At 37.3% G+C, this 72089-nt stretch overlaps 2 long non-coding RNA genes and 1 pseudogene across 3 annotated transcripts; 2 read left to right on the forward strand and 1 right to left on the reverse strand.

Moving 5' to 3' along the window:
- The first annotated feature begins 395 nt into the window (after positions 1–395).
- Positions 396–7304, forward strand: LOC135211071 (uncharacterized). Its single transcript, XR_010313615.1, has 4 exons — positions 396–475; positions 4527–4722; positions 5794–5831; positions 6831–7304. It is a non-coding gene; the product is annotated as an uncharacterized LOC135211071 (long non-coding RNA).
- A 138-nt stretch (positions 7305–7442) lies between these two features.
- On the reverse strand, positions 7443–20296 carry LOC135211072 (uncharacterized). 2 transcript variants are annotated; one of them, XR_010313617.1, is made up of 4 exons: positions 20187–20296; positions 10160–10354; positions 8923–9051; positions 7443–7920 (listed from the first exon to the last, which is right to left on the reverse strand). It is a non-coding gene; the product is annotated as an uncharacterized LOC135211072 (long non-coding RNA). The 2 variants fall into 2 exon arrangements; XR_010313616.1 differs by lacking the exon at positions 20187–20296 and adding an exon at positions 19442–19650.
- A 255-nt stretch (positions 20297–20551) lies between these two features.
- On the forward strand, positions 20552–21548 carry LOC135211707 (uncharacterized; annotated as a pseudogene).
- Positions 21549–72089: the final 50541 nt, after the last annotated feature.

The raw sequence follows: 72089 nt of genomic DNA on the forward strand, positions 1-72089 counted from the left end.
TACTGATTTCCTTTTTGTATATATTTTCAGACAAAAAATCAAGGAGATAATCTGGTTGCATATATATATATATATATATATATATATATATATATATATATATATATATATATATATATATATATATATATATATATATATATATATATATATAATATATATATATATATATATATATATATATATATATATATATATATATTATAGCGATAGAAAAAATGACCTTTAATATACAATCACACTTACATTGCATATAAATATATAAATAAAAAGAAACAAGATACGTAGTCATGAAAACTAAATGTAGATGGCACTACTTGTCTGGTAAGGACAGTAGAAGACGTGAATCTTGTTTCCTTGATTTTCAAAGTTCTGCCCAAAGTGGTAAATCAATTCTTAAAGGTTAATATGCCCACACCCACAGTCCCTGTCCCCCCACTTCCCTCACATCTTGAAGGTGCTTCGAAATTTTCTGGTATGCATATTTTTACAAACCATATATATAGTGGTAAGTGATTATTTCAAAATGTATGCAATTAGGACGTGTTCATTGAATTTTTGGTGTTTTACAGTGTTGAAACTTTTAATTCCGAATCTTGTCAAAAGCTCGTTTAATTTACAAGAAATTTTTCATGGTATTTCGTTTTAAAAGTCCATTTTATTCTCCAAGACTAGTATAGTAATTAAAGTAATGATTTCAGCACATGTATTAAACCTTAGGACTAATATTAAGTTAGAATCTCGTGCATTTTATTAAGACATTTATAGTTATACTAGGAATGATTTTGGCATATGTATTAGACAATAGGACTAATAAGTTAAAATCACGAGCATTTAAGATTGGTATAGTGATTCTAAATTATTCTAGCACATGTATTAGACCGTAGGACTAACATTTAAGTTATAATCTCATTGGGTTCAGACATGAATTATTGATATAAGATTTTGGAATCTCATTTAAGACTTTTGTAGTTGATACATGAGCGGTAAATGTATAGGAGACTGCCGTATGCAAGTAATTTGTTAATATATATTTTTTTTTTATTAAGGAAATTAAAAAAGTATGTTTAAGCAGTAATAAAGTGCAGGTGGGGTAATTTGAGAAACCCAGCGAAACTAGAAATTTACTGTCTTTTGTTTGCTTTTACCAGTCCCCAAAGGATTGGTACTAAACACGGCGCTATGTTTTGTAGTACCAGCCACTCGAAAGTGCAAAACAAAACGGATGACTATAAATTTTTCATTTAGTTAAATTACTAATATCTCCCCATATTACATTATATACATCCCTACTTATGATTATCTAAAATATGTAGTACCTAGTATCGATTTGAGCATATGAATTAAGATTTGAGGACCACAGAACATTTGAGGCCTGTATAGTTATTAGTTATGATTTTAACACAAGAAATAGACTTGATTATTAAAGTTAAAATCTTGTATATTTAAGATTGGTGTAGTAGTTAGAATCTTATGCTTTTAAGAGTGGTGTAGTCAGTATTAGGAATGATGTTAGCGCACGAGTCAAGTTCTCTTGCCTCATGACTGGTGTAGTCGATACTTGGTGATTGTAGCACATGAACTACACTGTTTTTTTCCATCTGTCCATCCGCCTGTGGTGTTTGCGCATGGTAACACTGCGTCCCGGGCTTTTAATAATATCCTGTTTCGAATATTAACGGTGTAATTCGCATACAGTAAATTATTAAAACTTTTCAGTTGTAAATGTACACCCAGATATCCTTTTATTTACCTAAAACTTACACATAGCGTAACTATTTAAAGCCCGGATCGCAGTGTTACCATGCGAAAACACCACAGGTGGATGAACAGATTAAAAAAAAAACAAGAGTATAGATATAACTTAGTCAGAATCTCGTGCAAGACTATTGCAGTTGATAACGGGAATTATCTTAGCGCATGAATTACTGTTAGAATTGTTTGTATCAAGACTGCTGCAGTCGACACCAAATGATTTCAACACAAATAACTAGGTGGTTAAAATTTTTAGAATCGTGAATTAAAGACTGATGTAGAGATATTAGGAATGATTTTTGTACATGAATTAGACTTGAGGATTAGTGTTAGAATCTCTTATTTAAGACTGGTATGGTGATATTAGGAATTTTTTTATACCTATTCTACATGATTAAAATTAGACTATTATATTTACGTATTAGGAAAAAAATGTAGCTCATGCATTAGATTACAGGATTTTAGTTTGAATTTCGTGCGTTCAAGACTTTATACTAGAAATGATTTTAGCATGTGAATTAGCCTTGAGGATGAAAGTTAGAATCGCGTGCATGCAAGAATCTGGTAGACCAAACTAATTATGATTTTAATTGATTGTGTATTATATCTGGCGTCAAACATCTGGGTAAATGACACAAATAAATTAAATAGAAAAAATTAAATTTGATAAATTTCATTTAAAAATATCTATATATATTAAAAATTGTTCATATATATAAGTTCTTACATAGACAATCTATGTATAATTTAAATTTGGTTAAGGAGGCCCGCCTCCCTCATAAAAATATATAACTGCTCTATATTACAATCCTTTCCAAGAATTGTAGCTAGGATAAAATTACCTACTGTCTCAAATTCCCAAGTCTGTGACATTCAACCAGCAAATGTCTCTGTCAAGGGCACAGTACAGTTCTCGCAAAACGGAGGATTTTCACGAGACATCAAGAACCCATGGGTGAGTCTTGTATGTCCAATCCTCAATCTGCACAACATCGTTTCTTGTCTCCTTGGCATATACAGATATGACCACGGAGACACTGATGACGTGATACTACGCATTTTTTGGTTATTTAATGTTAACACATGAATTAGACTTAAGAACTGGAATTAGAATCTCGTGCATTTAAGCTTAACCAGTGTTGTGACACTTAGGAGTGAGTCCAGTGTATAAATTAACTTGATTATTAGAATCTCTGCATCTAAGATTTTTTATACCAGAAATAATTTTAGATCATTAATTAGGCTTGAAGATTAAAAGTTCGAATCTAGTGCATTTAAAATTTAAAACTCGCCCTGATATTGAGGATGATTTGGCACATGATTTATACTTGACTGAAGTTAGGCTTCGTGCATCCAAGGCTGGTGCAGTCAATCATACTATCACCGATATATATCTGTGCATACTATACTGTTTTTTTTTCCATCTGTCTGTGGTGTTTTCGCATGGTAACACTGCATCCCAGGTTTTAAATAGATACGCTATGTCTAAGTTTTAGGTAAATAAAAGGATATCTGGGTATACATATGCAACTGAAAAGTGTTTTAATAATTTACTGTATGCGAATTACACCGTTAATATTCGAAATAGGAAATTATTTAAAGCACGGGACGCAGTGTTACCATGCGCAAACACCACAGGCGGATGGACAGATGGAAAAAAAAAGTGTAGTTATGGTTTTATCACAAGAATTAACCTGAGTTAAAATTACTCAAATGCAGTTCAGACTAGTGTAGAGAGACTAGGAATGATTTGAGCGCATGAATGAGATTTGAGGACTCAAGTTAGAATTTCGTGCATTTAAGACTGGCTTCGTTGGTACTAGGAGTGATTTAAGCAAATGAATAGAACAAAAGTAAGAATCTCGTTCATTTAAGACTGGTGTAGTCGAAACTAGGAATGATTTTGGCACATGAATTAGAACCCAGGATTAAAGTTAAATTTGTTTTTTAGACTTGTCGATACCCGGAATGGTTTGAGCACATGAATTAGAATTCAGGATAAAAGTTAAGATCTCGTGTATTTGAGAGACTGATAGTCGAAACTAAGAATGATTTTAGCACGTGAATTAGACTCGAGGATTAAAGTTAGGACCTCGTACATTTAAGACTTGTCGGTACTAGGAATGATTTTAGTGTGCATTACGACTGGTGTCGTTGGTACTAGGAGTGACTTTAGCACATGAATAAAACTTGAGGATTTAAGTTAGAATCTGCATTTACGACTGGTGTCGTTTTCAGGAATGGTTAAAATGACGACCACGTGCACTAACAAGTAGGCATACTTGTAATAATTTAAAGGGTCTGGTTTTGAAGTATAGTTGGGTACCCATTGCCACGCTTTGTTCCTCCATTTGGTGGACTTGCGTTGTAATTTTTCGTCCTTTGATTTTGACATCATTGTATATTCTACTCGAGAGCCCTAGCTTAACGTTTTCTGCTACGGAATGTGTTCTCGGGTTAAAGACTGGCTCAAGGAAAAAATCAGGATAGGCCAGACCCCGAAAAATTCTTTGATGCAGTTTAATTGTTGCATAAGGTTACTTACAATTAGATATTGCATCATATATTCAACTGCAGTGCATCTTAATATTTAAGGAAGGAGCTTTAGGTAGCGAAGTGTAATCTTACCGTACAGTAGCATTTAGAATAATTATGCCCATGAAATTTTTTGGAATACTGGTAAAATAGGTTTGGGAATTTTTCAACATTAGATCTGATTAGTTTGAATAACTTTCTAGTGCACGGTTACTACTATATTTAGTTCTTTTCAGGTGTGCGCTTCATGGCCAGTGCCTAATTGGGAATGTCGCAGTACAGGAACCTTGATGTATAAATTATTCGAAATGTTTTTCGAACAATGAAGAAGTTTGGCAGAGAAGACTGTTTGGCAACCAAGGAGTTTGGAGCATGACATCCAGAGGACAAGAGGAAATGTAATACGAAATGGAAGGATTTGCATTACAAAAGGCTGCATGTTGAAAGATAATTTGCATTGTATACTTTAATGAAGCTGGGTTAATGGTGACTGTAGGATTATCGCCTTTATCTTGATTACTATATATATTTCTATTAGTTAGTTTTCATTACTAGTCCCTTAAAGGCCTGTCCACACGAGTGGGCCTGATTGGCGTGCTCCAGGGTTGACAGGCAAATTCTGGCGGGCTTACCTGTGAATGTTGTCCACACGGGTGAGGCGATGGAGAGAGGGGCGTGCCCGACGATGCCAGTAGTGTGTTCAGTGCGGTACGATAAACATGGTGCATACCGCAAAGAAGAAGATATTGTGTAGCATGATAAGTGCTGTGTGTGATGAAAAAGAAGAAAAAGAAAATATGGTGCAAAGAATGGCTCAGTAAAAGAAATGTATATATGTTTAATGTACGTCAGCCAGGGTCGAAGCTCAAGCCATCGGGCACCACCATGGTGATTTTCCTGAAAGACCCATCGGGCAATTTGACGGTTTGCCCGTCAAGTGTGCCCGTTAGGCCCCGTCCACACGGTCGAGCTTTGTCCGATGTGAAGTCAGAAGCGGATAAACAGCGAGAAAAGTCAGATCTTAGCCATGGTTTCTCCACTTCTGACGTCACATTGCACAAAGTTCGTCGAGCAATGCTCGGCCGTGTGAATGGGGCCTTAGAGGGGAGGTCCGCCGATCAGGCCCGGTCGTTTGGACAGGCCTTGAGATTAGAATGTTCATATTCTCGAGAGTACTTATTGTAGAAATTACGAGCTGACGAAAGGATTTATTCTTGGATTGGTTTTCCTTGGCTAGTCATTTAGTTAACATTAAGTTTACTGTGTTCACTGGTCAAGAGGTTAAGAGCCCCACTTTATGGAGATTTAAGCTTTTAATTGAAACTAACTTTAATGTAACTTAAACATATTGGCTAGTAATTACTCTAGGTGACGTTTCAGCTATCTTGATTAATAAAGTAATAATTGAATTTTGATATTAGTATTACACTAGATATTTTCCAGATTAAATAAATTAATTTAGCAGTAAAATTCAGTTTTATTATAACCCGATTTCTCTTCCAGGTCTTGCTTGGATTAAGTAGAAGGAATTTTCAGTCTAGGTTAGTATCTAAATTTCCCCTATACATTTTATTCAAGTAGAATTTAAATATTTAAAGTTAGAACTAGGATGCTCTCTAATAGAAATTTTGAACATTATAGTTTTCAGGGTTACCTGGTTCTAAAGGATACATTTTACTTGAGGTCAAGACTAAGAATGATTAATGACTTCAGAATTTAAACGAACCAAATTTAGCTTGGTTATTGAAATGTATAATGCAGGAATTGCCCAAAGAATTTAAACGAACCATATTTTAGCTTGTTATTGAAAGGTATAATGCAGGATATTGATATTACTTTCACATTGTTTAAATTTAAATTAATGCGCATCGTTAAAATACACAGTTTTAATCTCTAGTGAAATCAAAATGTGTTAGAGATGTGTATTTCTGGTGATAGAAGTTCTCTCTCTCGACGTGGTTCGGAAGTCGCGTAAAGCCGTTGTTCCCGTTGCTGAATAATCACTGGTTCTATGCAACGCAAAAACACCATACAATCAAGAAATCAGTATGGGTCAAATCAGGTGTTTGTATTGCGCACCTGGTACTTATCTAAAATAGTTAGATAGGGTCATATCAGGGGTTTGTAAAATGAAATTGAATTGGTCAGCGACGAGCGAGTTAGCATGATGTGCGTCCATTGATATTACATAGTTTTCAGAAGATTTTAGAGCATAGCATTGGAATTATGTACTAAAAAAATTTGTTACATTGTGATTTTTGAAAATTACTTTGAACTGGTGTTTTGATAATTAGTCATGGTAACTATTTATTGATCTGAAACTAATTACCTTGTACCTAGTATATTCATTTCCTGAACTAAAAATGTCCTGCCTTAGTATATACGAAGGAATTAATTTGCGCTCAGGAAAAGTCACGAGTAAATTCTGATATTTGGTGATTATGATGTTTGTTAGGAGGGAATTTTCTCAAATTTTAGAAACTGACAATTTATTATGGCAGATATTGGGAGGTACTAAAATATTAAATATATATTTCCAGGTATGATGCGGGTTTGTGGCAGTTGTCCGTGGAATCTACGGCGAAAAATAGAACAGTGGGGCACTGAAGAACTGTGAATGGAGTGTCACAAAGAAGTGTGAAATATGTTCAGCTTTAAAATGGCGCTTAGGATAAGAAAACTCGTTAATTCACTGCTGGTTTTGTAGTTGAAAATCTTGTCGAAGCCACTATAGATAACGTGGAATCTAGTCTAGTTAAGCGAAAATATTAGGTCAACAGAAAATAGACGTAGTGGAAACAGCAGAAGACTACGAGAATGGAAGCATGGAGTCCAGCTGTAATAACAGTTGAAAGTGTAAGCAGCAGGTTGAAGTTTATTGGAAACTTGGTTGACTACGAGAATGGAAGCATTAACTAAATATAGCTGAAGTCAGTTCAGTTGAAATAAAATTAGACTCGGAAACTTTAGTAGAGACAGAACCAGAGGATATATAAGTAAAGTTCAGTTATAAAGCTTGTGTTTTATAAACTACATCTGTAATGGGAAAATGTAACATCTGATTGTATAAGTAACTGAATTCTTATATCAGAGGTATGGAGATATTTTTTGTTCACACTATTACAACCTCTCCCCTCCCAGAAAATGATTGCAGGCAGTAAAGCAATATCTCAAACCTTACACCCAAGGAAAGGTGCCAAGAAATGCCAGCAGCAGCATAGTTGTCTTCTCCCTTCTCCGCCAGGAAGGCGCTGTTGGTAGTCTCTTATCTCCTCTCCCCCCTCCGCCAGGGAGGCTATGCTGGTAGTCTATTCTCATTCTCTCCCTTTGTCAGGGTGGGTAGCTGGTAGTGTTCTCTCCCTTCCGCCAGTAGTTTGTAATCTCATCTCTTTTAGCAGTTGGTATTCTTTTCTCTCTCGTCCAACATGGAGGAGGCCAACAGTTCGTAATTTCTCAAAGAGGAGGCGAGCAGTTTATTATAGTCTTCTCTCCCGGCCACAAGGCCTTCGAAATCTCCTTAACTTCCAACACTACCAAGGAGATTGGCCTTTCACAGATCAAACACACCCCTCTGCAGTCCTTTCTTGCAGAAAAAAATGCCTTTTAATCCTGTTGCATCTGCTACACCACCTGGAAAACGAGGTTTTAGTAAAAATGGTTAAAACTAACTTGGAGGTACTAATTAAGTCTTGTTTCTATCTTCCTCCTCCTAGTTTACATACGTCTAACGTTATACGATCAAGAAGAACCGATAAAGTATCTTATTCCACAGCATTATAACGTACAGAGAAAATTTGTAAAATAAAATAATTAAAAAAATCTCAAGTTTAAATATGAATTTTTGGCTTTGATCTGATCATTCTACAGCTTTTAGAACCAAGAACTAAAAATCTAGAGTTGCTCCTAAGAATCTTCACAACATTATAAAGACTATCTCCTTCATGGAATCCTAACTATCCATACTACACTAGGCAGTGTTGCCTGGTTGCTAAAACACAACTAATATTTTGACAATAGATTAACTGATTAATGAATTTGGCATTACGCCTAAAATAAGCCCGTAAATTCAAAGTAAAATTAAAATGCTAGTAACCTTACATTTCTGCCGTTCATTACCTGACAAGATTAAAACATGCAAGGCTTCCATTAATCTGCATAAATTTTAACAAATTAGCGTGTTAAATACGAACAAAATACTACCCGCTAATTCTTAATCGGCAAAATTATTTGAGAAAAATGCAAATAACAGTTTCACATTTAATCTCTAAAACAATTCATTAATCTACAAATTTTAACAAACTAGCGGGTTAAATAAGATCAAAATACTACCCGCTCATAATATTCTTAAAGTATTTATGCATTGCAAGAGTCCAATAAATTTCACACTTATAAATCAGCAAAATTATTTGAGAAGAATACAAATAACTGCGTCTTTCAGATTTAGTCTCAGATTTAAACAATTTAACGGCATGCTCGTGAACTTCTCTTCAAAAAGAATATGTATTAAGATGCTTAAACAATTATATGCCTTTTCTATTCTTGAAATATGTACTTCTAACCGTAATTCATGCTAGAGACCTATAATAAAACACTGCAACCAGAATAAACTTAGTAGCAAAACTTGAAACCTACATTTTCTTCCACGGGATTTTTTTTTCTCAAACATTTTAGTAGATTTCTTCTGTGAATTTCCGATTCTACCGAAGTAACTGTGCAGTCCTGAAGATTCTCCCAGTAGAAGAGTACCATTTAAAATTAATCCTGCAATAAAAAAAGGCAATTCAAAATTTGCTTAATTTATTTTTCGAAAAGCAAGTTTAATTTCAAAGGTTGAAAATCTCTCTAAACCAGAATTTAAGGGACAAATAAAAATAAAACTTTGCAAATTATTCAAAACCTCAGTGAATGCAAAATAGTGTTCTGCAAACCCCCCAAAAATTTTACATTGCAATTTTAATAAACTTAATCCAATCAATCTAGTTAACCCCTCCACTAATAACCTTGAAAAACTAAATTCCTCACCAGCCCTTCATTACTTTTGTAAATGACCAGAGTTTCTCTAATTCTGCTAAATTTGCTCCCAAAAAAAACTCCAAATTTATTAGTTTCAAGCAAATACAAAATCGTTACACAGTTTTAAATCCACCCATTCACTTGGCTGTAGCCAAATGGCCGGACGATAAAGTTAAGTGTTAGGATAAGCCACCATTTGCCTAATCCCACAGGGTAATCGATCAGCTATGCCCAGCATGTAATTATGGGACAAAAACTAGAAACCAGCGAACTCTCTACCTAGATATTTTTTACACTAGGACTAGACAATCACTTTTTGCAAATTGGTGTGATGAAATGTAGCATATAAATTTTAAAATTTGTACATTTTTGAACTTAATTCTTAAATTCTTTTCTGCTAAATGCTCAATTAAAAAGGTTTAATTAACACAACTGGAAATATCTGGAGTAACATGAATAAATTTAGTTTCATTAAAACTATCCATCTTTTGACAATTCACTGTATGATGTTACCATTTTTATCTTGACTTATAGAATTCTGCATAATCTACTCGAGTGAACAATTAAGCTGCTATTGCAATAATGTGCTGACCTAAATTACAATTCAAAGAATGGGAGAGAGTTACTAATAATCTCAGTAGTAGTAACATATCTAAGCCCACACAGTTGAGGGCTTAAAAAGAAAAAAAAAAATTTCATCTTCATATCCAAATGAATTTACCCAGTTGCTAAAATAAGTAACTTCAGACGGTATCGTAGTCTTGGGCAAGAATAAGTAAGTAATTCCAAGTGATTTTCTAACGAAAAGCGGCATTTAGGACTAAAGACTAATTCAATCTTGAACTTTACCTCTTACCTCAAATTCTAGTAATTTCATATTTCCTCCAAGAGATCTTGTTACCAGTAGACAAATTTTCAACACAATACGTTCCTTTTGGTAACAATAGTCTCTTGGCCGTGGAGGATGCAAGATTACCATAGTTAAACGCTGTGACAATATCTTGTAAGCTGTTCTAGTCCCATTTGAGATTGCTGTGGTGCATGCATTTTCCTGCAAGAATATAATATTTACCGAAATTTCACCGATACTATGACAACTTCCACAATCACCTAGTCTACCCCCAACGTTGTGCTAAAATTTTAACCTTGGGTTACTATCAATTATGCTTCCTCTGGTGGAATTTCAGAATACCAAGCTTCCAAAGGCCTTACAACTGAAGATTTAACAAAACTAAGACCATGGCAGCAGTCAAAAGTTCTTTGGATTACACAACCCCACATCTTGAATTTACTTAATTTCTTTTAAGACAGTGCTAACCTAACTTCTAATGTTAGCTGCTAACTTCACACCTAAAGTTTATTAGTAGCCACCCAAGCTACCTCATATACTAGAATAACATCTGTACTAGTTTAAAACAAAACTCAAGTCACCAGTTACGTAGCTCCAACCATAAAAAGTCAGGCTTTGAAAAGTCCCAAACATGTATTAATTGAAGTCCATAACTCAAAACTTTTCACCAAAACTTGCATAATATATCTATAGCTACTACGCTAAATACTTCAGTAACAAGTAAGAATTAGGAAATACTGGAATTAGGGCATAAACACTAAATAAATGAGCGAGCTTTCCGTCAGCCATATGTCCTTACACAATGAGGGGATAAATTACTGTTAACTTCGAGAAGGCGTATTAGGTAATCTAAGTTCGTAAATTACTCTTTCATTTCAGTAACTTGCTGTACTAATCTTTCTATGGTTAATTTAAAAGACATTTTCCAGCATTCAGCCTTTTTGGAAAACCTATAATTTTATTCAAGATCACTCCTCAGAGAAGATTAGCGAACCCACTATTTTTCATACGTACATACATACATATACATACATATACATACTATATATATATATATATATACATACTATATATATATATATATATAAATATATAATATATAGTACTTAAATTAGAGATAATATATATTATATATATAGATATATATATCTATATATATATATACTATATATATATATATATATATATTAACTATATATATATATATATATATATTATATATATTATTGTTATATATACATACGTACATATACAGATACATACATATATATATATACATATATATAAATCACACAAATCAAAGTGGGATAATATTGTCTTGCAAAATAGTGGGTTCGCTAACCTTGACCTGATCAGTCTTTCTATTCTTTATGGCAAAAGCTGGACAATGCACAGATATTCCACTATAGTATTTAAAAACTTCCAGATATACTTCAGCCCAGCAGCAGGTCTTGTTGAGAGTTCCAAATTAATTATCATAAAATCTTCAATACCAGCTCTTGATATTGTTGGAGATTTTGCTCTACTTTAAAGTCTCCTTGATAAGCTTCATGAGGAAAGAAAGCAAAACCCTATTTGCCGTCTATCATGCGAGCGTTGCTGGTATTAAAAAGTGAAAATTGACCTAAAAATCATTGAGTTTAAATGAGTTGTACTTAAAACATTCAAGTAAAGTCGTGAAATCGGGATTTTTTTTATTTATTTTTCATTTTTTGATGCGCCACAAAGTACGAATTGATCATAAACTATAGTTGCAGTTACCAGTTAAGTATCATTCCTTTCCAAAAAATAAAAACTATCTGCAGTTTCCTTCCAAAAATTAAACTCGCCTAAGAATACTTAATATGGCAATCTCATTAGATTTTACCTTATCTAGGTTCCTATGGGTAACAAGTTTTCTTCTCAATAGCAAGATTTTGGACGATCGCTCGGCAGAGGGCCAGGTCGTGTTGTGGTTTCTGTCAAGGAAACAGGAGTTTTATACGACTTCTAAGGCACTGAAGGCGTTTTAAATGTACTCGCAGGTGTGTGAACATGCAGTGACTATTTTGCCCCTCCTTTAAGTAAAGTAGGAATGTGAACTTAGCATTTATTTAGGTGCAAAACAGCAGGACTCATTGCCCCGGTTTCCTGGCCGGGAAAACCATATGCCTCGGGCTATGCTCGAGGCGTCTCTATAGCCAACTTTAAGCGAGTAGTAAAGTTGGCGACGACGCACAGTCTTTTGTGCCCAGCGAAACCAGACGCAGTGACTTCCGTTTTCTGTGTCTCCAGAATGAATGCGCCAAGGTTGAAAAGAATTAATACCATAGGTATTAGATACTTAATGGGTGCAATTTATGAAGACGACATTCCCTTAATTCTTGATGATACTTTACGTATACAGGACGATGAAATTGAGGGCATTGCAGATTTGGGGAAAACTAGATTAATTGTTAAATTAAGCTCAAGAGAGAAATATGAAAACATTTGTGAAGATTTCGGTGGCAAAGAAATCAGTGTAAGAGACGACCTAAAAATCCGAGTTGAGGATTTGTCAACTTACAGGTCGTATGTAACAGTGCGAAATGTGCCTTTTGAAATGACTGACTTTATGCTGAATGACATTCTTTCCAGATACGGAACAGTGAGTTATGTGAAGAAGAACACTCGAAGTCTGGGAAGATACAAAGGTATTGATAATGGTGTCAGAACAGTTTCTATGGATATTAATCGACAGATTCCTTCCTTCTTATATGTTGAATGTGCCAAGGTTTTATATCTATATATACTATAAAGGGCAGACTAAAACTTGTAGACTTTGTGGGCAAACCAGCCATTTTGCTAATGAATGTGAAGTTGGAATTACACAAAGACTAAATATCATTAGTGAAGTAGACTTCCCTCATTTATCTGGCAATCAAGAAAATAAAGGAAATGAAATGCCAGTAAGCCGCCAGGACCCAGTAGACGTTCGAACTTGTGAAGGGATGCCCCAAACACTTCTATAATTGACCGTCCTGTCGAAGTCGGAAGTAACCCAGCATCCAACGGCCAACCAGACTTGCAAACGGAATCCGAAAACGCTGATGGAGACTTGCCATTTGATTGACCTGCGAGATGACATTGACATTCCTCCAACTGTATCTGAAGAAAACAGTTTGGCCCCTATAAATGGGACCTTAGAGCTTAATGGTGGGACAGACGTATTGAATGCAAGTTGCTTCATCGTACAACGAACTACTGAGACTGATGCAGTACCTCTTGTTGCAACCTACGGAACAATATCCGAGGAGGCGAACGTTTGTTCGCCCGACAGTAATCCTGTCGAAGCTTCACCTAGTGAGAATGATATGAGATCTTGTGACGTCATGGAAGAATCAAGACATTTTGAAGGCAACGTTGACGAAGACAGAAGTAACACCGACACAGTGATCCTATGAGTCAAGATTTATTTAGCTCAATCATCCCCTCCAGAAGTCAAGATGATATACAAAATCCAACAGGCGATTTAATGTTACCACCCTTTAATAGTTCCAATTATTATAAAGGTGCTAATGACACGATGTCAGAACAAGAAAGTTGTTGCTCAATAGAAAATGAAATACCAGCAGGTCAAAAATGTAATAATGGTAATGAAACCACAGTGACCGATGAGTCTGACTGTAATTCAAGCATTGTAGAAAACATGAAAGTAAACAAAAAGCGAAAGCAACGTAAAAATGCAGCAAAAAAGAGTAAAAGAAAATCTCATAATAACTAACATTCATTAGGATAGCCACCCTTAATATTAACGGTATTAATGATAGAATGAAACAAGAGATGCTACACTCATTTAACACCTTTAACAAAATAGACATTCTTTTAGTCCAAGAACACAATGTTAAGGATATTAAAGATATAGAGTTTTTGTCATACAGGTATAATGTAATTTTCAATCCAGCCATTTGTCGTAAAGGTGGAACCTGTATTCTCATCAAGAAGACTTTAGATTTTGTAATTAAGCATGTTGAAAGAAGTGGAGATTCTAGAATATGTTCTGTACATGGTGAGGTGAATGGTAGTAAGATTCGTATTGTTAACATTTATGCTCCTTCAGGTCATAATCATACAAGGGAACGGGAAGAGCTTTTTGACAAGGAATTGCCCTACTACTTACGGTATGATAATAGCCATACTATTATGGGAGGTGACTGGAACTGTGTTTTGAGTCCTAGAGACAATTCTAATAATAGTGAATCAAACGTGTCGAAATCACTGCTCAGATTAATTAGGACCCTTAGGTTTAATGATGTATGGTTTTTGCATAACAGGGAACCCCAGTATACTTATGTACGCACAAACTACGGTTCGCGCATTGATAGATTGTACTGCCAAACGCTCAAAGACAATGTAATTTCAAGCGAAATGCTACCTGTGTCATTTTCTGATCATTCCGCTGTCATTTGCAAATTAAGATTAATCCAAACATTAGTATTGGAAACTCATTTTGGAAACTTAATACTAGTTTACTAAAAGACGAGGAAATTAAAGAAAAGTTTAGGAGGTTGTGGACATTCTTGAAAACACGTAAAAGCAATTTCTATTTTATCAGTAATTGGTGGAATGATTTGGTGAAACCAGAAATAAAACAATTTTTCGTCAGAGAAGGTAAAAGGATTAGCAGGCAGAAGTTTGGGGTCATCAATTATTTTGAAGCAAAACTAAGGAAACAATACATGAAACTTAATGTGTCAGGAAACTCAGATTATGCAGATATTACTATTCTCAAAGACAGAATAAACAATCTAAAATCTCAGATTTTAGAAGGGGTTAAAGTACGATCGAGAATTCAAGACAGGATTGAAGGGGAAAAAGCCTCCTCTTACCTTCTTGGACAGCAAAGAGCAATAAATAGTAAAAAGGTCGTGACAGAAATAGTCGCAGAACGAAACATAATTCCGAATCTTGATGAAGGTACTGTTCTCACAAATAGCCAGGCCATTGAAACACTGTGTGTTCAGGTATTACCAAAAACTTTACCGGAAAAAAAATTGTGATGTACCTATGCAAAACTTCTTTATGCAGTTTGTAGAGAAAAAATTGACTGATTCTGATAATGATATATTTCATAAGAATATATCTTTCAGAGAGATACGTGATGTTATTCGTTCCATTGCTAACAATAAATGTCCTGGTATAGATGGCATCCCAATAGAATTTTATAAGGTATTTTGGGAAGATATTAAGGATGAACTAAAGCTATTGCTTGAAAATATTATAGAAATGAAAACTCTCTCCAAGAGTCAGAGTATTGCATTGGTCACTCTCATATCGAAAGGCACCGATGAGAGTGCTTTGACTAATTGGAGACCAATTTCATTGTTGTGCTGTGACTATAAGATACTTGCTAAGATAATGGCGAAAAGAATGCAAACAGTTATCTTTAACCTTATCAGTCCGAACAATTTTGTGTGCCTGGAAGATCCATAAATACATGTAATACTTTAATTAGAGATATTGTGTATTATTGTAGTAAGAAAAGAGTTCAAGGTGCTATTTTAAATCTTGATTGGTCGAAAGCAATTGACGTGTTGATATTAATTTTGTACTTCGGATTCTTGAAAGACTAGGTTTTTGTGATGAACTGATTTCCTGCATTAAGATATTGTACACGAATATTGGAAGTTGTTGCATTGTTAATGGTAACATTGGTAAATACTTTAGTGTGGAGAGGGGAGTCCGACAAGGCTGCCCTCTTTCTATGCTCCTTTATGCTGTTTTCCAGGAACCTCTGTATCTTGCTATAAAAAGAAATAGTTGTATTGAACACTTGCCCTTACCAAATGATAACCACCTTAAAATTCTTGGGTTTGCCGATGATACAAATATTTTCGTTGCCAGTGACAAGGGAATTTTGGAGATTAGCACATTAGTGTCTAAATTTGAAGCAGCCACGGGTTGCATGCTAAATAAAAATAAGACGAAAATATTTGGATTAGGCCCATGGGGTGATAGGTCTGTTTGGCCTTTATCATGGCTTCAAGGATATACAGGTTCTTTTACAACTTTGGGAATTCTATTTTCTGATAATTACGAAATGGCTGTTAATTCTTCGTGGACAAATATATTATGTAAAATTAAGAATACTTTGGCGAGCTTTCACAACAGAAGACTTACATTTCATCAAAAAGCTGTTATTGTCAATACCTTGATTTTTTCAAAGACATGGTATGTTTCCCATATTTACCCTTTGCCTGTCAAATATGCAAAACTAATAAGTAAAGAAATTTTCTTTTACATTTGGGGGAAAAAATGTGAATTCATTAAAAGAGACACTTTAACAAAGTCAAAGATTGAAGGAGGGATAGGAATGTTAAGTCTTTTATGGAAGACACAAAGTATTCTAGCTGCCTCTTTCTTAAAGTTACACTGTGAGGAGAAATACAATTTTATGTCAAATTATTATAACAATTCACATATGAAGGGCTTGTTTACCGGAAATTCAACACAAAGAGACAATTCATGTGTAATGGCACCTATGTATTCTGAGGTCTTAGTAACAGTTAGGAAATGTAAAACATTTCAGAATTTTCCTTTTCTTAAATCGAGAACTATATATGTGAACTTATTGCCAAAGGTACAGCCAACTGTTGAGAGTAGATACCCCCTTTATAATTGGCCTCTGATTTGGGAAAACATCAACATGAAATTTCTTTCTGCTGCTGATAGGGAAATAATATATAAATATATTCACGAAATATTACCCAATAAAAAAAGGTTAAAAGAAATGAAAATAATTCAAGATTCTCATTGCCAGTTTTTGTGATGCTGAGGAATCAAATATTCATATGGTATATTTCTGCAAGAGAATTGCAAATGTAATAATATGGTTAAAAGGAGTTTTGAAGCTATTTTGTAATTTTATTCACTGCAATTTCATTAGAATTATGTATTTTGATTTCCCAGAGTCATCGAGGAAACAAAGGAACACTGCAACTTTAATTTTGTCAAGTTATATTGTAAATATATGGTTGTTCAAAGACAAGAATGTGCCTGAACGTTTGATTATAAATAGAATAAAAGCTTCGATTATAAAAAACCAGAGAGATATCAAGGCCATTTTGAAAGAGAAATTGTTAAAATATTTCACAAAGAATTTTTGTAACATTAAATGCAATGTATTTTAGATGGAAATATATGTAGTTCTGGATTTATTGTAATGTTTTGTAAATAATTTATTGAATAAAAACTTATAGAAAAAAAAAATAGCACTTTCGATAGTTAATTGTACTCAATAAAAAAACTAGTTTCTGAGATCAACAAATATAAACTGATATTAGGGAAACAAATTCCATCTAAAATTTCTATACGGTCTACCTACAATTTCAAATCTAGGTAAGACTGCTAGGTGTATTCCTAAAATCTTGTGGCTTGAAAAAATGTCCAGCTATTAGTTACGAGAAACCATCCACAAACCCAAAACCTTATCTATAACTTATGAGACAATTTCACTAGGGTTTTTTTTTTGCGCTTAGGAAAAAATTAAATCCCATTACTTTTTAATTAACTCCCCATACCTCCCCTATCCCTAACCTACCAAGGCTAAGTCTAACCAGGTATTCCATACAACTGGAGGGTTAGTATTGGGCGTGAACCTTTGGTCACTTTTCTATGCTAGTTACGAAACTGGGTTGCAAGCTTTTACTTCACCTTCTTGATTTCTCACAAATTTAACTGTCAAACTTGTATTTTCATAAAAACATACCGATTATTATATGGGTTGATGCAGAGCCTTGAATGTCAGAATTAGAACTAATATAAATTTACACACACACATTATATATATATATATATATATATATATATATATATATATATATATATATATATATATATTATCCTATAACTTCATATATTGTTTGTTTGTATGGTGTTTTTACGTTGCATGAAACCAGCAGTTATTCAGCTACGGGACCAACGGCTTTACGTGACTTCCGAACCACGTCGAGAGTGAACTTCTATCACCAGAAATACACATCTCTCACTCCTCAATGGAATTGCCGAGAATCGAACCCGCGACCACCGAGGTGGGACGCAAACACCATACCAACCACGCCACGGAGGCGCTTATATAAGTTCATAAGGCGAGGAAGTTATGTAATTCTGTTCAAACTAAACTACGCGGGTGCTGAGCGAAGTTGGTCTCTGCCACATTCAGCGTTTGCTAGTTGCTAGAGCGAAGTTACTTTTCCAGATCATTCTTTGGGAACTAAACTATTTCCTGCTTAACTTTTCAAAAAGATCTGTTTTCGCAACTTATATCCTTAACTTACATGGGCAACACTGAATAGATTTATTGAGCATACTCTGCCTATCAGATAAAAAAAAAAAAAAAAAAAAAAAAAAAAAAACTTCAGTAAGGCAGAACCACTTAGCACTAAATGACACTATGAATGCATTAAACTACTTAAACCACAAGTATTCTGGCTATTTAAGAAAAGTTTAAAGTAGCCCAACTCACACACTTAAAATTTCATGATGGCTGTTGCTTTTAATAACAGATTCTGTTGTAAATTAACCCATCTTCCTAAAAGCTAAATTTAACCAAAATTCTTGAAGCTACAAGGAAAATCCTGCTTCATGGTGTTACTGTTAAAGGAGGAATGGGACCTTTGTCAGTTCATAATTATATGGCCGTGCTTTTCCAAGTCTGGCAAGATCTACGAAACTCATCGTAAAATTTTCCAGTTTTCAGTTTTGTTTATTATTAAGTGATAAGAGACGCGGCCTTGCAGATTATTAATTTCAAATATTCCATAGATTCTACAGATAAATTGAAAGTATGTGATGCCGAAAATATTCACCATGCCCACGGTATTCTACGCAATTTTTGAATTGCTTACGATCTCAAAATCAGACAATTTAAAATGCGCTAGAGTATTGAAATTCTAGTGAACCCCAAAATACTCTAAAACTCTAGGCCCCTGACACCAATCATCCTTATCTAACTTTTAGCCTCGCAGCAACTATTTCCAAGTTTTAATCTACACTTTTAATGAAACTTTATCGGAACCCCTAGATTTTTTATTTTTTCCTCTAGGCAATCCATGATTAATATCTCTAAAAAAAACTTTTATAAAAGCTCTAATCTAAACAGGTAATAAAATTCTACAAAAAGCACTTGAAAGTCTAACCTTCCCACAGGCCTCTAGCGTTGGAGACCGAGTAAGTCTTCACCAAAATCACCTATTTTCGAGGCCATCGTCTTAACACTTTAACACACACACACACACAAAAAGGGTGGGGGGGGGGGGGGAGGGCATTTACCTTATACGCTCAGATGTCTTCACTTCCTAAGATCACAGATACTGCACACACCAGGGAAAGCAAGCAAATGACCTCTCTGCCTAAAATTGGGTCTCGCTTTCTCTTCGGACAACCGGCTTTTACAGATTTGTAGCCAATCACAAGCGTCCGTTCCATTCCTCTCGTCCTGACTGGTTAGAAGTCAAGCAAGAACTTTTCAGTAGGGCAGCACAACTTATGTCGCCAATGGTGACATCTGCCGGTAAGGAGACAAGTCATAAAGTGATGAAAGACTATACACTGACATAATAAAATCATATCGTATCGATAAGGAAACGTTGCGCTATATTCATGGATATTTTGATATGCAAAAGACTAGAAATTTTTAGGAAAATTGGTCGTTCATTAATCACTGACTATAACTATAATAAAAGTTAATTTTTATCTAGGAAAGTATCATTCGTCCAGATAGTTGTAACAGGTGCACAAGAAACTTGAGCGTAGTACATGCGGTAAAAGGACGCAAAATCACGAACAGATTTTGGTAGAAGTGCCGTAAACTCATCTCACGACAAATGGAAAGCAACAGGGATTATGATGACGACAAAATACACCGCCTCTACACAGGCATATGGAGTGGCATATTTTGACATATCACTGACATATCCACTCACTGATATACTCAGGACGTGTCCCCGCTACATCCTCACTGGATGCATCCACAAAATGTATTTGGTACTTTAAAAATTGAGCTTGATATACTCACAACGGGAATATATACTACACGTATGACCTCTGCTTTGGCTGGTTATCTACATGTCACGAATCTACTTTGGTATATCTACACAGGTATGCGATCTACAATTTCCCAGAAAGGCATGTTGTGTCGTTTGTTATAACAATTTAACTACCTAATTTCCTAGGTAACAAGCTAGATTGCTACTTAATGTCCAAAGTAATGCAAGTTGTGTCGTTTGTAACAATCTAGCATGCTACCTAATTACCTAATTAGTTAACTAGATAGATTGCTGTATAGTTTGTTAAAAAATAAACCAGTCCTTTACCATTTTTATATTTAGTAGGCTTCTATATTTCAGTTTAAATATTTCAGTCAGTAGCAAAGCCCTGAAGATGCTCGCAAAGGAATTCTACAATGAAATCAGTGACGAATCCAAGACTCTGGCAATTTTAAGAAGACATGGTCTTTTAGATGAAGAACAATGTTTTTCGCCATGTCATCGATGTAGTGGAGAGATGAAGGACACTCGGAAAAGACAGCGAAATGGCGAATTTATGCCCTTTCTTCGTTGCAGAAACCGTGGATGTCAAACTTTTCGTTCCGTTCGCAAAGGCAATGCATTTTTTCACTTCACAGATTTAAATAACAAAGTAAATTGCAAGCTTTCTCTTTGCCAAATTTTAGAACTTATGTTTTATTTTATAGAACACCTCTCTTACCATCAGGTTCAAGGCTTAACTGGTATAGGTACTGAAGCAATATGTGATTGGTTTAACATGTTTAACATGTGCCGCGAAGTGTGTACAGTGATTGTTTCAGTCCAGAATCGCGGTCAAATGATAGGTACTGAAGAAGAACCCGTACAAATCGATGAAGCACGCTTTGCAGAAAGGCGAAAATACAATAGAGGTCGAATGTTGGAAGGTGACTAAGCTCCCAATTCAACTGAACAATAACCGCAGCCATGGAAGACGTATAGACGGTCCGTGGGTGTTTGGTTTGAAGAAAGGTTCGGACTGCCGATATTTTTACGTTCAAAGAAGAGACCGTGATCAGACACTTCAACCAATCATTCAGAGAGGTCGCTGAAGATTCAATAATTCATTCTGACGAATGGCCGGCGTACACTAATTTAAACAACTCAATTTCCATCATCTTACCGTAAACCATCGGCAGAATTACGTCGACCCTAACACTGGAGCACATACGTATACAAGCCATTGAAAGATCTTGGCTTGATGCAAAGGTTCGTATACTGAAAAAAATGTGAGGCTGCTATCAAAGAACTTTTCAATCTCACCTCGACTTCTGGTGTTTCGGATGTTGAGAAAAGAAGCTCCTGACCTCTTTTTAGCATTTCTAGCCGATGTGCGTTCTGTGTATCGCTAGAAATTTCTTTTTATATATATTACTATTTTTATATAATGTAGATTTTAGCCTAAAATGGAATAAAAACCAAATTTTTAGTTTAAATTCTTCGTTTTGATTTTATTTTTCTTTCTATGTGATATATATAAGCTATAATTAAAAAATTTTTAAAAAATCTGTTTTATTCAGACAAAACTGAAGGTGAATTATTGATTTTGTATGTTGTAGATATTTTGACCGTAGATAAGCCAAAATTAAAATTGTACCGCCTTGTAGCCATATTTAAATTTTCCTGTACGCTGTAGATATTTTAACCGGTTAAAAGATTAAACCCCAAAAAAAAAAAAAAAAAAAACCCAAAAAAAAAAAAAAAAAAAATTGATGTACGCTGTAGATATTTTGACGGTGTTAGATAACCAAGCCAAAAATGGTTTTGTAGCTGTAGAATATTTTTGAACTTGTGTTGTTTAGATAACAATCAAAATTGATTTTGTAACGCGAGAAAATATTTTGACGGTGTAGATCCAGCCAAAATTGATTTTGTACGTAGATATTTTGACGGGGTGTTAGATAACAAAAGCCAAAAAATTGATTTTGTACGCTGTAGATTTTGACGGTTGTAGATAACAAGCCAAAATTGATTTGTACGCTGTAGATATTTTGACGGTGTAGATAAACAAGCCAAATTGATTTTGTACGCTGTAGAATGACGGGTAGATAACAAGCCAAAAATGATTTTGTACGCTGTAGATATTTTTGAAAACGGTTGTTAGATTTTAACAAGCCAAAATTGATTTTTTGTACGCTGTAGATATTTTGACGTGTAGATACAAAGCAAATTGATTTTGTAGCTGCTAGATAATTTTTGACGGTAGATAACCAAGCCAAATTGATTTTTGTTACGTGTAGATATTTTGGGACGGTGTAAAGAAAATTAACAAAAGCCAAAATGACTTTTGTAGCTGTAGATATTTTACGGTGTAGATAACAAGCCAAAATTGATTTTGTACGCGTAGATACTGTTTGTTTAGATAACAAGCCAAAATTTTGATTTTGTACGCGTAGATATTTTTGACGGTGTTAGATAAACAAGCCAAAAATTGATTTTGTACGCTGAGCTATTTTGAAAACGGGTGTAGATAGCCAAAAATTTTGATTTTGTACGGCTGTAGATATTTGTGACGGGTAAGATAAACAAGCCAAAAAATTGATTTTGTACGCGAGAATGACGGTAGAAACAAGCCAAAATGGATTTTGTACGTTGTGTATTTTGACGGTGTTTAGATAACAAGCCAAAATTGATTTGTACGTGTAGATATTTTTGACGGTAGATAACAAGCCAAAATTGATTTTTACGCTGTAGATATTTTAGGCGGCTTAAGATTTTAAACACCAAAATTAGATTTTTATTTGTACCGCTGTAGATATTTTGACGGTGTAGATAACAAGCCAAAAATTGATTTTGTACGCTGTAGATATTTTGACGGTGTAGATAACAAAGCCAAAATTGATTTTGTACGCTGTAGATATTTTGACGGTAGATAACAAGCCAAAATTGATTTTGTACGCTGTAGATATTTGACGGTTGTAGATAACAAGCCAAAATTGTTTTGTACCTGTAGTATTTTGTGTAGGAAAAAAAGCAAAAAGATTTTGTACGTGTAGATATTTTGACGGTGTAACCAAGACCAAATTGATTTTGTACGCTGTAGAACAAAATGACGGTTTTGGAGAAACAAGCCAAAAATTCATATTGTACGCTGTAGATATTTGACGGTGTAGATAAAAACAAGCCAAAATTGATTTTGTACGCTGTAGATATTTTGACGGTGTAGATAACAAGCCAAAATTGATTTTGTACGCTGTTAGATATTTTGACGGTGTAGATAAAAACAAGCCAAAATTGATTTTGTACGCTGTAGATATTTTGACGGTGTAGATAACAAGCCAAAATTGATTTTTGCGCTTTATTTTGACGGTGTTTAGTTAAAACAAGCCAAAATTGATTTTGTACGCTGTAGATATTTTGACGGTAGATAACAAACCAAAATTGATTTATTTGTACGCTGTAGATATTTTGACGGTGTAGATAAACAAGCCAAAATTGATTTTGTACGCTGTAGATATTTTGACGGTGTAGATAACAAGCCAAAATTGATTTTGTACGCGTAGATATTTTGACGGTGTAGGTAACAAGCAAAATTGATTTTGTACGCTGTAGATATTTTGACGGTGTAGCCTAACAAGCCAAAATTGATATTGTACGCTGTAGATATTTGACGGTGTAGATAACAAGCCAAAATTGAATTTGTACGCTGTAGATATTTTGACGGTGTAGATAACAAGCCAAAATTGATTTTGTACCTGTAGATATTTTGACGGTGTAGATAACAAGCCAAAATGATTTTTGTACGCTGTAGATATTTTGACGGTGTAGATAACAAGCCAAAATTGATTTGTACGCTGAGATATTTGACGGTGTAGATAACAAGCCAAAATTGATATTGTACGCTGTAGATATTTTGACGGTGTAGATAACAAGCCAAATTGTTTGTACGTTGTAGATATTTTGACCGTAGATAACAAGCCAAAAGCAGGACTCCTAAACGAGGCTTTCAGTCGCAGTTATGACCAAATCCACAGTGACACCGACACAATCCAGTTGCTTGCTTGTAATATAATTTGGCTTTATTTTTTAGTACGGCTGGTGACTGATGCATACACCAAGAACACCATATTCTTTGGAAGCCTGAATTTCAAGTTAGTGGCCGCAGTGGGCTTGTTGCACATGAATAGGATTCACCTCCTGAACAACAACAACAACGATAATAATAATAATAATAATAATAATAATAATAATAATAATAATAATAATAATAATAATAATAATAATAATAATAATAATAATAATATGGGCACTTCTCAAATCACATGCAGATTCCATTGTGAGCCTTTCGAGCACCTGTATAATTTGGACTAACGCAAGCTAGAATTAGCAAAATCCGGAAAAAATGAACAGTTTGGGTTGACTATTCACGCCTAGAAGCGTAACACCATATGCAGACAAATTCCTAAATGACCCGTCAAAATTCTGCTGAAAGTGACCCTACAATTTGCAGAGCAATAGAGAGAAAATTTCAGTGCTCAGCTGAAATCTAACAACGTGAAACAATCCATTTCCATATCTGGTAGTTATAAGTGAGCTATTTCTCGAGGCTGTGATGGTATTAAACTGGACGACCTTCCGCCTATCACATACAACTTACAGCGTAATAAAAGATAAAGTAAAAAATATACAACACTTTTCTCTCACCCACCATTATAGCAATCGTGCTTTCGCACATTACAATGCCAGTGAGGATAGTATGGATGAGTATGCAAGTCTTTTATGTTAAAATGATCTTAAAACCATTGATTTCACAAATCAAGACCTGCATCTATGAATAATTATATATGGCTATAACCAGCCCTAGGAGAGCTGTTAATCAGCTCAGTAGTCCGGTAAAACTCAGATATACCTAATTTAAACCCAGCTCCGTCCACATATCCTTTAATAGACACCAGTACCTATGCTCTGCGTCCAACCGTCTCCAGAAGCTTTAAAACTAAAGACCTGAATCAGCTGAACTTACATTAACGCCCGAAATCCTCCACCATGAACCTAAGATATAAACCACCTGGTGAAAGTGAGTCAGCCTTAATTTCATAATAAATGCCCTCTCATTAATGAGTATAAACTGTCAATTATATACTTCTTTTCTATCTGATCCCAGTCCATAACTGGCGAAGAAAAACGCATTAACCAATAATAAAAACCGATAGGAAGCAGAAGAGCAATAAGAAATACGATCAATATGAAAGAGCAATCACAGATATACAAGACGCTTTGCAATTTTTGGATAGTTTTAACTATCTCTCAAAAGCCAATTTTGATCTCGCCTGTTTTCACACGCTTTGTTCTGTCAGCTTCTCAAAAGGCGCGCAATAACCAATTTCAAGCCTGGCGCCACTTCACGAATGCAAAAATATAAATAAAACAAGTAGGATGCCTTATTACAATTAAGCAAATTCTCTGGATTTGTCGGAAATTGAGTTTGAATTCTCTTCTCAATTATAGATAAGTTTAGGGTAAAAAAACAAAAAGGGCGTTACCCATAGAAAAAACCGACGTTATTTGAAATTTAGGGTAGCATGATAACTAGCTTTGATAGACTCATTTATATCACCATGCTAAATCACTTTTACCCTTGAGTCCTACTTTTTCAATAACACTGGACACGCTACAATATTATGAAGAAAATTCCAATTCAATCACATTATCAATTGCAATCCCTTCCTTTTAAGCATATACTAGACCAGTGGTTCTCAACCTTGGGTCGGGTCCGCAGAGGTAATCCTGGGGGAACACGAGCCTGAAGTCAAAATTATATTATATATGTGAAATTTTGACTTCAGGCTCGTGGTCCCCCTGCGCCTACAGCTAGCTGTCATAAACCTGAAATCTAAGATTTGGCATTAGCCAAGCAGCATTAGCCATCTCAATAAAGCAGTCAATCAGAACAAAAATTTTTCCTGCTCTGTATGTCTTCTCTTATTCCATTTATTGGTTTTCTTATTTTTAAAAATTATTCAATCACACACATCTTTCTTTCGACAGATATAATAGTACGATTTCGTTTTCAGCTTAAAAAAGTCATCATGATAAGATGACAGACCTCTCATTCCCCTGGGGTGGGGGAAAACTCAATTTAGACAAAAGGGGTAGTGAAAAGGCCGAGACCCACTGGACTAGACTAACATATGGCGCTGTCGAATCATTATATGAATGCTTTGCTTATAAAGTGTAAATTTCTCTAATTTGTAAAGCAAAGAGCTGGCTATTCCTTCATAAAAAAAGAAAAAAAAATGTTTCGTTGTCCGTGCGTGAGATCTGTTATTTTATTAACTCGCCTCATAATGTAACACGATTTATCTTTCATGACTGCAGAGTAGGACATCTTAGAAAAATGCACACTCTGACATTAAATACAAACGATTTATCATTCTAAACTTTTGAATATGACGTTTTCTTAGCAAAAGTGCAGACCCTGACATGTAACAACTTCGGAATGGAAACAAAACCACATAACACATACATTTTTAAAGTCGCGTCTAAGGATTCGGACCCATTCATCTGGAATGACCGTTAGAGATATAAGCACCACTGGTCGCGTCCTTTACTCCACCACTGCCAAACAATACGGATCAGTAGCCCCACAATAAAATAGCGCCGTGTTCTGTAGTAATACCAAATAAGAGTACGGTTATTTGTTTGTTTGAATGGTGTTTTTACGTTGCATGGAACCAGTGGTTATTCAACAACGGGACCAACGGCTTTACGTGACTTCCGAACCACGTCGAGAGTGAACGTCTATCACCAGAAACACACATCTCTCACACTTCAATGGAATCCCCGAGAATCAAACTCGCGGTTAACGAGGTGGCACCATACCGATCACGCCACTGACGCGATATTTCCGAGTATGGTGTCGTCTGGGAACTTCTGATATTTCATCAGTCAACTGTGTATTTTAGAGTCAATAATTAACCATAAGGACTAACGGTTGTCACACTGTTAGCATAACAAGACAACCATCTAGTTAATGGCCAAAGAGGTTCGTCCCTGTATAAAAATGCCTTAAGAAACCAGTGTATAAATAGACTGATATATTGGCTTATTAATGCTATCTCCAATTATATCATATTTCATGGTCTTCAGTTGAATCACTTTTATGTGGTTCTCTTGACACCTTATATGAAATATCTTACCACCAGGACTAAAAAACTGTCGCCGGCAAGTACCAAGTCTTGTTAATGCCATATAACTTAGAACGTCATAAAAACGTACAGTCGGCCACACATATAAGTAAACACATTTCAGCCACAAGGGCTGGATGTGATCTGGTAACACTGGAACTGTGCCTCCAGACGCACGATGAAACCCGCCCCTCCACCGTGGCCACCGCCTCCACACGTCTTTCAAGCACACGTTTATAACTTCTGCTCCCTCTCTCTAATTTATCCTTTAAGGAAAATAATATAACTGAATCTATTCTGTAGGTTTATTTTCTCATCATGTGGAGGCGAGAAAACCCGTCTGTTCAACTTTTGTCGTAATAATATTATTACTTGCTGTTACAGACAGAAGAATTAACTCGGTTTTCGTGGCGCTCTCTTGTAATAATGGGATTTAGCTATCTACCAATAAAACCCTTGTCTATCAAATAACAGCATACCTACTACTCTTTAATTATAATTGTAATATCAACAGCCGCATTCCAAATTCTTATTATTACAAAGACAACTAGCATCAGATCATGTAGGACCTTACGTAACTCAAATTAAGCATGAAGAAATAAAGAAGGCATAAGTTGAGGAGAGAAAGACCTCCATAGGCCTAGAAGACACTGAAGGAGGAGAAACAAAGAGACAGTTATAAGAGAGAGGACAACAGCAAGAAGGAGGCAGACGGAAAGGAGACAGTGTAATAGAGCTGAGAGTGTGGCTGGTGTCACAAGGGGCACCATTACCCTCTTAAGTATAATGGGGGCATAGGTCTTGACTTGTCATAGGGGTTATTATGGGAGTCGATTCTTCCTTATGGTTGGACGTTTGTTTGGTCACAACCGACTATCATTGGATGACATCCGACATTGGGTCAAATTCTCGTATTTTTGTGCATGATTTTAATGCTCGGCATACGTCTACATTTATCGATGGCAAGCATGTGCGTTTTTGTTTGTTTGTGTTCGTCCTGCAGGTGAGAATTCCCACGTTAAGAATGTATCAAGTAATAATGAGATTATATCTATATATATATATATATATATATATATATATATATATATATATATATCATTTGACGTCCAAACCTGATATTAGTAACATTTTAACGTATACGTAACTAAGGGACAAATATTACAGCACCCTATAATTAAGGATTCACAATAGATTAAAAAATAACCATTTATTATAAAAATATGTATCAGTATTTAGGTCCATCCACCATCGTTGGCGATGACATCTTGTAGTCTACTGGGGACGGAGGCTACATGATTGTAGACGATGTGTTGATTTTTTTCTGAATATCTCCCATTCGGACATGGTGTGTTGGAGGAGCTGCCTTGATTATCGCTCTTGGCCTGGGATCCAGGAGTTGACGATGGTCCCCCAGCCAATTTTCCAAGGGATTCATATCACACCCCTCACTTGGCCAGTCCAGCAGGTCAATGTCTTGTTGTCCTCAAACCATCGCTTAACTATCCTGGCTGTGTGAATGGGACAGTTGTCCTGCAAAACAAACGTCACATATATAGTAGTATATTAATTAATTTTTACAAGAGGCGTCAAATTGTGAAGGGTGAGCTGGACATAATCTTTAATTTAAGGTTCTGCCTGTTTCTCCCTGTTTAGAGCTCTCCTTTCTCCTGGTTTGAAAAGCTGATATTCCACCTTCGACTCCTCCCAAAGAGCTCGAAGCCATAAGCCCACGTGAAGTTGAAGTCTATCGTGGAGAGGAAGAAGGTGGAATTTCGCTTAGCTTTTCAAACCAGGAGGAAGGAGAGATTTGAAAAGGGAGACGGAACCTTACGTTAAAGATTATGCCCAGCTCACCCTTCCGACAAATGAAACCTCATATGATACTTGCATATCACACACACACACACACACACACACACATATATATATATATATATATATATATATATATATATATATATATATATATATATTATAAAATTAAAATTCACCATAACTTGATTGGAATATCTTGAAGTAATAAAAGTCCACACTTATGAGAAATGTATATTAAAAATACATAAAAGACTGGAGCTTTCGTCTACTTGATTAGTAGACCTCATCAGCCGTACTGATATTTCCTTTTCAATAAATATACAAAAATTTACGAAGGACAGGCAGGACTGAAACCGTCTCCAGAAGAGGCACGGTCCAGATACAACGTCTTTTGGCCAGACATTTGAACGAGGGAATAACATGATTGAGATAGTTTGTTTTGGTTGTTATCTCCCTTGGAGACGGTTCCAGAGTCCTGGCTGTCCTTCGTAACTGTTTTGTATATTTTTTGAAAAGGAAAAAATCAGTACGGCTGATGAGGTCTACTGATCAAGTAGACGAAAGCTCCAGTCTTTTATGTATTTTTTAATACAATTTTATATAGTGTGGACTTTATTACTTCATATATAATAATAATAATAATAATAATAATAATAATAATAATAATAATAATATAATAATAATCAGCATTACCATTGCCTACTAAATTAATACCAAATGAATGGCAGATATTCTGTAGTTACAACACTCAGTGCTGAGTCGTTGCGAGTCAAAAAGGAAACAAAAGCCGTGAGTAGTTTCTTAAAACAAGGAAAAATCACCCTTGAACTTTGATGCCAGAAGATGGCGAATACCTCAAGAACAACAACCATACAACTGATTCGTTCTCACGGAGCTCAATGTTCTCTTCTGACTCGCAACAACTCATATATTTTTACATTTTGTAATAAGTTCTGTATAAATAGAAGAAGTTAATAATACAAGTTAATGAAACCAGCACTACACAGAGTTTTCCCTCCATACTGCAATTTGCGAGATGAAACTCTACATACTTGCATGAACAGAATGTGCTCTGGGTAGGGAAATGCCATGGCTCGAACAGTTGGGACCATCACGTCTTCCAGTATTTCAAAGGTATTGGTCGGCGTTGAATCTTCCTTGTATTTCTGCCAGCCTCACCCAGGGGCCAGGGTGTATAAGTTAACCCATCCCACACGTTACAGGTAACGTGGCCGCTTCTGGCTTGTTCGTGATGTGCTCACTGGAGTATCTTGTATTATTGCGTTGTAATTATGCGTCGCCAACAGTGCAACTGTCCGTGCGAGGTCGACGCAAATGTTTTCTCATACGAAAAAAAACAACTCTTGCCCAGAACCTAAGTCCTCGTTGACATACTGCCGGGCAAAATGAAGGCGCCAGCGATGGTGGATGGACTAAATACTGATACTGTAACAGAAGGGAGGAAACATTTTGGTAGCGGGATGAATTTGTTCAGAAAGTCTTAATAAAACTAGGATATTGTTGTTGTTTGAAGTGTAATGTGCTTTCATTGAGACTCAGCAATAGTTTGTTTTTGGTCGTATCTTATTATATAACATATTTCATATTAAATGGTTATTTTCAATCTATTGTGTATCCTTAATTATAGGGTGCTGTAACTATTTGTTCCCTTAATTAACGTATACTTTAAAATGTTACTAATAACAGGTTGGACGTCAAATGATATATATATATATATAATATATATATATATATATATATATATATATATATATATATTACTTGATACATTCTTAACGTGGGAATTCACACCTGCAGGACGAACACAAACAAACAAATACGCACATGCTTGCCATCGATAAATGTAGACTTATGCCGGAGCAGTTGAAATCATGCACAAAAATACGAGAATTTGACCCAATGTCGGATGTGATCCAATGATAGTCGGTTTGTGACCAAACAAACGTCCAACCATAAGGAAGAACCGACTCCCATAATAACCCCTATGACAAGTCAAGACCTATGCCCCCATTATACTTAAGAGGGTAATGGTGCCCCTTGTGACACCAGCCACACTCTCAGCTCTATTACACTGTCTCCTTTCCGTCTGCCTCCTTCTTGCTGTTGTCCTCTCTCTTATAACTGTCTCTTTGTTTCTCCTCCTTCAGTGTCTTCTAGGCTATGGAGGTCTTTCTCTCCTCAAACTTATGCCTTCTTTATTGCTTCATGCTTAATTTGAGTTACGTAAGGTCCTACGTGATCTGATGCTAGTTGTCTTTGTAATAATAAGAATTTGGAATGCGGCTGTTGATATTACAATTATAATAAAGAGTAGTAGGTATGCTGTTATTTGATAGACAAGGGTTTTATTGGTAGATAGCTAAATCCCATTATTACAAGAGAGCACCACGAAAACGAGTTAATTCTTCTCTGTAACAGCCAAGTAATAATATTATTACGACAAAAGTTGAACAGACGGGTTTCTCGCCTCCACATGATGAGAAAATAAAACCTACAGAATAGATTCAGTTATATTATTTTCCTTAAAGGAGAAATTAGAGAGAGGGAGCAGAAGTTATAAACGTGTGCTTGAAAGGGTGGGAGGTGAAGGTTGGAGGGAAAAATGTTTGGGGAAGACGTGTGGAGGGCGGTGGCCACGGTGGAGGGGCGGGTTTCATCGTGCGTCTGGAGGCACAGTTCCAGTGTTACCAGATCACATCCAGCCCTTGTGGCTGAAATGTGTTTACTTATATGTGTGACCGACTGTACATGTGACGTTAAGTGGATGATGATTGTGTCTCAAGACAATTTCAACCCCACCAGGACAAAAGATCTGCGTTGGTCTGTCCAGGCCATTTCTGTCTGGATACTGTCTTGATGTCATATATTGGAGGCGATATTCATGATATAAACTCACGTTTCAATTATTCAATAATTATGATAATTGTATTGTTGAGAACGCTGCCAACAGTTCCATGATTCCTAATGCCACCCGCTAGAATGTCGGCGTGTGTTGTTGTTGTTGTAATCCGGCTCAGTACAAAAAAGTTAAGTTGTAACATGTGAGTTTATATCATGAATATCGCCTCCAATATATGACATCAGACATGGTGGCAGCGGTGGGATTAGGAATAATGGAACTGTTGGTAGTCGTTCTCAACAATACAATTATCATAATTACTGAATAAATATTAATAATATAACAGATACAAGCTGACATTACTTCTCACCACATCATGAACTTATCTTGTAGCTTCACATAATCTTCAACTTTGTGATCCTGAAATCGCCAAGGTAAGCTGGAGTTCCAGTTTCGTCGACACTTGATTTGAAAATTGGAAGGAAGGAAAAAGTATGACGCAGGTTTAAAGATTGTGCATGGCGCCGGTTCCCTCTTAACATGCATGCGCAAAATTATTAGTATGAAAAAGAACAATTTCAGTAAGCACAAATTCAAAATCACAATTTTTGAAAGTAAATTGTATTTTTCCAAAATATACAAACCTGATCCCCTTTACATAAGGGCGCCCTTATGTAAAGGACCGAGGGTTTGTATATCGTGTAGGAACAACTGAAATATTTATGCTTTCTTTAGATAGATTATTAGAATCCTAATATCTTAAGTGTACACGTAATTTAAAAAAAAAAACAAATGAAAAAACAAAACAAAAGCAAAAGCTCTCCGATTTTGTCTTCCCATTTCTGTTTCCAGCAAGAACTAAATAAAGTATATATTTTTTTGCAAGAACTCAATAGGCATTGGAGGAACTGGATGACCCACTTCTGCCTAAATCAAATGGGAAAGAAAACATAACATGTGATAAAGTGGCAAAAGTAGTAAGGGCGAAGGCTTTCGTCCCATCGATCCTATAGCAATTCTAATAGTACATGCCTGGGCGTTCTCCCTCTCGTCAGTTATTAATTTCACGCACGAATGCAAAAGAGGACAAGAGCGGCCGAGTAATAAAGATGGAAAGTAAAAAGGAGCTGATGAGAGAGAGAGAGAGAGAGAGAGAGAGAGTGCGTATTATTCTGAAGTGAAAATATAGAGCAACTCATCAGTCAACTCATGTGCAGTTAACTGTCATGTACAAAACTCAAGAAAGCTTTACCTCCTTGACGTAAATCCAAAGTACAATATGTTTCCGAGGAGGAGGAGGATCGAGGAGTTTCTAAAGCCCACGAAGATACGTTCACAGAAGCCGCACTAAAGTTCGACCTTCCACTGACCTTCAGAATACAAGGTGTACATAAAGTCCCAGTTCCGTTACGATAAATAAATACTTGTAATTGTACTGGAACTTTATTGGAACAACACCCTGTAGAATTTAGTCCGGAGGCCATGCGCTGGGACATATGAGGTCATTCAGCGCTGAAAGGAAAATTGAGAGATAGGTTAGACAGTGAAACAGGTGGATGGAAAAGCAGGAAAATCGAGAATATGAATCGAGGTACAGTAAAAGGAACGAAAGTGGTTGCAGCTAGGAGCCGAAGGCACGGTGCAATAAATCTTAAGTCATGCTTACAGTGCACTGCATGAGGTCCATTGACGGCATTACCCCCCAACGGGACCAGTAATTAAGGAGAACCATCCCTAAATTTAAGGTTTTAGGTTGTTTATGGGGATCCTTAAACTCGGTATGGGTTTACATTGAAAATGGAAAGATATATCATCTCAAGTTCAAAGCTACTATAGTATATTCCTAAAATGTTCACAAATAGACGGGTAACTCGTTTTTTCCCCATCATTGGTCTAGTGACTAGAATTCACATGGAGTAGATGTACTCAAGATGACCTGTTTGGAAATATATAGAGAGAGTTTGTAATATTGCCACATAAAATCGTGGCAAAATACGCGAGAGCTCAAGATAAATCACTGCTTTTGTGAAAGGAAGCAAAAAAGGATGAAATAAAGAGAAGAAAGAGATAAAGAGAAGAAAGGAACAAAAAGAAGGAAAAACACCGAGCGGGATAAAATGCAGACCTACAGATCACGAGTTGTTCTATTTTCCAGAAGAGGTTGCTTTGTTTTGTTCCAATGTCGTTCGAGATAATGACGCGTCTCCTGGCCGAAAAAAACACATAATATAAGAGTTTTTTTCTTTTTTTCTGCTTTGGTAAGGAGTAGGAGGCAAATCTTATCTCCAAAATAAAATAATAATAAAAAAGCAAATTATTTCTTTAGAATGATCAAAAACGTCCATTTTCAGTTTAACTTCACCAAAGAAAAATCATTACCGACCCTAAACGGAATGCATGGGACCAGTGATTATTCAGCAACGGGACCAACGGCTTTACGGGACTTCCGAACCACGTCGAGAGTGAACTTATATCACCAGAAATACACATATCTCAGACCCCTTCAACTGGAATGCCCGAGAATCGAACTCGCGGCCACTGAGGTGACAGGCTAATACCATACCGATCACGCCACTGAGGCGCTCCAATATAGGATTTGGGCCAAAGGCCAAGCGATGGCGCCTATGAGGCCACTCAGCGCTCAATGGGAGACGAGTAGAAAGGTTTGAAAAGGTTGTAACAAGAGTAAAACCTCGCAGTTGCATTATAAATCAATAGCTATGAGAAGGTGGGTAGCAAGACGGAAGAATATACATGGAGGCACAGTAAAACGAACGAAAGTGGATGCAACTAGGGACCGAAGGACGTTGCAAAGAAGCTCAAGTAACGCCTACAGTTCACGGCATGAGGTGCACTGACAGCACTACCCCCGCTGCGAGGGTAGACCCAAAATCGAATTACTTAATGAGACATATAATTAGACGAGTGCTCAAGCGTGATTGATCCAGATTGGACACAATGCAGATGTCAGCCACTGCCAACGCCTGAGCGAACGTGACAAATTTAATTGGAGTTTGGTGAGAGAACTCAGGACAATGTTGCAAATTGAAGTGTGCGATATAAATGAAGCGGCCCAATAAAAAAAAAAAAGTGTTTTAATTGTGATGAAGGAAGTCATTCTTGTTAAACAGAAGTGATTGGTTGTCGTGCAATTCTTTATATTCCCATTTTTAGGTAATACAGAAATACTGGACTGTGTTTAAAAGAGGAAGCATTATTATTACTAGCAAACTGACCCATCTACGATGGGTGATAAAATACGGGTGCAGAAGTGAAAAATTTATATGTACTATTTGTTCAGCAATATTAAAAATAAGGGCGATTTTTATACATAACCTACTACAGAACCTCTTTGTACACAATATTATCAGTTTGTCCACAACTTAATTTCAAGTTGGCAGAGTCAGTTGCTCTGCTCATCGCCACATACAGTTGGCCATGTGTTAACATGGGTGACGGCAGAAACACACCAGCACGATCCAAAGTCTGGCCCTGCGACTTGTTTGCAGTGAATGAGAAGGCCAGGTTGATGGGGAAAACTTGCCTGCCCGCCGTAAACTGGAACGGAAACTGGTTGTCCGAAGGCATCAGAGGAATCCAGGGGATGAACAGACGTTTGCCGGTGTGAGGGCCCATTGCTGTCACTGCTTCGATGAGGTGGAGTTTAGCTTCATGATTTTGTACCTCGTTCCGTTGCAATGTCCATTGGCAGGATCAAAATTCTGAAGCAACATTACCGGGCAGTACTTCTTCAAACGTTATTTTGTGCACTGGCATCCTGATGGATTTAAGTTATTCAAAAAATCTTGCGGATATTGATGATAATTTTCATCTTCTATTGTGTCCGAGCTGAAATATTTGCAACTTTCTCCGGGGAAGTTATACAGAAATTATGTATGAAAATCGTAAAGTAACTAAGTATACGGGAATAACCAGCCTCGTTTCACGGCCAGAAACGGCTCCGTTTCAGAGAATCCTTTCTCACCCCCACTCCCCTACAAAGGAGGGGGTTAGGTTGGATGAAACCCCCATTACAAAACCATCTTGGGCAGGGGTCCCCACCATAACCCTGCAAGTTTCATGCCCATCTGACCAGCAGTTTGGCCGTGATTGAATGACAGACAGACAGACATTACGCCCATTGTAATGATTATTATTATCCAGAAGATGAACCATTGATTCAATGAAACAAGCCCCGGGGAGGGGTGGGGGGCACTGACTTGAAATTCAAACTTCCAAAGAATATGTTGTTCTTTAGAAAGAATTAATAGAAGGCAATGGGAAGTGCAGAAAACAGATACGTATCGTGGATGAGAGAGAGAGAGAGAGAGAGAGAGAGAGAGAGAGAGAGAGAGAGAGAGGGGTGGCATAAACAACGTAAAAATGTGAGCGCGGGTTGAGGGTATCAAGGGGTGGGGAGGGGGGGAGAATGAGGGGGTGGGGAGAGAACGCATAAAAATAATGCGTTGGCGCCACACAACATCACTTCCAAAACAACCACTTTTTTCAGAATCCGGGACGGAATTCCGGCAACATTTCTTTGACACAGCGAAAAAAATAAAAAATAAAAAAATAAAAAAAAAATAAAAAAGAAGTTATTGAAGAAAGTTTTACCTATGTTTTGCTCTTGGTTACTTCAGAGCGTGTTTGTATGCGTTCTAAAAATCTCTGTATGTTGTGTTTCCAGACATGCATTATAAATACATAATAAAATAGAATGTAGGCCACAGGGCAAGAGCTGAAACCTATGAGGTTATTCGGCGCTGGAGGGAAATTGAGAATGGGTAGATTAAAAAGGTTTAACAGTAAAAATAAACATTGCAGTTATAGACTTCTCCTGGTCGTTTACTGGTTAAAGTGTCTCTGGGTGACGTTCAGTGAACTATTATTGATTTTAAATGAAATTTACCCCTAAAAAGTTCTAGGGAAACACTCTCCTGGCTACAGGGTCGCTATCCTCGTAATTATCCCTATAGACCAGAAGCACTGCAATTTGCAGCTTTCCACCGCTGGCTCGTCCGTGGCACCGAGAGTTCCTGGAAGCAAAGTCTGCCGTGGAAGAAACAAGAGGAATGGAAAAGGCTGCCCAGCAACAATATCTGAACCAGGATGCGAATAGTATCAAGCCTTCAATTTCCTCCGCTGATCTTCTTCGTTTTCTTCGTGAAGTTTGTTTCTTCTTAACAATTATGATCAAACTGGACGCCAATTTGCCTCTGCGCTCAGAATTTAAGGTATCAAGTGTGAAGTCACTTCCCAGAGTGGCATCTGAGCAATGTACCAGAGAAAGGTAATACACTGTAGGGGAAAAGGCACAAGGATAGAAAGAAGCAGTGATGACAGTGTGAACAGTCTAATTTCGCGCTGGAAGATAAAAATAAAATACTATAAACCTTGCATGAATTAGGAATGGATGGAATGGGATATAGAATTCATGCCAAAGGCCAAGCACTGGGACCTATAAGGTCATTCAGTGCTGAAAGGGAAACTGACAGTTGAAAGGTTTGAAAGGCGTAACAGGAGGAAAACCTCGAAGTTGCACCATGAAACAATTGTTAGGGGATTGTGGATAGCAAAAATGGAATCAAGAGAATATGAGTGAAGGTACAGTAAATGAATGAAAGGGGTTGCAGCTATGGGCCAATGGGACGATGCTAAGAACCTTAAGTTATGCCATAAACAGTCCATCATTGGCGGTGGGGTGCACTGACAGCACTTCCCATCAACGGGAATACGAATCATTGAATTTTTTTCAAAACCTCAAATGAGAAAGTTGAATAAAGTAACAAATTGGTAATAATACTAAGAACAATTTAAATAAACAAAATGCAATTAATTAACTAGTAGACTTTTAAAAATCATAAATATTTAAAAATGGTAATCATAGGTTGCACACATCTGCCACAGTGATTAGCATAATTACAAAGATAATCTGCACCCGTTTTCCTTCACGAATACGATGACGTCATTAGCATACTACAATATTCTGTATTATTTACAGTTACTTTCACAAACAGCCAGAGTATGACTTTTTCGTAATGCATATCTCTGACAATTAACAATAAAGGAGGTGATTGAAAAAAACCTTGGATAAAGGTTCAGACTTCAAAGTTTCTTTAGACCCGAAATGAATATTGTGATCATACGATAAGTAAAGTATATGATAGGCTATTTGAACCTAGAACACATTGTAAGTCAGGTGAGAGAGCATTTGAATATTGTTCCTACCAAGTCTATACAACAAAATACTACTAGAAGCGAAAATCATAAAAGAGGTAAGCAAATTTAAAAGAGAAATAAAGACTCTCCTACTCTGCAGGAGCTACGATACTGACGAGAAAGCAATAAAAGACAATTATAAATAATATGAAAAGGCAACCATATTTTAAAAACGTACCGGGGGCCACCAGAGTGGGAATCACCCCTGTGGAGGGCTGTACAGAAAAACCAAACGAAATGCAATAAGTGGAACCTTATGGGAATCTGAACAGTTGTTCCATTAAACGCGGCGAATACAAAAAAAGGAAAAAAAAAAAAAAATACAAATGCAATCCATAATTTTCACGTAATCCTGGCAACAAATATAGTACCATAATAAACATGACTTCCTTCGCAAAGGTGCCAATAGGAAATTCGGTATTTAAAGTAATTAAATAGAAGAAAAATTAAAATTTATACACTATGCAAAACCTTCAATTGTGACAAACGGGAAAATGTGGCCAGATCCTGATAAGAGTTTGTACTCATTTCTTTTTCAAATGATGCCTGACAGGTTGCTTTTAATTCTTTTTCAAGTGACATACGATTGTAAAACAATGGGAAAAACAAATACCGTTGTCAACTTCCTATAAATGAAAGGAACTCATTATATGACTAATGATTGCGAACGTTCAACTTGCAGTCAAGTTCAACTGCTCCGTGTGTTCGCGAACAAGATTGGAATGGCAGGAATTCTACCGAGTTGAAGGACTCTTCCACGAAACATATGGTCAGGGTTAAGTTGCTTCTGTCCGGTACCAAACACCACTTAGGGAACGTTAGTAATCATAAACAGTTTATAGTATATTATCTACAGTCAAAATATCTACAAACGTACAAAATCAATTTTGGTTTGTTATCTACGGTCAAAATATCTACAACGTACAAAATCAATTTTATGGCTTGTTATCTACGGTTCAAAATATCTACAACGTACAAATTTTATTTTGGCTTGTTATCTACCAGCATATATATGTTTATCGTTGACGAATACACATTTTTCGCACTTAATATGTACAACTCTAAAATCTACGTATTCAACAGGAATTTATGAAGATTTCACATGGCCGTTAAAAATGATTAAGCCATAAAAATTACACACATTCAACTCCCAATGCATTCTAAATCTTCGCACGCCTTACGTATACTGGTCACGGCATAACCATGATGACAACAATCAACTGATTTTGATTAATTGCCACTTCACTTGCACAGCTGAATTTAAGCTTGCCACAGGCCTTAATAAGCTTGCACTATAACGAATTTTGTTCTCTAGACGACGACAAATGACTACGTTAATTCACGAGAACAAAACACGACAATCAACCATAAAGGTCATTCAAGGTCGAGGAGTGACACCTTTATAATTTACGTCCAGTCAAATACTAAATTAATGTCACCCAGGACCTTTATTCAATTTTCGAGGTTTCGTAAAAATTCTCATATAGAGCGCACACTGACTTTCAGTAAATTAAACATATATGTAATTAATATATATTTATGTATAATGTGTATATAATAACTTACTTTCAACTTTTTATATAATATCTGTTGTTAAACATATTTATTTATTTGTCTTATTTTATGTTTCACAGTCTTTTGTAAATACTTAAAACTAGGTATCTGGCAATTGTACTACCTTTCCGTCCTCATGACGTCACAAAACGCATGTAGGCTCATATTTGTATGTTATACGGGCTGCTCAGTGAGCAAGAGCCCGTGGCTGGCACAAGGCCAGCTTAATCTTAAACAACAAACAAAACATATTTGTATCAGTACGCTTGATAACGTCAATACGTAATAGGTTGACGAAACAGCTGTCGCGTGTAAAAATACTGGAGTAAATGGAAGAACCCCAATATGTGTCCATTAGTAACCTGAACAATGAAGTAAAGAAAATAATTAGAAAATATGAAGCAATTTCAAAAAAGCTGGTTAACAGTGAAAAAGCCATTCTATTCAAATGAATGTTGTATCCGTGAAAAATTGTGCCCTAGAAGTATTAAATATAATGGCCGGGCACGTCGAGTTGGAAACGAGGTGGGTAAAAATGCCTCCGACGACGAATGGAAGAATCAGCAGAAAAGATCACCAAACTGCAAGAAGAAAGAGCAACAAAGTGGATGAATTGTGTAATACTACTACCACAGAGACCCAATGTGCTGTGCAACAACTAGTGGAAAGAGAAATAGAAAAGCATTCGAAATAGTCAGTGCAAGGCATAGCAAAAAGCTTCTGATATTAAACGGTGGACCAGTGAGAAACGAAGAGAAAAAAAACCGGGTATATTAACTTATCAGGAATAGAGTTGAATGACACCAAAAGCAGTTACTAAATCTAAGCCTGACTGCCATTACATACGAAGACCACACCCTGAATCCAAGAGGATTAAATACAAAGTGTTAATCGATAAAACTACTGCGACTGAAAGAAGAACGTAAAATCGAACTAAACAGAGTGCATCTCTGAATTACTGGTGAGGCCAATAGAACAACGTGGTAACTACTTTAAGTCGCATAGTCAGTCCACTGCTAAAGAAAGCGGCAAAAGAACTGAGAGAAAACGAAACCATAATAATACGCAAAGGAGATAAAACCGCAGTACGTCATAATGAATAAGAGAATAATACGACACCAAAATGGATATATATTAAGTGATAATAATAAGTTTCAGCCACTTAAAAAAGAACCCAAACAAATGACCTCAAAAAGAAATGATGAGACTAACAGAAAAAGCGAACAAAGAAACAGAGAACAGTAAAGCTTTCCAAAAAATCATCGGAGGCTTTGCACCCGCCGGATATGCTACGGCACAGTCAAGATCCACAAACAGGGAAACCCACTACGGCCCATTATATCCCAAATGACATCCCCCATGTATAAAAGTGGTTAAGAAATTGAACGAAATTATAACGCCCGTACATTTTCCCTCAACGTTCTCGCTAAAATCATCGACGGAATTCATCGACCTACTGCAAGACACCGCACCTGACCGAAGACATAGCATCCCTGGACGTTGAAAGTTTATTTACTAACGTACCAGTGGATGAAACAATACAAATCATCGTGGACAAGATATACCGCTCGGAGAAACCACCATTACCGATACCCGAAAAAATCTTAAAAGAGATGCTGAAGCATGTACAAAGGAAAACCCCATTCCTCTCACATAGGGGGCGAAATATATTCGGCAAAAGGACGGCGTAGCAATGGGTTCCCCTTTGGGGTTCTTTTCGCAAAAACGCATACATGGAACACACAGAAGAGGTCACATTTCAAGAACACCCAAAACCCAGAATCTATGGGAGATATAGTTGATGATATCTTTATAACAACAAAGGGCGAAAATGACATAGAAGTAATTAGTAAATAAACTCCAAGCAAATTCTACATTAAATTTTACGGTAGAAAAAAGTGATGAGAAGATGCTCCCATTCTTCGACGTACTTGTGGACCCAAAAGAATAACAAGAAATACAATACCACCGATACACTAAAGAGACAGACGCTTGGAGATGCTTAAATGCTAGAGGAGAATGCCCTGATGCATATAAACGATTCTGTGGTAAATGCATACATAAACGCGCCATAACACACTGTTCGACCGTGGAAAGTGACTAACGAATAGAAATCAACAGAGTTCAAAACGCTGCTCAAAATAACGGCTACCCAGATGACATGGATCCAGCAAGTTGTCAAAAAGAGATTAGAGGCTTTCCATAACCCGACCCCGAAGGACAACACACAAGACAAAGACAAAGAAATAGGATATACCATCAGATAACTACAAACAAACACCACGAAGATGAAAGGAAAGCCATCCTTGGTATATTGCGAAGAGGAACCACCCCCTAGCGCCATATAACAAAATAACAGCAAGAATTTACTGCAAACCAAACCTTACGGCCTCATTGATAATGAAAAAAATAGTACGGCCCCATCTACGGAGAAAGAGGTTGAATCTGATATAGTGTACAAGTTTGTCTGTGCTGACGAGCAATGTCAGTCCCCCCCAAAAATGCTATATCAGACCACAACAAACCACTGCACTCAAACGTCGCATGGAGGCTCACAGAAACCAAGGAGCCATCATCAGCACTTTGTGGATACCCACAATAAAAAACCATCATACAAGAACTTCTCACAAACACCAAAATAATACACAAGGAAGGCAACTACAATCGTTTATTGATAGCAGAAGCAGTCAGCATCGCCATGCAAACGTCCCAGGCCTTAACATCCAACGTGAGGCAGACCGATCTTGCCCTCGTGCAGGAGGCAGCCCTTCCAACCACGCGGTAAAACAAAAACCCCCACAGACGCGGACAGGAGCGCACACCTGACTTTCAGTAAATTAAACATATATGTAATTAATATATATATGTAATGTGTATATAATAACTTACTTTTCACTTTTTTATATAATATCTGTTGTTTAACATATTATTTATTTGTTTTATTTTATGTTTCACAGTCTTTTGTAAATACTAAAACTTAGGTATCTGGCCAATTGTCCTACCTTTCGTCCTCATGACGTCACAAAACGCATGTAGGCTATATTTGTATCAGTACGCTTGATAACGTCCAATCGTATAGGTTGACGAAACAGCTGTCGCGTGTAAAAATACTGGAGTAAATGGAAGAACCCAATTATGTGTCCATTAGTAAAACCTGAACAATGAAGTAAAGAAAATAATTAGAAAATATGAAGCAATTTCAAAAAAAGCTGGTTAACAGTGAAAAAGCCATTCTATTCAATGAATGTTGTATCCCGTGAAAAATTGTGCCCTAGAATAGTATATATATATATATATATATATATAATATATATATATATGTATATATATATATATAGATATATATATATATATATATTATATATATATATATATATACGTATATGGAGGATTTCACGTATCACGAACGAACAGCGTCTAAGAAAAATGGCGCTATTTGGATCGTCGAGTTTCCGTGTAACTATGACTGACAAAGGGTGACTGGAAATTCGATAGAGCTTGAAAATGAAAAACAAACTCATGACGAGAAGTGGATAGGCCTTTGTGTTTACCTGCAGGACAAACCAATTTCTTCCTTAAACGCAAGTCTCCTGGGACTAAGGCCGACGCGAGTGATGTTAAGGGTAGAAATAATAAGCAGGTCCTGTGTCAGACATAAAGCTCGTCGTGTTGTTAATTTTGACCATCTTCGTCGCTTTCTTCCAAAAAACATCTTGAGATAACACAATGAATATTTTTCCAGGGTATTTCCATATAACGTTAAAGTCCATAGAGGCAATATATATATATATATGTATATATATATATATATATATATATATATATATATATATATATATATATATAATATATATATATATATATATAATTAATTATAAGGAATTCCAAAAACTCGAAAAATAAAAGCAGATTATATATATATATATACTTATATCTATAAATATTTATATATATATATATATATATATATATATATATATATATATATATTATATATATATATATATATATATATACCACACACAATTTATAAGGAATTGCAAAGAGAAATCGAAAAATAAAAAGTAAGACATTTTGTTTGACAAACAAGCACCTTACACCTAGGTTACGAAACTTGCCTAAAAAAAAAACAAAAAAAAAAACAAAAAAAAAAAACCCGTTTTTTTCCCTTTGAGTTGACATTCGCCATCCGACAAAAGATGGAAACTCGTCAGACCCGAATTTCCCTCATTAATTCCTATTGATGAATTAACCTAACTTCCGCCCCCAGCACCTATAAAGCGAATTTATGGCTTAAACTTAGTTAAGTTCTTGTCTCCTTATTAAACTCTTGTAATTTTCGCTGACAGCGAACTACATTTGTTTATTGCAATTGACGTCATATGAGAGAATTGTTCGAAGCCAAGAACTGAGCTGTTACCGGTGGTTGTTATCTCGAAAGACTGTGTAAGTAAATAATGGCATTCTTAAGAATTTGGGTAATTCTGAGCAGTAACTCTGCAAGGACTTTAAGGAACGTTCCCCGTGAATATGACAACCACTAGGAATTGGGGCGTCATATGTATTTCGCCGTGTTTAGTACTGCCCCCTGGAGGTTAATTACAGCCGAGCCCTGCCCCCACCCAAATGACGGTAAAATTCTTAATAAGCAAGCCAAATACTATAATTAATTACAGTCGACCATCCCCCCAAAAAAAATAACAGTGAATTCTCAATAAGCAAGGCCCATACTATAGGGGTCCGGGCCATAGCTCGTCAGTCCTGGGATCCTTTGTGGAACATCGCTCACTCGTCCTGGGACCCCGTGGTGAACATCGTTTGCACATCGGGACCTGCGGCAGACATCCCCCATCCATCCCAGGACCCGCGACTGGCCCAGCCGGCCATCCCGGGACATGTGGGCGGACATTGGCCGCCTGTCCCGGGGGGCACGTAGCGAACATCGCCCCCGACCGTCCCCGGACCTGCGGCCAGCCCGGCCAACCCCGTCACAGGGACCTGCGGTCCGGTACAGCCCACACCCGTCCTGGGACCCTCAGCTGGCGCGGCCCACCCGTCCTAAGACTTGTTGGCGGACAATCGCCCGCCCTTCCCCGGGACCAGCGGCGGGCCGGGCCACAGCACGCCCGTCCTGGGACGTGTGGTGGACATCGCAGGGCCCATCCCGGGACCCGCGGGCTGGCCCAGCTCACCCGTCCCCGGTACACGGTGGCGGACATTGCTCGCCTGTCCCGGTACACGTGGCGGACATTGCTCGCCTGTCCCAGGACAGGCAGGCCGGGGCCCAGCAGCGGGTCCCAGAAAACATAGCAGACATTGCCAGCCTCGCCCGGGGACCCGCGGCCGGCCCGAAACGGCCCGGTGGTCCAGGTCAAATGGCAGACATCACCCGCCCATCCAGGGAGCAGTGGCCAACCCAGCCCAAGCCCGCTCGTATCAGGACACGTGCGGACATCGCAAGCTCGTCTTGGACCAGTGGGCCACCCAGCTTCAGCCCGCTCAGCCTGCCTGTCAACGGGGACTGTGGCGGACCCATCACCTGCCTGTCCTGGGGACATGTGGCGGGTATATTGCGCCGCCCGTCCAGACATGTGGCTGGCTTGACCCACCTGTCCCAGGGGACACTTGGCAGACATCACGCACCCATCCTGGGGACTCGCAGCTGGCCCAGCCCAGCCCGCCCATCTCAAGACAAGTGGCGGACCGGCAGCCGGGCCTGGCCTGCCTGTCCCGGGACAAGTGGCAGACATTGCACCGTCCGTATATCCCCGGACCTAACAGCCAGTCCGGCCCACTCGTACCGGGTCACGTTGGGTGGACATCGCCTGCCCATCCGGGACCAGCGACGGCACAGCCCGTCTGTCCTGGGACCAAATGTGGTGGACATCGCGGGTCCCGTCCCGGGACCCGCAGCCAGGCCCAGCTCCACCCGTCCTGGGACACGTGTGGAAAGGATCGCTCGCCTGTCCCAGGACAGGGGGCTGGGCCGGCTGTGGTCCCAGAAAACGTAGCAGACATCGCCAGCCTGGCCCAGGGACCCGCGGGCCGGCCTGGGGACCCGTGGCCGGCCTACCTGTATCAGGGACACGTGTGGGGACATCGCAAGCCCGTCCCAGGACCTGCGGCTGGCCCAGCTCAGCCAGCTCGTCCTGGGACATGTGGTGGACATCGCCCGCCCGTCCCGGGACAAGTGGCGAAACATTGACCGCCCGTCCCAGGACACGTGGCCGGCCCAGCTCGCCTGTCCTGGTACACATGGCAGGACATCGCTCGCCTGTCCCCGGGGGACGCATATTCCCGAAGTGCATTAAGCTTCGGCCAGACTCCTACCCCATAGGCCACTGTGGGCATAGATATCGCTCTCCTAGCAGGCGACGAATTTCGCTCTGCCATACTACCCACTTCGTTCTCCTTCCGTCATTAGCTATTTTGTTATGTTTTGATTACTTTTATGCTGTGTAAACATGAAATTTGTGATTATTATAATCCATATTTTACGATAGCAGTATGTATAATTTGCTATATAAATCAATATTATTCATAAATTTATTGTAATATGTGCTAGCCAAGTTTTAGCGAAAGTGTTTACGATGTGAACGGATGCTAAGGACAATTTACACGAATATATAAACATTTCATCGTAATTGAAGCTCAAAATGTGACAGTTAATGGTGTTTCCAGATATTATTATATATCAGCTGATGTGTGGCCTAACTTCTATTTTTCTTTTAATCATATACGAGAAGGATTGGGAATTTGTAATAAATTTTGTTTTTCAATAGAGTAACCATCACATTAGTGATAAACCACAATATTGATTTTCTTAGTGTAGCCTAACCTAGAAATTTTGTTTTTCTTTTCTTTTATGAGGGACATATAACGTGAAAATTCAGTCAAAGAAGGGGACAAATTGACCAGCCATGTAGAATATAATATGTATAAGGGGGGGGGGGGGGCCAGGCAGGATGGGATGACTAAGTTTTTCAACTTTTTGCTCAACGATCCTTACAAAAGAAAGAGGAAGAGATGGAACATAATAGTTAATGCTGCATTTGTAGACTCAAACATATGTTACAATATTCAGAATTCCCCTTATTAATAAGCTTGATCAAAGAATTGGGGAAAAATGATGACAATGGGGTTAGGCTGTAAAGGGAATCTCATTATTATGAATTATGTTATTATTACTCCGCAACAACACCGCCAAAGCCACCCGCAACACACCGCTATACACGAAGTAAACCAAAGCCGCAAGAGCGCGTGGCCTGCATAGCAACATCGACCATAAAACTGCGCCAAACAATCCGTAACACTCCGCTAGGTACTGCAGTAAAACCTGGGCCCGCCCCACACCGCCCCAATAACGGTAATTTTTTCTCCCCACCCACATCAATTTTGTAACGGTTTCTGCTGTCCCAACACCGTGAACAGCCTGCAACACGAAAGTGCGTAGGTGTAAACCTTACTTTGTTGTACTACAACTCGGGGACTGCCGTGCAAGCTTCCCAAGAGTTACCAGTTTTTTGATTTTGAGATACTTGTGGTACTGTTACAACAACAATACCACAGTGTTTGCATTCACCGAAAATACGTTTCGGTTAAAATGCAGACATTCGAGCGTATTTTCTTGCGCTCGATGGTTCTAGCCGAACGCATTCCTTCTTTGGAATGGATTCTGGCAACCTCAGATGACGATGAGCAAGAGCTAGCGGTGTATGGGCTGCCTGCCAGCTCTGCCTGCCGCAGCCCAGCACCAGCTTTGGCTCTCCAAGATAAGTGCCATCGGATAATTGTCTCTCGTCTCTGCGATGATTGACTACCAAAACCGAATCTCTGCCTGGCAATCACAGACTTAGGTCTCTGGTTTGGCTGGAAATTATCAGCCAATACATGTATCTGACATCTCTACTGCATTGCCTTTTGCCATTGCGAGAATTTTCAGACAGCTATCTCGCTAGACTCGTTTATCATCTTTCTGTTTCCACCACACGGTAACCAGAAGTCTGTAGCCTAGTCTTCTGCTGCATCGCACCTGCCGCTGCGATGATGCAGAATGATTTCTTTCAGAGATCCTGAGTTTGTCTCTAAATACATCTCATATTCGTAGTGTGCAAAGTTTATCTTTGGTCTATCCCAAATTATAGATGAATAACGGAAGACATTCCTCCGTTCCCCCCCACCCTGCCAGCTCTACTTCAAGTATATAAATGTCCTTCCTGATCCAGCCCATGAGAAGCGGTCTTCAGGCAGTACAATCCCTGTGTTTTCATTACTGAAAAGTGCTCCCCTTTCATTCAAACTCCGACTCTCACCGAACAGCAATGAAAATACGGTTTAGCATTTTCAATCCCTGTAAAAACAACAGGGATTAAAGCCATCTTTACCAGTTGGTGTCATCGGTGGTACTTTTCTACGTTCAAAATCTTGAGAGTTAATTTCTCTCGATTCAGCTGTGAAGACGTAGTCACCTAATAACCTTCGTCTTCAACGGCACATAGTATTGTTTCTCCTTAGTTGAGATTCAACTACTATGAGACTTCTGTCTTGCCCATCATGGACCTTGGTCTCTAGAAGGCAATTGACTTTCGTCTGATGGCACATGCCTTGAGAGAATCATCATCTTGCTCCCAGCATCGGTGGCAACAAGATAGATGATTTGTATGGTTTTTCTCGGCATAACCCTTCAAAAGGCGAGTGTCATATGACTATGTCTCGGATGCATGACTGCTCGCCTCACACAAACCGAACGCAGTCAGTCAGCACGTGTTGAAGCGGTTCCGAGACCATCATGAGCTATGCTGTGGACTTTGTATTGTTTTGATCCAGATCAGCATTACTTTGTCCTACTTTCGTGTGTGGTACCCATAAGTATCGACACCCACCATGGAGTGTCGGTGTCTTATCCGCACTGCGGAGATGATACGGGACCGTAAGAGACTTCGCTGCAGATGGATAGACCAGTGGATGGGTACTGGTCATCACTCCAAAGAATCTGACGGGACAGGAAGATGGACAGGTCATTGCGACCATATCTTTCTCTCCCTTTGGGACTGCCCACAGGTCCTTTGAACCTCATTTCCCTGAACCAGTGGTGGATGCTTGCAAGTTGTGTTTGCTACCCAGCTCCTTCAAGAGGACAAGTTGCATCTTGTCTATGGTGCAGTTGTAGAAATAAGACGGTATGCGAGAGTGACTGGCTCCCTCCCCTTCCACACCTCGTCCTCCCGCTCTCCTTTCCTTCCTGAGGGTTGAGGATAGGACGTTGAACTCACATGACTGGTCGGACGATTGATGCGGTAAGCTTATACATAAAGCATCCCTTTTTATGTTTTCTCATCAGAATCATAGAAGCAATCCTCTCCTTCCTCTAGCAAAGGCATAGGAAGGAGACTGACAATAATGCAAACCCTTCCCAGAACTTTGCATAATGTCTCCAACGCCAAAACATATTTCTTCACAGCTCTTTTTTGGATGAGTCACGATCCCTCACTCATTTCGAAAAGCCCAGAAAGTCTGACTCTTGATCATGCAGCTCTTTATACTCCAGTCAAGTGTCAGAGGCAGGGCATTCCTCCTCGCTCTTACGACCAGGAGGAGTAGCCTAAGTGCGCAGAACTCCAGTCGATCTAGAGGCTCACTCAGATTCGTCCCACCAATCAGTGAGTCTTCTTTGTAAAGGACCGAGGGTTTGTATATCGTGTAGGAACAAATCATAGTTTTGCAAGTAAATTGTATTTTTCCTAACTAAACAAACCTGAGGTCCTTTACATATATGCCCACCTCATGCCACCTACAATCTGTAACCGAGCCAAAAGGCAAAGTGGAGTGTTTACATCCGGGCAGGCTAGCCTGCCACTTGGTAGTTACTGCCTAACCACCTTGTTCAAGATTCAATGGCCATAATTCCAGCTACGCCGTAGGTAAATCCCCTATGTAAAGAAACCTCAGGTTTGTATAGCTAGGAAAATACAATTTACTTGCAAAAATTGTGATATTAGAGCAATTTTATCATTATTGCATTAATATGACAACTAGAATTCATGGAAACAATTTGTAAATGCATCGGCGTATATGAAGCTCCACTTAATTGGCAACGATGAAATTTTACCGTCATCTGCTCGTATCTACTTTAGAAATATCTGTAATTTTTCTGTGGTAATTTGGTTGCAAAAAGTGATAAAAGGCATGAATTAAAATAAACATTGAGAAGTAACAAGTGAAGTTCAACTAAATAATAAGTAAGGTAAACAATTAAGGGAATAAACCTTTGCACCTCATAAAACCGTGTAGTCCTTTGCTGCCCGCAACTGTGTTTGTGGAGTGAGCGCTTAGGAACCAGGAACCACAACGTAGTTCAAGTGCAATTTGGAGCGAATTAAGACCAAATGTTTTATAATTACAATCAAATAAGCACTCTGGAGTTTCAGTTTGTGATGGCAGTAAGGATAAAACCACTGATTAAAAGGTAAAAGTGAATTCAGTTCAAACCATGACCCCAGGAATAAGAAGTTTCACACTTTCACTAATATAGGCAAGAAAATGTTTTTATTGTGCTGATTACAACTGCAATCTTATTCAAATGAGTGCTGGGAAGCTGGGAAGGATGCGGTATCGATGCCTGAGATGAAAGGGATTAGATGCGAAAGACGCTATCTTGGTTTTAAAAACTGCCTTGAAACATATTTTATGAAGACCTCACATGCTTATTTTAGTTCGTATGGTGCTTTTCATATATCACATTATGTTGACGAAACTTCAATATTTTGAATGGCATGCTTAAAGATTTAATTGTACTCTTCTTTCACCAATTAAATATCGAGTGAATAATGTGATCTGCCTGAGTAAGATGGACTCGAGTCGGTTGTTTACCCTAGGTGCCTATAGCTAGCTATTTGGGTAAAACTTCAGAAGCCTGCCAGACTGAATAGGATTAAAAAAATAATCGCCTACGTGGAAAGAGCATGTGAAAAGCTATCTAAAAAGTATAGTAGTCATTATATGAGAAATCGAACAAAGTGGTTAATTAAATGAGCTTGAATAAGTTTTTACCTCAAATTTTTCCTAAGTCGGGAGATATGTTTCCTCTACGGTAATGTTTACTTTAATGAGCCATGTAACTACAAAAATCCACAGAGATACGAGTACACTGACGTCTTATACGTTTGGCCTATCACAGTTTCATTTTTTGACACCTCAAACTTTGGCCAGTGGCGCAGGTGTTAAAAAATTGTCTCTGCGCAAGAATACATTATAATACCACCGCTATTTCAGTTCCTTCTTAGACTAGAGCCAGTAGCCAGCACTTCTTCTGATCAGCATTTACGGATAATATTCCAGATCCTGTTACAAAATTCCAGCATCTTGTAGTGACTGTTATTTAAGGCGTCCAAAATGGCGGGCACTTTGGGGGGCACTTTGGGGGGCGCTTTAGCTACGGGGTTCACCGTTCCTTGGAGGGTTTGCTGACACACTTCATGGATGCTTGGGTACCCCCTTTCTTACGCTGTCCAGGCCTCCCCATCCTCCTGGCCTTGTCTTCGTGGGTAGCCAAGGTCAGCCATTTTGTATTGCTCCGCCAGTGACGATTGCCACTTCTTTGAGCCAGAGGGAAGCCGTGGTGTCAGCCTTGCTAGTGACTTCACGGGTCAGTCATTTTGTATCCTCTGCCAGTGGCGTCTGCTTCCCGTTCGGATCGAGGGGAAGCCGTGCTGTCATCACCGCTTATGACGTCACTTCCATCAATGATCTCATTCCCATCTTCTCCTCTGTGCTGCCTCACTCATCTGTGTCATCATCGTTAGTTGGTGTGACGTTATTTCTGCATTCAGTTCGCTGCATCTCCCTTCCATGTCATCAGCACCCTTCTCTTGCTGATCCGTCTGATGCTTTGATACACTGATACAGCAGAGATGGGGGAGAAGGAGAGGAAGACAGCACTGGTTCCTTACACAACCTCATCGCAGGAGCGAGGGCAATGCAACACGCTTGTTTCTAGTCCTCCCAGCCGACATGGCAGCCAACTTATCTTCTAAACCAAGAGTCCATTCTAGTGTTGCTTCCAGTCCTCCCGCCGACATGGCAGCCAACTTATCTTCTAAACCAAGAGTCCAATCTCTTAAGAATGGACTCTTGGTTTAGAAGATAAGTTGGCTGCCATGGTCGGCTGGGAGGACTGGAAGCAAGCGTGTTGCATTGCCCATCTGCCTCCTGCGATGAGGTTGTGTAAGGAGGCCAGTGCTGTCTTCCTCTCCTTCTCCCCCATCTCTGCCGTATCAGTGTATCAAGTGTTGGAAGGCTAAGGACTTTGCCCTTTCTTCTTTTTCTGTGAGTGAGGAGCAACACGCCCGTGTAACTGAGTGTTGGAGTAGTGGAGAATTTTTAGTGTATCTTCTCCTGTGCGATCTGCAGTGGCTGCTTTGTCCTCTGCATGGAGTCATGAGTGTGTTGCAACCTCCCTCATCATGCACATGTTACAGGTGCGCGCACTTCTTCTCCAGGAACCTATTCATCGCCGTAACGATCTCAAGGCGCCTTTCAAGCGGTCGAAGGTTGTGAGCGCGGGAGTTGGTGCAGTGGGAGTGTTTGCCTGCCCCTCTCCCTGGTACGTACTTCCAGGAGTTCAACTCCGAGGGATTCTCATTCTATCTCGAGTGTTCAGCATTCTTCACTGGCACATGTTTGTACGTCTGCCACGTCCGTGCCCGTTTCGCGGCCATGTTAGAAAAGTAATCTGTTGGAAGAATGCATAGTGATCTCCCTAGTGTTGTGGATGGTTCATTGTAGGAGTTGGTGCTTGGATCCAGCCCAGAAAGGTTAGTTGGTGTTTGTTCTGACACGTAATACAAACCCCTCGGTCCTCTACATATGAATATACTTACAGCGCAGCTGACCGGTCGTAAGCTTTCTAACAAGGTAGTTCGATAGTAGCTGCTTGTTTGATGGTCGGGAGTCCCGCCAACTGAGGTAAACATTCCACTTTGCTTTTGGCTGCTGTCGGATATAGATGTGTCTTCACCTCTCTGCCCCACCCTCGTCGAGAGACTATCTTATATCTTCGAGAATACGAAGTGCTTTTCATTATTGCTTTTTCTCCTTACTGTAGTACTTGTGGTGTGAAAACGTGTAAGTACTAAGTATTTGTTTTTATTTTATTGCTTACTTGTGGTGTGATCATGCAAAGCCACGAGTTGGAGAGACTCCCCCCGCCCCCCAGCCATGTGGAGAGTATACCCTGGTGTGGAGGGCCGTAAGTGTGGGGCCTTTAGATCCGCCAGTGAAGTGGATCCCCATGTATTGTGTGCTCGGTGCCGAGGGCGTGAATGCTCTTGGGCCGAGCCATGTGATTTATGTGTATTGTGGTCGGAGGAGCAGTGGGCGTGCTACGAGAGGAGGAAGAAGGTGTGTAAAAGTGGCCAAGGTGTCGTTGGAAAGCTCTCCAGCAACACTCTGGTTACGGACATGTCTTCTTTGTTCCTCCCTCCTAGTCAGCTCCCTCGTATGGCTCCTTCCCCTTCGGGGAACGTGTCACGTTCCGCCTCTTCCCTTGACCTGTCAAGTGCAGAGGAAGGTCGTGGCACCCGATCTTGAGTTCTACTCGGGTCTTCCCTCTGCTCGGGTGGGATCCCCCCCACCCCGGCGAACAAGGAACCCCCCTAATAACCCGACTGTTGCCTCCTCAGGTTTGACTGCCGCCGTGGGTGGAACCTCCAGCAGGTCTGGTGCTCGCTGAGCCTTCCAGGCACTCCCAGCATTCAGGGGGGCTGCTGCTACACCTCACCGCTCCAGCGACGCATGGCCCGATGACATGAACGACGACGACCATCTCGACGCCGAGTATGCCGCCCTGCCGGATCTGGTATACACCCAGCATGTTACGTCAGTAACACCATCGGCCTCGTGCAGGCACCCCAACAACGTTCGTGGTTCGTGCTGCGGGAGGTGATGCTCCCCCAACCTGGATTTGCAGTCCTCTCCCCAGCCCCTGACTTCAAGTGCCCGAAGAGCTCTCCGCTCGACCGTCCACCGGTTCCAGTTCCAGATCCTGCTGTTTCCGCTTCTGCCTGTGGTGTTGCTGTTCCTGCCGCAGGTCCCTCTGGACAGGTGCAGCTTGGCCGTGTTCCTATGGATGGAGGACCTGACGGTGGTCCTGAGGAAGCTGACGAAGAAGAGGTCAAGAAGAAGAGGAAGGTGTTGTCGCCTTCTTCGTTGTCGTCTGCTGCTGCCTCTTCCCCTTCGACCTCCAAGGCCCCACACAGCCGAGGAAGAAGAAGTCGGCCCCCCCCCCACCCCACCCCCCCAGAAGTCTCACACAGAGACTTCTAAGGGTCTGTCCCCTCGGTCCGGTGGGGCAGTTGGGGTTGGGGGGCATTCCGCTGGTCCTCCTGTTCCTTCGGGAACGGCCGTCTCTCCTTCCCCGCAAGGAAGGAGAGACGGTATGGCAGGGTGGAGACTGAGGTCTTCCTCACCTGTCCCTTCAACCTCCTCGGGCTGCACCGGGAGAAGAAGCGAGGCGACCAGGGCGACCGTGAGAAGCGCGCTCCACACTGTCCTGCATGAGAGCCTTTGAGCCTGGCACGGTCTTAGGACCGAGCAGATCGTACGCTCAAGTGGTGGAGGAGCTGACGTGGTTCCTCCTGCTGAAGGAGGAGATCTCAAGAGGTGTTCTCCCTGGATGGATTTGATGGTCCATCACCTCAGGATGCAATCACCCCCGAGATCCAGAGGTTGTTTGCAGAGGTTATTGCGCTGATTCGTCAGCACAATGACCTCGTGGAAGGATCAGTGCTCCCTCCCTCCGAGCCTCCATCAAGGTTGGAGTCGTTTCTGGGGTCCTAAGAAGATTCACACATGGTCACTTAATGTCAAACCACATGCTAACCAAATGAAGTGTAATAGATGTCAAACACCCATGACAGTGCAGCATTTACTTATCGAGTGCCCAAGTTGGACCAACAAAGATCAATGTATCTACGGAACTCAAAAATGAAAGTATTCTTGCTGAAAGCAAAGATTTTTTAATTAACACATCATATATATTTTAAATAAGACAGGTTTCTTAAATAAAGTCTAAATTAAATATATATATATTATATATATATATATATATATAATCTATATGTATATATATATATATATATATATATATATATATATATAATCTAATATATATATATACATATATATATATATATATATATATATATTATATATATATATATAATATATATATATATATATATGATATATATATATATATATATATATATATATATATATATATATAATATATATATATATATATATATATATATATATATATATATATATATATATATATATATGTTGTGACAAAGTGCCAAGTATCTGGTTACTACACTTACCATTCATTAATTGTTACCTCACAACAGCCAGGACACCTGAACCCTCATCACAGGTACTAAACGACTGAATACTCTAAAGGTAACATGATTCCTTAACAACTTACCAGTATTGCAGAAAATCATACTAAGTTCATCAAAACAGGTGCGAGGTAATCTATAGGTAATCAATTCATCAAAGGGCATCAATCCATCATAAACTTTAAAAGTCTAAGTATTTATTTTCCCTGCATTTCAAAAGTCTAAGTACTTCCTTGGTTCTAAGTCACTTCAAATAAACTGAAGGAAAACAGATCGATTATCACTCTATGTTTCTACCTAACATCAATATAATCATAATTAAATGCATGTATACTGGTGAGAAATGACATACTTATAAAATTTTTAAATACAAAAATCTATTATCAACTCAAAATCTATAAGTGAAATTTCACAATATCAGGGAAAATTATTGTTACTTTAAAACAAAGTAAAGTTTAATTAATTCTTGAATCAATTAAGTAAAATTAAATAAAAATTAATCTAACACAAAATTCAAGAAAATTAATTCAACCAAAATTAAAAAGTGTTAGGCAATAAGTGAAATTTGGAAATTAATTCACAAGTGCTAAACAACAATAAAACTTGAAAAGAATTCTAAGTAAATGCAAATTAATTCACAAAGTGTTAAATTAGATTAAATGGGCATCGATTAATTAATGAAAATAACTAAGTTAATTACATTGGGAATGCAAATGAAAACACAGAAAAAATGTGGAAAATACCCAAATTACAAAAAGTATTAATCATACAGAATATAAAATAAAAACACTTCAATAAGAAATGAATAAATGCACAAAACACAAAAATAACTTCAAATGAAAACAAACAAAAAAAAAAATTGCAATGGGTAAAAATGTTAAATCATTTCACTCAAACCATTGTAACCATTAGTTATTAGTTTTTTACCAAACCACAGTTACTATTAGTTATTTGTTCTCTAAACCATCATAACCATTAGTTATTGGTTTTTACCAAACCATTGTTACTATTAGTTGCATCTAGTAAAATATAACACACTTTACCTTCTTGGTATACCAATTTTCTTTCTTTGCTGCAGCTTGTTTCACACTCACAAAAACCCGGTGCCGTTACACATAATATAATGTTTGTTCAGATTCCACAAAAACACTAAATAATACTAAATAACTCTAAGAAATATCAAATCTGAAATCTAAAAGTTACGAGTGACCATTCAGTAAGTATGAAATTGTTATGTTACTTTGAAATCAAAAGTGTCGTGAGAGAGAGAGAGAGAGAGAGAGAGAGAGAGAGAGAGAGAGAGAGAGAATGAAATCTCTTCCTTACGAAAGCTGGACAGTGGAGATGACAAAAAGTTTTGGGACACAATTCTTTCCAGAAGCTTGAATGTGACGCAAATTTTACAGACAAACTGTGAAATCTGCATGTGGCATTCGGCAAAGACATATGCGTGCGAAATGAGTATACATTCATGTACGTACCAGTTCAACAAAGACACGTACCCGATCAAGACAGAAATTGAGCGATAATTAAGATTGACATATTTTTGATAACAACACAAAGACTGCCAGCTCCCTTAATCTAGAGGCGATGAAAAGTTAAAGTTACTGAAACAATTCTAGCATCGAACAGACAAAGATAATCTCTCTCTCTTTTCATACTACGTTATATATTCTTTTTACAATATGTTATTCAAATCTGAACACAAATTTTAAACATCCTATCTCTAAGCTAGCTATGAATCTGAAAAATGTTGCCAAAATCCTCTACATAATATTTTATACAGTCAAAGAGGGGATATATGCATTTTGGAAGTAGCAATATATTATGTATATATATATATATATATATATATATATATATATATATATATATATATATATATATATATATATACACCCACCCACACACACACACATATATATATTTTATTTTAGGCTGTTGCCTTGTATAATAAGGCGCCCTATGAGGTAATGTTAGACTTGCAATAATCTTACGCTAAGTCGGTTTTGGTATTCCACTTCCATATTCAATGGAGTGTCTTGGGGTTTGTAGATCACTTACGAAGTCGGTATTATCTTCTTTGGTTATGACGACGATGTGTTAAACTCATGATGATTCGGTGATGAGGTGAGGTTCTAGTAGAAACCACGAAGTACAAAAATACTTATATTCTCTGAATTTACATGGTGAAGATCAATAGGATTGTACAAGTCTTCTAATGACGATAGCTTGATCGTTCTCTGCCAATGATGAATGGCTAATTCTATCTCTCTACATGATAAAGCTTAGGTAAAGAGGTACAGGTCTTCTAATGACGATAGCTAACTCTATTCTGCCCTGTCTACCATCTCGGTTACAAGTCATAAAGGAACAGACAGTAGCTCGAACATACGAACATACAATCAGATGACATAGTTACTAATCACGTAGGCCGCTTGAGCTATAGGTCACGGTGTTTGTCTCAAGCAGGAAGCTTGGACTAAAGTTTATAAACAATTGAATGACTACAGGTGACGGCATGTCAGCCTACATACTTTATGGTATACGTCATCTTAGCGTCTCTGGTCTGATCACATTCCTGCAAGCAATCTGGTTGACCTCTTTAGTTTTAGTCTTTTATATATATGGACTAACATTCCATATTTTTATTATGTAATCATTACATAAAAGCTCGGTCAGCTACCAAAACCAACCACTGAATATTACTCAAACTTGACTTGCATTTGACTTATAGGAGTGTGATACAGACACTATGTGAATATATATAATAATAGAGAATATTTATAAGTAAAAAAAAAATTCATGGTGTACACAAATACAGATTCAAGTAATAAGATATTAGACATAATATGCATATAATATTCGTAAATAATAGTGATCACGTGATATATAATGATAACGTTTTTCACTTCATCTCATTAAGATACATATGCTACAGAAAATACTAATGTACTCTGATAACATGATAAAAATCATATTTTAACTGATAAAAATTTCATATATGAATTGATAAAAATTATTAATGTTTATGCTGATTGATTCGTTGATTTTTATGCTAACTGTTATATATCTGCAGTATTGGTAAGATAAAATGGTAACAGATTGATTATAGGCTACCTGATTGATTTATACATATGTATATGGATTCATATAATTATGATTAATATATGTGCACTTTAAATAGATTACTATTGCGTACACGCAAAGATATATTTCGATTCTGTTATTTATGATCATTTATATATAGATTCCTAGTGCGTACACGCAAAAATATATATTTCGATTCTGTTATTTATGATCATTTATATATAGGATACATGATACTTTATATACGATACATGACCGAGGTTATACTGCAAACACATTTAACTAGCGTTCGAATAACTTTTCGTCCATTACACAGTTCCAGACAACCACCTATAGCCAAATGAGGGCTAATTTCAAATGGTTAAAACAAGGGGAAAAATTTGCTTGGGCCGGGTCCAACGTTCTATTTTGCGCTCATACTTGTTCTCTGCATCCTAAGCCACACGAATACGTTCGCGATGAATAAATCACCCCCAGCATGAGTCCTTCGCCAGCAAAGTAGAGAATATCCTTTGGGTCGTAATTGTCGGAAGTATGTTCCTTTTGTAGTCGATTTCCGACAGCCGCCGGAGCATTCCGCATTAAAACGAGATTAACGACGGGATACGGTGTCGGTCGAAGAAGTACAAGAAATTCCTTTCACATTGTAGGCGGTTGTTATTTGACTGTAGTTCGTCCGCTGCGACGAACGATTTTTTGAAGTTGCGATGTGAAACTCTCGTACTGCAGGATACTGTAACCAGGTTCCATTAATCAGCCTGCAAGTGAAATTATACTTGTCACAAGGGCAAAGTAAATTCAGACGACATCCAAATACAGGGGGAAGAAAGCCATTTTGAACCACGTAACCCACATGAATTCGCTGATATTTTGTGGAATTCAAAAGAGTCAGCTGTACAAAATTTTTTAATCCATGGCATTAACAATGAGTGAACCTACCCCGGTCTATGAGGACTGTAAAAAATATCCATAATTATATAATAACAGATATCAATACGAATCCCAAAGAAAACATTCGATATACTGGTAGTAAGTTACTAGACAAAGAAGTGGAAACGGAGCTATTTGTAAGATTGCCAGACAACTAAGAGTCAAAGAGAATATTAATCATGATTCTGTATTTCTCTATGCTAAACTGAAATTAAGTTGTGATAAAATCTGATTCTATGTGCCCTAACAAAAGTTTCATATTCAATTTTCTCGCGCGCATCCTCTGAGGTTAATTTTTAAACTTTATTAATAGGCTAGAGATGCAACGAAAAAATCACTATGCAACTAATTTCTATATAAACTTTGAGTTTTTTTTTTTCAAGAAAAATGTGACATTTTCCCATGAATGTGATTTACTTGAATTGTGATAGACTAATGTTGCAAGTAAATTTTTTCATATCCATGACTTGATACTTCTAAATGTCCGTTTACCAGTGTCATAGCTGAATTATTGACTCTAATTGTCTATGAGGTTCAGAAAAAATAATCCATTTTGATGTTATAGAAATTCTATTTGCTTATTTTCTTCATTAATTTTAAAATGATTGCAAGTCCTTAACTAAAATTGCATTGCACATCAGATAGAATAGATTATGGCTATGTATGTCATCATGACCTATGAACCCCACCTGTGAAGTTCATGAGCTAAGCATTCCTTTCTCCAGTCAACCTGCTTCGCAGCTGTTTATTGAGGTTAAAAAGAACAACGATGAATCGGCAATGATGACGTCGTCACTTGGCAGGAGATTGCTCTCAGCCAGCTAAGAGTTACGTGACTTGCTGTAATTAAATACGACTTTAGTATTTTCAAATGATATTTTTTTTTGTTTTAATTCTCCACCCACATGAGAAGAATCTGAAAAAAAAAACAGTACCAAAATTGAACAATATATTAGTTTCATGTTGGAAATCTGCAGGATTGTAAATAAATGTAGTTATGTTAAATTAAATATTCCTTATTCAAACTAATGAAAAAGGTTTCCATACAAATTCTATATATATTATTAGCCCTGTATAAGATTCATATAGGATTATTTCCATAGATATACATTTTCACTTCTAGACTTCCTGACTTTAAATCTCTTTTATTTATTTATTTATTTACTTATTTATTTATTTATTTATTTATTTATTTTTTGACTACAAATATAAATCACCGGGACAGACAATATGTCAGTAGGTTTTGCTTATTGATTTTATCGTGATTGTCTTTTTTTTTTTTTTTTTATAATTTGTAAACCCTTCCGACTTCTTACGGAGTGTATTATATTGACTCCACTTGTATCCATATTTATTTTATTTTTTATATTTATTTATTTTATATATATATATTTAATTTTTGATAAATTAATGGTTGGCTTGAATATGTGGAAAAGTGTTTCTAGCGGCATACCGTATAAGGCTACTTGCGATATCAATTCTACAGATACAAGATATGAATGATAAAGGTATTTAAAAACCGCGAGAACCGCTATAATCCAGTTCGGATCCAATATCACGAGTTGTAACTCGTAAGACATTGACACTTTCTTATTTATCTCTTATTCTACCAACCGATTGACTGGGTGATAAAATATATTATTGGGTTTTCTTAATGATAGGAATTCACACGAGTTATGGAGATTATTATTGATTTACACCACCCGAGTCACAGATTATTATGTGTTTGAATTCCATGTTTACTGATTTAGCACTCATAAATATTCCTAACGCACTCAATTGCGGTGTTCGTTTTTAGTGCTATTAATTCTATATAACGTGTCAAGGAACTATTAACATAAGAAGTGTTTATTCCCTCTGTCAGACTCGTAATTCTGTTAATAATTCTAACGTATATTCTTTCAAGGATTGGATTTGGCACAGGATAGGCCTCTAAACTGACAGGTGTCTTAGTGTATTTCCTTGTTTTCATGACACGTGTTACACTTAGTTATGTGCTTTTTATATCTGTAAGCATCGTAGGCCAGTAAAATAGTGATTTGGCTTTCTGTGACATAATAGGGAACCCTGGATGACGGAATGCAACCAGTTTAGGACGATTGGTATGAAAGAGATTATTACTACTACCTGGTCGTTAGTCATCTGCTGTGGGTTCTTCTTCGGGTTTTCCTCGTCACGGACCTACATATAATATTACGTTTGATTACATTATTCTGATACACATACTTTAAATATACTTTTGCTTTAGGGTTTCTGCTCGAAGTGTTTATTGTTTTGCTTAGTCGCTGACCCTGTTTCCGTTCGAAGTGTTTATTGTTTTTGCTTATTGCTGTTGACCCTTGCTTTGTTCAGTTTGTAACAGTTCTGCGCTCCGACCCAGATATTCAATGCTCGCGATCTCTTGGGTCAAGGAATTTTCTTGTTTAGATACGGTTTTAAACAATAGGCACGGATGTTTCTATTTTTTTTTTTTTTTTTTTTTTTTTTTTTTTTAAAGTTCAATTAATGGTTCCTTGCAGTATGGTGCGGGATTGCGGGATAATGCGAGTTCCTTTTGGACTGTGATTAAAGCCTTTGAAAAACTCGGTAAAGGACTCATGTTCAGTAAGGACTTTATCAGGATAGCCATAGATTATGAACTTAAAATGTACTAGTGAGTTAAAGATACCTAGCCCTTCCTTGCCTATTACTGCATATTTACTTTCAGAGGGCTTTAGTTTACTTGAATAAAAAGCTATAGGAAAGAACTGTTTATCATATTACTGAAAGTAGCATCCTCTTACCCCTTTGGTCTGAGGCGTCTGTTGCAATAAAAAAAAAATCCTTATTTAAATCAGGGATTTTTTAAGTTAGGTGAGCTGCATTATTCCGCTTTTAAGATATCGAGCGCCTGTTGATGCGTTTTTAGACCATAATAAATCTACGCTCTTCTTCGTAAGATCTGTTAAAGGAGCTGTCATGATTGAAGAGTTACATATTTACATACGATTGTAATACCCACTACAGCGCAAAAGTGCTGTATCCCCCTTTTTACGTTTAATAGTACCGGAAGTTATGAATAGCCGACACCTTACCATGGACTACTTTAAGACCTTGACTAGACACATAAACCTAGATAAACATGTTCGGTTTTAAAAAACTCACATTTAGATATTTTACTCTGAGATTATTTGTCTTTGTCTCTGTAGCACTAGCTCTACTTTATGTGAATGTACTTCTAAGGTATTAGAAAAGATTACAAGACCAACCATATAAGCATGTGCAGTGGGTATCACCCTAAAAGTCTCCAAACACTATATTGTAATTGGGGTGCAACGTAAGCCGGATGCATATGTAAAAATTGATAATGTCCCCTGAGTGTGCTGAAACGGTGTATGAGGTACAATCACTTAGGTAATGGTTATCTGGTAAAAAGCCTTCAAGTAAGTCCAAGCTGGTTGAAAAATTTTATTCTAACCTAACAGAGATAAGATGTCGTCGGTAAATGGCACTGGAAACTATCGGGAGTCGTTTCCTTGTTTAAGCGACAGAATCTACGCAGATACGCCAAGCCCGATCTTTTATGGCATGACGTTTGAGGGAAAAATTATATGGGCTTATATGATTTCCTAATGACTCCTATTACTAACATTTTTCAACTTCGTCCATTTATCTCTATTTTGAAATTTCATTGAGATCTATACGAAGGTACGTATATAGCTTTATGTTTGTCCTTAGACCGTATTTTGTGTTAAATTACATCCGTTTTCCCCAGAGATCACTCGCTAGTGGAGAAACTTCCTGGTATTCAGATAAAAGATAAAAAAAAAAATTTCTGCTGAATCACCTCTGCTGAATGACTTTACGGATATTACTTTAGATAGATTTATCAGAGAGATTCATCTACGACTGATTGGGCATGATTAAAAATTAGCAACAATAAAAAAATGCGATATTTATATGTATAGGTTTTGTGGATTACTAGATTAACTTGTTGCTGCGAGTCAACCGTGCTAGGGCTTTGTTCGCGGAAATCGTTATATTTCAGAGTGTCGGGAAGATTAAAATTTCAGATCCCAGCAGTATTATTTTTACACGCACTAAGACATTCGAGGGTGCATGCTTCTCCGAGATTTTGCATGCAAAACTGCGACTGCGGTTGTGGAGAATTCTGTTGGGTCATTTGAACAATGTTACGATTTATGAGACAAATGTATAGTTCCTCTATATAAGTTGTTATTTGATTAACTGTCTCTTTTTGTTCAAACGGATTTTAATATGTGTTTTTGAAGGTTTATAGGATTTTTCCTTTGATAAACACGCCTTATTTTGCAGGAGGATAGATACAGATCAATGTTTTTTTTTTATAACAAACTGAGGTATCTGTAAGCGCTCGCTTATCCGGACTTCTCATTAGGGAAGTTTCGAACAACAGACGGTGAGTCCGTAAATAAACAGATATTACGTGTACTAAAGGAATAAAACAAGATATTCTAATTTTTACGGCGCGTACGTCGGGCTTAATCCACCACTACTTATAAAATAACTTATGTATTTAAAAAAAACGAGAACCTGCTCATTGGATTACTTGATACTGTCGTGTGATTCATAGGAAAAATCCTTTTTAATTCAAAAAGATATTGGCATGTATGATCCAACATCGCTTTTCCCCACTCTGCTAGAGTCGCTTATGTGGTATGTGCTTTGCCTGCTACACTCGGCAGATCTGACTGACCTTGACCGCTTGACTAGATGACACAGTACCCGAGTTTGCTTTGTTTGATTTGTGACTATTTAGGGCTACTGTTTACCATCGGCAACGCATTGTGTGTTTTTAGCATTCTGTTGTTGGTTTACGTGTAAAGCAACGAACGTATGAATGACGAACTATTAGGAGTTGAGCGATTACTATTAAGACAAAAAGTTATCTCTACTGCATTCAATAATAACTGTTTGTACTTGCTGTTGTTTACTTCATTCTTTGCTAAAATTGAAATAGTGAGGGATCCTGGTCAGCGCATTTAGCCTAATGAAAGTTTTTTATAGACATGTTATTCCTTGCAATCCAGCCATATTTTTAAAGTTAAGTTGAGTTCATTGAGGTTCGATATTTTATATAACTAAAAAAACTCAAGGCTAAAACTGCGATCGGAACTTTGCAAACGGAGCATTTATTGTCATGACCCGAAATAGTGTTACCTCTAATTTATCTAGATTTGTACGGGTGTTCCACTTGTTTTTGTGTGTTTTCTAATCACTACGGTGCCTAACGACCCTATCCATGCATCTGTATAAATACAGACGGTCCACTGTTCATAAACGCATATTCACTGTTTAATATGATTTGTTACGTAAGGGATTAATAATCACCCAAAATTATAAAATTAACATAGTATATGATTATGATATTTCAGTAGAACTTCTGGTAAACAGACACTCAAAGATAAAAAACTCGCAGTAGCGAAATCTCAATGATGTAGATAATTTCTGTAAAAAAAAAAAGTAAGATTAAGAATGTCTCGTAACTTCAGCCACAGGAATAACGAAATTCGACCTGCAAAGGAAACACTCAGTTACTCCAAATGAATAAAAATTGTACTTAGCTTGCTTTTGTGGGAAGTCACGGTGTTCCGATAACGATGTGCCCTTGGCCCTCCTTCTCTATTTAGCGGATGACCTGGTTTTTTGGCTTGAGTTTTCCCCCGTGCGCGTTGTTTCGATGATTCGAGCCCTTGAAGATCCGATGCTGCAGACGCGTTCGGTTTGTTTCTTGAAGTGCCGGAAACGCTCACTAACGATGTTTTCTTGAATGATTCTAATGAGAGACGAAGCTTGCGTTGCCGTAGGAAAAAGGACACGTCAGGTTTATTTCTTGAAGTTATTCACTAAACGATGATACTAAGTTTGCTTGAAGAATCTGTTGCTTTCGTCGTCGTTGAAGAGTTCTTATATGATACTTCATTATTCTGGTTTTTCTTCGGAGAAGTTGTAGAGTTCTTCTGGTACGCTGCCACCACTTTTAGGGCTGTTGGCCTTGTATAATAAGGCGCCCTATGTGGCAATGTTAGACTTGCGATAATCTTACGCTAAGTCGGTTGGTATTCCACTTCCATATTCAATGGAGTGTCTTGGGGTTTGTAGATCACTTACGAAGTCGGTATTATCCTCTTTGGTTATGACGACGATGTATTAAACTCATGATGATTCGGTGAGAGGTGAGGTTCTAGTAGAAACCACGAAGAAGTACAAAAATACTTATATTCTCTGAATTTACATGGTGAAGATCAAGTAGGATTGTACAAGTCTTCTAATGACGATAGCTTGATCGCTTCTGCCAATGATGATGGCTAATTCTATTCTCTCTACATGATAAATCGTTAGGTAAAGAGGTACAGGTCTTCTCATGATGATAGCTAACTCTATTCTGCCCTGTCTACCATCTCGGTTACAAGTCATTAAAGGAACAGACAGTAGCTCGAACATACGAACATACAATCAGATGACATAGTTACTATCACGTAGGGCCGCTTGAGCTATAGGTCACGGTGTTTGTCTCAAGCAGGAAGCTTGGACTAAAGTTTATAAACAATTGAATGACTACAGGTGACGGCATGTCAACTTAGCCTACATACTTTATGGTATACGTCATCTTAGCGTCTCTGGTCTGATCACATTCCTGCAAGCAATCTGGTTGACCTCTTTAGAGTTTTTCTTTTACATATAGGACTAACATTCCATATTTTTGCTAGTAATCATTACATATATATATATATATATATATATATATATATATTATATATATATATATATATATATATATATATATATATATATACTATATAGATAGATAGATAGATAGATAGATAGATAGATAGATAGATATTTAGATATATATATATATATATATATATATATATATATATATATATATATATATATATATATATATATATATATATGTGTGTGTGTGTGTGTGTGTGTGTGTGTGTGTGTGAGTGGGTGGGTGGGTGTATATATATCATATATATCTACTATATATATATATATATATATATATATATTATTACATATTGCTACTTCCAAAATCCATATATCCCCTCTTTGACTGTATATATGTATCTATCTATCTTATCTATCTATCTATTTATATATATATATATATTATAATAATATATATATGATATATCTATATATACACATATATATATTATATATTTTTCCTTCTCCTCCTTCTCCGGACTACTCCCTGAGAACCAGCCCAAGAAGAGTCTACTTGATACTCCGAGGTCTGGAAAAAACTAAGCCCTATTAATAACAACAATGTACTTACAGTAGAAGATTTTAATGAAGATTTCTACTGCTATTTTTCAATATTAAGGCATTGTTGTAAGAGTAAAATTCTCAGCTTTAATTTGATATACCTATCATTTTTTGGATATTTTTATGATGTAAATGCGTTTTGAGCTCCAATAATAATTACTAGGGCTTTTTGAAGGACTCCGGAATCACATTCAATAACTTTCTTGTTTCTAAATATATTTTTAAAATTAGGGGCATCGTCGTAATTTATTAGCTTTAATTTAATGTATAATTTGTTGATTTTTATGAGTAAATGACATTAGAATCTTGTTAAATGACTGCAGTACAAATGAAGTTTTGTCGGCTAATACTAATAGTAGTAGTTGGGGGATATGCCTTTGAAACGGTTCCCTTGCTTGTTTTATTCCTCCTTTGTTTGTGTTTTTTGTTTGAGGTTTCTTCTCTCTGAAAAACACATTTTTTAAAATAAAATCTTTCCTATTCTCCACTTTCTCCCTCAGTATATCTACCAATAAGAGTATATTTGCTGCTAATTCCTCTTTATTTTCTTGATATGGTTGCTGCATAAAACTATATCTATTTCTTAACTCTCATTGTATGCTGGACAGTAAAGTAAGAAATGTTCTAAATTTTTCTTTTGTTCCTCACAGTATAAACGTTTTGTATCTTCTCCTTTTATCCTACTTCTATAATTCAATCCTAGTATACCTAGTCTGGTCCTACTGATCAGCATTGTTTTTTTCGGTGTTGTCATACCAGATTTCTTCTCTTATGTTTTCTTTTATATTTTTTCTGTAGATTTTTAACGTTGACTTTTCATTCATTTCTTTCTCTGCATGTTTTTCTGTCCCCAGTTGTTTATTATTTCTCTTAACCATTTGTCTTTATCTTCTTCAAGTTTACTCAAGTTTATGTTTAGTTCTTTCATATATTCTTTTACTTGCATTTATCCAGGTTTTTTTTTTTTTTTTTTTTTTTTTTGGTTTTTTTTTTTTTTTTTTTTTTTTTTTTTATACTGATCCATGGTTATCTCATATAGGAGCCTATTTCCACCACTCTTCAGTGTAATGTTTCAGGTAGAATAGTTATTCTTGATAGCTCTTGAGTAGCAGGAAGAGGCCCCTATTTCATATCTTAAGGTAGGTCTCCACTTTGGGGGTGCCGATCGTAAAAAATATTTGCCAAAAATACACTAATCAAGACAGGCTAATGAAATTTTCAGGCATTATTAGCACTATAATAATGCATATTCCCTGTGAGTTTATCATCCTACAGGGAAAAATTAATGATTTTATGAAAAAAAATGTGAAAAACGGAAATTTCCGGGCCCTCCTCGCACTGAAGGTTATTTGGTGATTGGTGAGAAACTACAGTCTGAATAGAAATTCGGTCTGACAGAATGTTGGTATATCAACCTGGAACATGCACAAACAAAATTATCAAAATAGAACAGTAAATAAGCACGTAATAACAAAAAAAAGAGCAACAACTTCGTAAGTTCAGCGAAAGCCCCGCCGAATAATCAGACTATAGCTAGGAAGAAATATTCAGGAAAAATTCAAATCTCGATTTAGGGACAAAACCTTTGAGAGTTTGTAGTTATTATGTCACTTGATAGCCTAAAACATCTAAAAATATATTATTTTTAGGACATCAAAGAAAACCCCCACTTCAGGCTGGGGGTGGTTTTTTTCTTTGATTGTCCTAAATAATATAGATGTTTTGGCTATCAAGTGATATAATAACTATAAACTCTCAAAAGGTTTTGTCCCTAAATTGAGATTTGAATTTTTCCTGAATATTTCTTTCTAGCTATAGTCTGATTTTTCGGCGGGGCTTTCGCTGAACTTACAAAGTTGTTGCTCTTTTTTTTGTTATTACATGCTTATTTACTGTTCTATTTTGATAATTCTTTTTGTGCACTGTTCCAGGTGGATATACCAACATTCTGTCAGACCGAATTCTATTCAAGACTGTAGTTTCTCACCAATCACCAAATAACCTTCAGTACGAGGGCCCGGCCCGGAAATTTCCGTTTTTCACATTTTTTTTCATAAAATCATTAATTTTCCCTGTAGGATGATAAAACTCACAGGGAATATGCATTATTATAGTGCTAATAATGCCTGAAAATTTCATTAGCCTGTCTTGATTAGTGTATTTTTGGCAAATATTTTTTACGATCGGCACCCCCCAAAGTGGGAGCCTACCCTTAACGCTTTCAAAATTGCTCTATATATATATACTTGATTGTCTATCTTCTGAAATTCTTTTATAGTTTTCTTGTCAAGTTTCATGACTTCCATGCATATATGAATGATGGCATCGCTAATCCTTTCCAAGGATTAGCAATTTTGAAAGTGCCAAGTTACACAGCAAGTTGTGCGGTAAGATCTGAAATAGGGGCCTCTTCCTGCTACTCAAGAGATATCAAGGATAAACTATTCTACCTGAAACATACACTGAAGAGTGGTGGAAATAGGCTCCTATATGAGATAACCATGGATCAGCATGAAAAAAAAAAAAAAAAAAAAACCTGGATAATTCAATTAGTAGAAGATATGAAAGAGCTAAACATAAACTTGAGTAAACTTGAAGAAGTAAAGACAAACGGTTTAAGAGAAATAATAAACAATTGGAACAGAAAAGCATGGCAGAAAGAAATGAATGAAAAGTCAACGTTAACAATCTACAGAAAATATAAAGAAAACATAAGAGAAGAAATCTTTCTACGTTATTAGTAGAAAGAATATAGCTGAGCCATTTCATTCCTGTCTTATTCCATTAGTTACATTTAGCTCTTTTTGTTCTATATTGTCAAGCCATAGGCTTGTTACATCATTTGTATATATCTTTGCAACTGCATTTATTACTTCGGTATGCAGCCTATATTTCATCATGACCTCAATGAGCTTTTTTTTCTATTACTGAGTCAAAGGCTTTTTTGAAGTATATTGATACTACGAATAATGGGTCCTTTCTTCTGTACGTTTCCTTGTATGCAGTATTGTAAAATATATAAATTATCGTTTCCTCTCCTTTGTGCGGTAAAGCTTGATTGCCGTTCATTCATTTTTCCTATATTTCTAATATGCTTTTCTATTTTGGTTTTCAGGATTCCCATGAAAATTTTATATGATGCTTTTGTTAGAGCAACTGGCCTTAGATCTTTGACTGTGGAGTTTGTTTCTTGGGCGTAAGTGTTGTTTTTTTAGCTTAAAAAACCAGCTTCTCTGTCGTTTTCCTGCCCTTCAGTATGCTGTTTAAATATTCTACCAGTTCTTTTTGAAGGCTGGTACTTTGTAAGAGTAGTTTGAACAGAACTGGCTTCATTCCAACTGGCCCTGGTGCTTTCTTTATTTGCCTTCATTTTCTCAAGTTGATTTTTTACATCTTCTTCTGTTATGTTGATTTCTTCCATGGGTCTAATTTCTGTCTCTGTTAGATCATACACTCCATGCATGTGTTCCCTTAAAGATATATGGTATTTCATCTGCTGTCCTAATCTTTTCACTATTTCTTCCATGTCATGTTTGTACTGTTCTTTCTTGCTTTCATTCCATATCTCTCCTATTTTGTTTTCTTCTTTTTGGTATATATTTGTTTCCCAGAATTTTACCAACTCTTTCCCTAGGGTTTCGTCCTTCATCTCTTGCTTATTTTCGTCGTATATCCTCATGCCTTCTTCTTTTTTCTGCTGTGGGTCCTTTCCTCTCAGCATGTCTATATATTCCCAGATTTTCCTGTGTCTGTTTTTATCATTCATTATCTCATTTCTAACCTTTTCTTCATATTCTTCATATGCTTTCTTTATTATTATCTGTACTTTTTGTTTTTGTTTAAGATATGCTTCTTCATAGTATCTCTTTTCTTCTATTCTTGTGGTTTTCATTTTTAATTTGTTATATATCCTTCTTTGGCTTATTTCTTTCGTGACCCATACTAGTTCTATTTCTTATTGCTTTCCTGTCTTTAACCTTCTTTTGATTATCTTCTCTAGGTTAGTTGCTTTTGCTTCACTCATTGTTTCTTCCAACTGGGTTAGATCTCCTTTTCTGTCTTGCTGGCTTACTTTATACTCTATATATTCAAGGTATTTCCTGGTAGACTCTTCTGCAACTTTCAAATATTTGCTTTCTTTTGTTTCATTCCTGAATGTTTTCCTTACTTTAGTGTTCATTCTGAACTGGACCTTTATGAGGTGATGGTCTGATAGGTCATATTCATATTTTCCCTCATCTATCTCCATACATTCATAGCTTTTATATATATTTTGGTTGACTAGGGCAAAGTCTATAGCGCTGTTCTGATCTCCTATACCCCAGGTTATTACTCCTTTGCAGCTGGGATTTCACTTTAGATAATAGTAGTCGATTGTTATAGGTCAAGGCAATGAATGCCTTTACAACAACGCCTCTTAATCTTAAGAGTTAGTTTTAATTGCAGAGCTCATTCATTCTTTTTTCTCTTTTTTCCACATCATGTATAAGGTTTCTTTTCTTATTTCATTATGATCTGTAAATAGAAATTTTCCAACGATATAACGTTCATTCTCTTCATAAGGTTGCTGAAGTACAATTGCTTTAATGCGTTCTTCTCTGTAAGTAAAACAATATAAAAGGAAATGAAATATGTCTTCTTCTGTATTAACACAAAAAGGACAACAGGTGTTCCTATTCTGGTGTCTTTTTGTTATATTTAAATATAGTGAGTTGGTTCTTGCTCTAAAGAAAAGTATCGAACCAAAAGTATTGTCATAAATTTCTTCATCTTTTATTTCTCTTTTCCACATTTCATATCTATTTACAGTCACTTTATTTTCCAAATCTTCTTTCTACTTTACTGTGTCCCAGATTCTGGCTTTGTCCTTTAATTCAGTTTTGGACATTGCTTCCAATTTTCTTAAATTGATTTTAATTTCATGCATGTACTTTTCCACTGTTTTCCACCATTTTCTTTCCTTTTCTTGCATATCTGTAATTATTTTCTTCAGCAACTCTTTCCGTCCATTTATAGTATTATTTTACATAACTTAGCTTTCCACTCATAATTCTGCTTTTCATGGAAGATATTTTTCTACAAACCCCATTCTCTATTCTTTGCCATTTTTCTACTTCTGTATCTGTTAAATTAACTGCATTGGTTCCATATAAGACTGATGGTAGAGCTATATTTTTCCAGAATGTTTTACCTGTAAGTTACTTTGTTACAGCTTTTCTCTATCACGAAATACGTTAGGTTGGCTAACTTCTGTGCTTTATCCACCATTTCCTTTTTCTGTAGCTTAAACAGATTTCTAGAATCGTTTACCTTTATTCCTAAATATGTTATATTCTCACTCACTTGTATATCCTCAATCTCTTCTGGTGTTTCCTTCATATTGAAAATAATGATGCTGCTTTTCTCTTTATTTATTTCTAGCCCACATTTATTTCCTATATCTATTAAAATCTTTATATTTATCCTTGCATCTTCTATATTTCCTGCTAATACTAACCCATCGTCAGCGAAGAAAAGCGTCCCTATCTTTTACTAATTCGTTTCCTTCCGAATCCTGTCCCTTCCTTCCTCAATTTTCCTAATTATTAAATACGTCAT

The sequence above is a fragment of the Macrobrachium nipponense genome, chromosome 4 (assembly GCF_015104395.2).
Source record: "Macrobrachium nipponense isolate FS-2020 chromosome 4, ASM1510439v2, whole genome shotgun sequence".
Taxonomy (NCBI): domain Eukaryota; kingdom Metazoa; phylum Arthropoda; class Malacostraca; order Decapoda; family Palaemonidae; genus Macrobrachium; species Macrobrachium nipponense.